General features: G+C 47.6%; 1 protein-coding gene and 2 pseudogenes across 1 annotated transcript; 1 reads left to right on the top strand and 2 right to left on the bottom strand.

Annotated features, from left to right (window-relative positions):
* The first annotated feature begins 13,636 nt into the window (after positions 1 to 13,636).
* LOC100725464 (serpin B9-like) lies at positions 13,637 to 23,925 on the top strand. Its single transcript, XM_023564698.2, has 6 exons — positions 13,637 to 13,810; positions 17,026 to 17,163; positions 17,529 to 17,646; positions 18,442 to 18,584; positions 21,001 to 21,156; positions 22,524 to 23,925. The coding sequence occupies exons 1-6, from the start codon at positions 13,643 to 13,645 to the stop codon at positions 22,926 to 22,928; spliced, it is 1,128 nt and encodes a 375-aa protein (XP_023420466.2). The 5' UTR covers positions 13,637 to 13,642; the 3' UTR covers positions 22,929 to 23,925.
* LOC134478581 (HIG1 domain family member 1A, mitochondrial-like) lies at positions 20,340 to 20,838 on the bottom strand (annotated as a pseudogene).
* Positions 23,926 to 38,072: 14,147 nt separating the features above from the next.
* Positions 38,073 to 66,643, bottom strand: LOC100714388 (serpin B9-like; annotated as a pseudogene).
* Positions 66,644 to 71,261: the final 4,618 nt, after the last annotated feature.

The following is a 71,261-nucleotide window of genomic DNA, read 5'->3' as shown; positions in this document are numbered from 1 at the left end:
CTGGACCCCAAGGAAACCTGAAGAAGCTCGGGTCAGACTGTATGTTCTTCCTCCTGCAGCTGGGCCCTCACAGAAGTACATATCTTTGCCCACCCAGTCCTCCCCTCTCCGCCTCCTCTGGGTAGCCTCCCCACCCACTGGGACTCGGGGAGTGAAACCAGGCAGGCCCTGAGGTTCATTTTTGTTCAGCAGTTTAAATCTTACAAAGCTTGTCCTCCAACGGGGAAGTTCTTCAGACTCCTACTTGGGGTCCAGCCTTCCTAAACCATTTTATGAGAAAGCTGATTTGGCTGTTGTTTTCCCCTTTTGGAGACAGAGTCTCACTATGTAGTTCAGGCGGGTCCTGAACTCACTATTGTAGCCCAGGCTGGCCTCAAACTTGAAACAAACCTCCTAAGTGATGGAATTATAGGCGTGTACCACCATGCCTAGTGCCTGTTACATGTAAATAAAGAATTAGTAACATTCTTTTGATTGGTTGTGACCGCATGGAAATGAGGCATCCAGCAGAAGTATTCAAATGAAGGATTGAAATGGCATCTTCTGATTGGTCCAGAATAGCACTTTTCTGATTGGTTCTTTAAACAGTGATGTTCACTTTAAACAGTGATGTTCACTTCATGAATCTTCATGATTCCACTGTGTTGTGAATGTCTCTCTCCTTGAAAATGCTCCTGTCCCTGCTTTCCTGTCTCTAAGGACCCATCTTTGACTTTTAGGGCTCCCATACTTCACACTCAACAAACAACTGGCCATTATACAGCTGTGGCCACTCCATAGTCTACTGGCCCTTCCTACCTGGAGATCTACAGTAAGCTTTGCTGGCCTTGAGAAGCCATGGGGTGGGTTTGCAGACATTTGTGTCTGGTAAGTAATCCCAGGAGACACCCTGCACTGTGCCATCTCCCTCAGGCACAGGTCCCAGGGTCCCATCTCCTCCTAGTAATGCTGCAGCTGGAACACAGTCACCTTTGGGGGCCATCTAACCTAAACTGTAGCATCAGCCTCCCTCATACCCACTGGAGGTCTGGTCGGGGAGCACAGAACCCTGAACACATCCTGTGCTTGATAAAAATCCTGCTGGTAAAGACCAGGCTCAGGAGGTTTCTGCTGGAAAGGATTGCATTGGCTGCTGGACTCTAGCTGATGTGTGTTATGGCTTGGCAAAAGTTTGTCTGCATTTTTCTTGTGTCCAGAGACTTTGTCTGAGACTGAGATTAATGGTGGTAGACTAATTGAGTGGAAAACCTGGATGGGACCGTGAAAACACAGATGCCACAGATCCGACCCAGAAAGGACCCTGAGCTCCAATGCTGTCTTCATCACAGTTTATTTCCATAAGAACATTTCTGCCTGGATTGGAACACAGAGACCGCAGTATTGCAACGTAGCTTACCTCTCTGTCTCCTTCCTGGAGTTGCCTATGGGCCTCCCAGGTTTCTTCCTTTCCTGTAATAAACCTTCAATGAAACTTTTAGTCTGGAAATTTGTGCTGCTGTCTGTGTTTTCATTTCCAAAGTCACTGACACAAGGACCCATGCTGGATGATGACAGTGACAAATCTTACCATGGCACCAAACACTGTGTAAATGTTCAGTTATTTTTTATCAACTGAATAAATGAATCCTAGCACGCTGCATGACCTGTATCTAGTCATCTATAGGAAATACATATTAGGAGGAGGAGCACATTGTCCGAGATGTGGAATCCTTTGGAGAAACTGACCAAATTCAATAGTTTTCTCTTTGAAGTCATTTAAGGAATCTTGTTAGGCAGAGCTCGGCAAGCTGTCATTTGCCAAAGATACAGAACAATCCAGAAGCACACATGGCAATGTCACAGGAAAGAGAGTCAGCGATATCAGGAACAGATTTGTGCGGCTGCATTTGCCCTCCAGGACTGTGGAGCTGTGGTGACTGTTCCTGGATGCCTGTGAGGAGTTTTCAAAAGCTGTCAAGGCAGTGACACAGCTCCGTTATTGCTCTTGACCTTTTGGCCTGATGGAATAATCTTTGAAAAGTGGTTTGGACTAGTGTTAGCATCTCATTCCTCTTAGCAATGCTGAGAAATCCCCCCAAAATGTGTCCTCTCTGAGGACTTGCTTATATCTCATCTGGGAGTTCCTCGAAATCAACCCACAGGGAAGCATTTTTATATACACTGTGATTTCTTAAAAATAGAGGGGTAGGGAAGATTTCTGAATGGGAATGATAATTTACTTCAAAATCTCTGAATTCTCTGGTTCTGTTTGGATTTATGCCTCTTACATATCTTTATTAGGGGAAAGGGGATTTTTTTATAACTACAGTTTTTGTTTTCATTTAATTTGTCTTTAAACAAATCTGTCTCAGTTACTGGTCATATTATTTGGATTAAAGGGAAGTTGCTGCTAGAACTTGGAGCACCGACACCCGCAATATTATTATAATTTTTTGAGTGAGAGTCTCATGATTTTTCCAGGCTGGTCTTCAGCCTGTGAGCTCAAGCCGTCCTCCTGTGTCAGACTTCCTAGGAGCTGGACCTCCCGCACTTTCGTGGCCTGATGCACTCTGTGCCATCTTGTCCTGCATTAGTGTGGACACCAGAGCAGTGCAGTGAGACACTCACCTAAATAAATATACACACAGCGCCTGAAGGGAGCCTTACCAGGGGCTGTCCTGTGCACCATGCCTCATTCTCTTCTGCAAGAGCAGCAAAGCCTGAGACCAGTTATCTAAGAGGACTCATCGCCTTCGGAATATAATTTCTAATCGAAGCTGTAGTTCTAAGAATATCACTTCATGTTCCTTTTAACTTGGGGAAAGAATTTAAGCTCTAGCTGGGTGAGGTGGTACAGGCCTGTAATAATGCAAGCACTTGGGAGGATGAGGCAGGAGGTTCAGCACAAATTCCTTGCCAATCTGGGCTTGTTTTCATGGACAGCCTGAACTACATAGTTTCTGTCTCTCTCTCTCTCTCTCTCTCTCTCTCTCTCTCTCTCTCTCTCTCTCTCTCTCTCTTTCTCTCTCTCTCTCTCTCTCTCTCCCCCTCTCTCTCTCCCTCTCTCCCTCTCTCCCTCTCTCCCTCTCTCCTTCTCTCTCTCTCTCTCTCTCTCTCTCTCTCTCTCTCTCTCTCTCTCTCTCTCTGTCTGTAAAAGATAAAGCAACAGAAAACCAAAAGCTGAGCTCCATGGGTGTGCTTCTCTATAAAATTTCTTAAGACAGGGAGAAACAAAATCCCAAAACACTACTCCTGGCCAACCTGCTCTCTGGGTGAAGCCAGATGGACCCTGATGAGGGTTATCACGGGGTATGGGCTTCCAGCACGGTGACTCAGCTCCTGAGATTTCGAATGTCATACTGGCTGCTGGCAGGTCCAGCTCTGCACACCTCCCTGTACAGCCAGGTGATAGATCTACCCTGGCTACTTAAAAGGATGGGCAGAGGCCAGCGACACAGGTAACCCGGAGCTGCAGTGTAGCGCCCACGTGTGAGAGCCTCCGTGGTTAGAGAAGGGGAAGATGGGACGCTGTGGTCCCTCCTTCCCTTCCTCCTTGTGACTAATATCAATACGTGATGGCTCGCAGAGGACTGGGAACTGGCCCCAGGGCAGCCCAGGAGCCTGATGGATGAGGACAGACAGGGGTGCTAAAGCCAGGAGCCCTCTGAATGCCCCATTTGGCTTGCTCCTTCCTCGAAGAAACACACTGCCTTCCATGAGGGGACTGCTGTCTCCTCTCCTCTGCAGGCAGAATGCTGGGCCCTGGCTTTGCCTGTCTTTTGCCAAACTTCTCTCTGGCTCACAGCAATGTGCATCACGCAAATCCTGATATAAACAACTGGTTACGAAAATTCCTGCAATCAAATCTGAAATCAGCCTGGGACAGGGTCTTAAAACCTCTTGTTTGTATCAGTTTCCCAGCTGTTTCACTTGGTGCCCACAAGACAGAAAGGGGCAGGTAGAACTTGGGGATAGCTCCAAGTAGCCTTAGATGGCAGTGGGCCTGGCTGTGTGGTGGCCTGGGAGCCTGGTGGGAGGAGGGGCCTGTGCGGAGAAGTGGGGTGGAATTGGCTTCTGCATTTTTAGATGTGACTCTCTTTTCCAGGCAGGAAAAATACATACCTGTGAGAAGTTTTCAGCCTGGAGAATTTCAGCGAGTTTGACTAAGTGCGCTTGGGTTTTTCCTTGCTGGGCTAAGGCAAGAGGAGCTCTTTCTTTGCCTTGAAGAAGGCTGGGAGCTTTGGGGGCTGCTTGCTCTGGAATCTGGCTAGGAATGGCCATTTCTAAGGTCACACACAAGTGCTTTGCAGAGGCAGTGGGGAGGCCGTTGTCCAGTCTGGCAGGGACCCACATGCGGAGGGCGGGGACTGCGGGACAGGACAAGATCTGGTGTGGCCCAGCCCTGGATGCTTCACTGAGTGCCACCAGATGAGCAGGCCAGCAGCACCTCATCTTGGATGGGCTGCTTGCTTGTAAGAGGCATGGCCGGCCGCCCTTCATGACCCCTGTCCCTCTGACTACATCGCCTTCCTTTAGAGTTTGTAGGGTCAGCTGGCTTGGCGGTGCAGACCTATAAACCCAGCTCTCTGGAGGGTGAGGAAGGAGAAGGTTGAGCTTGAAGCCAGCGTCAGCTATATAGCAAGACTATGGCTCAAAATACAGACAGAAAGCTAGGATGCAACTGATGCAGGAGTTTGGGGGAATGAAGTGTCAGCTCTAGGGAGCTCTGCAGCCCCAGGGAGCACCTAAGCTCCATCAGCCATGCTGCAGTCTGGAAGGCTGCTCTGTCCTGGCCAGCACGCCCTGTGACAGCCTCCACAGCCCCCCAGGCTGGGCCACACTTGCGGATGTGTTCAGGAGCTTTTCGGTGAGTCCTGGACAGCACACCTTATGCATCCTGTGTCCTGGAGATGTCTCCAGGCTGCGGCCCTTTGCCATCAGGCTCACCAAGAGAGATGCCAGCCCAGCCTTGGTGAGCCAGAGAGTCTGCAAGGCTCACCCACAGCCACCCAGGCCTCGTGACAGGTCACACAACCCTGCACATCCCACATGACACAGGGTCTCTCATGGAAACAGGTTGGCCATCGCCTTCTTCCATCAGCCCCAGCTCCAGGGTGGGCCTGTGGCCCTGAGCTTCCAGAGGGGCAGGGGTGCCTCTCTAAATCTGATGCTAAACAGACACCTTGTGATGCACATACAGATTGCAAAAGGGACCACTCAACCCCTCCCGGGGACCAGGCCCTCTATGGAGATCAGAGACACTGAGAGATGGCTGAAGCTCAGCCTTTGCTTAAGGAAGGTCCTCCTTATGCCACATTTTTTATTGGAAGAGAATATGTGTTATGGCAGAAATTTATAGACTGTAGATAAGTGTACTTGCAGGCTTCTTACAAATCGCTCTCTAAGGTGTTGGGCTGAGGGTCGTTAACTTACACCACCATTTCTGCCCCGCTTGGTATTTTAGACTTGGGCTGAACAGTTCTGCTCCTGGTTCTTCTCTTGGGTCCCCATGCCTCGGCTGGTTACAAGAGTCCTTTGTCACAGCACAGCTTTGGCTTAAAAATTACCAAGGAAAACTGTATTCTCTTTTAGACCACATTCATTTTAAGGAATCCATTTTGCAAAGTGGGATTTGTTTTAAAGACAAAAAAGAAAGAAAAAAAAAATGAATCCACAGAGCTGCAAAGCCAGTATCATTTACTCCTGTATTTTTAAAATGTATTTTCACAGTTTCATGACAGTGTCCTTGAGCCTGTGAGCTTCACTGTGTAAGCACTAATGGTGTTCAACACTTAGTCTGCTTGTCTGTAAACTGCTACACTGGTGAACTGTCTTTTAAATATCTCAACTTTGTTGGGGATTTAGCTGAGCAACATAAATGCCTGTCTGGCAAGCACAAGGTCACGAGTTAAACCCGAGGTACCAAGAAACAACAACAACAAATAATAATAATAAATATAAATATATATATCAACATTTATTTTATTTTACTTCATTTTACTTTTTAATACTGCTTGCTTAGTTCCAATAAGGGTGTGTGTGCAAATATATATATATTTGTTCTGTTTTTTATGGTATCAGAGCTTAAACTCACGACCTCTGCTTGCCAATAGCACACTCTTGACTACTGTCACTTAAGCACAAGTTGTAAGACAACATAACTCCTATTCTTATTTTCCAATGCTTTTAGCAAGCTTTGGATCTTTATATTTCCCGTGAATTTAGATTATAAATATAATTGATTTGTGTTTTAGCCTTGTGAATTCATTAAATTTACTCATTAGTAGCCTTTTTAATAGACTACCTTGTCTCCAGTGAATTATCGTATTTCCAGTTAATAAAGATGATTGTGTCTTCATTTCTATTTAGATACCTTTCTTCTGTTTCTGGCTTTCTTGCAGTCCATAGAATCTACACCTTTGCAAGTAGCTTTTCCTTAGCACGTATGGTTTTGCTGTAGGTTTTTTATAGATGGTCTTTATCAGGTTGAAGGACTTCATGTCCAATTGTAGTCTGCTAAGATTTGAAGCAGGAACAGATACACAGCTTTGTTCTATGCTGTTTCCCCATCTCTGAGATAACCATGTTTTCTCTCAGATTATTCATGTAATGTATTCTATCACTCAATTGTCTGATGTTAAGCCAGCCTTTCATTACTAGGATAAACCCATTCCTTCATGCCATTTTCTGTGGTATTGGATTCAATGTATGATTCAGAATCTTCATCTATGTTCATGAAGGGTACTGATTTTAGTTTTCCTTGGGTGTCATCTCTTTGCCTTGTTTAGATATCATGGTAATTCTAGCCTCGTAGAATGAATTAAGTAGAAATTTTAGAGAATTTTCATTCTTTCACACATTACTATTTTATGAGCTTCACCAGTGAAGTCACGGAAACCAGCGTGTTCTTGTGGGATTTGAACTTCAAATCCAGTGTTTTAATAAACTCAGGACTCTTTATCATATCTATTCTTGAGTGAGGTTTGGCAACCTTTGGTTTTTAAATATGTGCTCATTCTATCTAATTTGTTAAACAGATTGGCATAAAGTTGTACATACTATTCCTTTATCATCCTTTTAATATCTATAAATTCTGGTGTGACACAATCACTTTTATTCCTAATGCTGGTAATTCCTCCCCCTCATGCAGTCATGGGGCGGGCCTCTAGAGTTTCCATTGACTCAGGTCCAGTGCTGAGCTCACAGGCCCTCGGTGACCACCTGCATGTGACACAAGGGACAGAAAGAGGCTTCTCCCCGCGCTCCTCCCTCTTTGCTCTTGTTCCTTTGCTGTCTTCTGTCTCCATGAACTGCTGTCCGCTGCCATGATAGCCTGCCTCAGAGCCAGCAAGAAACTGGCTGAAACCTCCACAAACTGTGAGCTAAACAAACCTCTCCTTCCTTCATTTTGGGTGTTGGGTATTTTGTCTCAGCAAAGAGAGAAAAATAACCAAGACGGCTATGAATTTAATTTTTCTCAAGGAAGCACTTTCAAGTTTCCAGTTTCATCATTTTATTGGTATTCAAATCATTGATTTCTGCTCTGATCATTATTACTTCTTTTTCCCTGCTTATTTTGGGTTTAATATTTCAATTATGATATCAAGTGGTGTCATTTCAGTGAACTAAGGGCATCCTTGCAATTGTAGTTTGGGGCTATACACAGAGAACAATTAGGTTTAGGTCATGGAGTTTATAATATTTTTATAATGGTCACGGAAGTTAACACAGGAAAATGCAGGAAATGTATCCACAACACCAAATACATAGATTATTTAGTCAAGAGCTAAAACCCAAAGCAATGTCCCGCATGAGTCCAGATAAAAATCCAGAGCTCAGGACAATGCCTCCCATGAGTCCAAGTGGAGGCCCAGAATCCACAAGAAGGACTCACGCCAGTCTCTTTTATGGATCTCAGCTGGAAGTCCCAAGGGTCAGCCGTGGAAGCCAGAAAGTCCGTGCCAGCAGAATGAAGGAGCTGTGCTAGTGGGATGAGGGTTCTACGCTGGAGCCGAGAAGTCACACTCACAGCAAAGAGCAGGGCTATCCTGAAAGGCACCACAGCCATCCTCAGTGACACGGAGGCCCCGAGCTCCTCGGAAGACAAGCACAGCCGGGTACATGCCAGGAAGCCAGCGTGACGAGCTCATCCTGGAGACCAAGCAGCATATGTCTTTCCCTCTGGAGCCAGGAAGCAATGCTCGATGTGAGGACCAAGGCTTCTCCAGGAGAACCCACAATGCCTCCTTAACACCTCAACCCTCAAGCCTTCTTCTCCTCCACCTATTTATCCTGGCAACTTTCCTCAAGTGGAGCATCTTTGCTCCATGCTATGCTGATGTAATCTAGATGGCATTAAGTTGACCTCCAGTTCTTAATCCATAACACTTGCTAATTAACTGCCTCAAGAGGGCTTTAAGTGTCAAAACCTCCATGAGGAGATGAGGGAAACAAGTGCTGAGTCACTTAAGGACAAACAACCTCTCATTCTCTGCTCTCATCTGTTAGAGAAACTTAGAACTTTCCCAGTGGTATGGTACCCTTTCGCCCTCTGAAATTCATATGGAAATGTAACTCCCATGGCAAGATACTAAAAACGAGGAAGACTGGGCCCTTCGGAGGTTATTAGTGGTCTGCTCTTAGGAACTGAGCACTAAACCCGAGGTCATCCTGGGTTAACTGAGCTTTGCCAGTGGACCTGGCATAAAATGGATCCTGCCGGGCCTCTGCAGAGTTCCCTGTCTGTTGTCAGGAGCTGCTTTGCACCACACAGGGCTCTCTCTGTCTACAGTAGAGTACTTCTAGATGTGGCCCCTGCACCTCTGCCAGAGGAGTGAGCCCAGGGAATGCTCTTCCTTTATACTCACCAGCCTGTGGTGCTGGGTCACTAGCAAGAGAGGAGGAAGAGGCGGAGTACGGGGGTCACCAGGGCAGAGGCCACTGAGCTGTTCCAACATCAGATCAGCACTGGCCCACAGCCCAGGTTGGAATGTGCAAATCTCTGGGTCAGAAGGAAGTTCAGCCCCACGCAGCCTGAGAGATGGTCTGCAGTCCACCATCAGGTCTGGACTCAGGGGATCGAGAGCAGAGACACCAAAAAGCAGCAGAAGGAAAATCCCCTTACTATGTGAATATGGCGGGGTTTGGGGCACCACTTGGTCTGAGGTGAGGTGACCCAACGGCCTGTCTGCAGGGAGATGCGTATGTCTGATCCAGGGGAACAAAATTCTCCACCTACTTTATGTCCAGAAAGAGATCGTGCTCTCTAAAATCGAAGAATGAATTTTAGAAACAGTGGAGGTTCACAGCAGAAATATTTATTGAGAGAAAGAAAGCTTCTGTCTGAGAGAGAGACAGCAGGGGTCCCAAGTTGGTTACAAAATATAGTGTATTTTCTCAGGATTTCATAAGTAAAAACATGAGGTGAGGCGGGTCTCAAGTTGGGGAAAACTGGGAACTCTTGAGATAGATGGCAAGAGGTGGGACAGAGCTATGGTCAACCAGTAAGTTTAATTGCTCAGGTAAAATTGACCAAATCAGTAAGCCAGTATTCTTTAGGGATCAGTGACTGTTCCAATAGGGGTTGGGTGGTGACTCCTGGCTTCTCAAGGTGATCCATACCTAATCCCTAAGGGTTATACTTAGGCTGTGGTTGCATTTGTTTTGTCTTCTACCTTGGGGTCTGGCCCACAGCAAGAGGTGTGTGTCTCCTCCAAGCTCACAACACATCTGGTCCTCTGGGCCAGCCTAGCCCTGTCTGACTGCCTGTAGTATTTCTAACTAGCTCAGCTGCCTGTAACATGTCCACCTACCTGTTCTCACAGTGCTGACAGTCTGCTAGCATGTTACATAACCCGGAACTTCAATGTTGGGAGGATCCTGAGCTCATCAAAGAGATTAAAAAGCAAATTGTGACCCCCACATTTAAAAGTCTCATGCAAAGCTCAGCAGTAAATAAACCAGTTACACAACTGTAAAGCAAGGGAAGGTATTTACATAGGCCTTTCTCAGGGAAAGACCTTCAGAATGTCAGCAAGCACAGGAAACGTGCTGGGTGTCAGCTCACCAGAGATGAGCAGCTCAAAACCACGTGGAGACCACACATGACAGCCAGCAGAGGGACTGGAAAAGAAAGGCGGCAGAGAGGGGGTGAAACAGACGGTCACCTTTAAATTTACAAGAAAACTGACTATGGTAAAAGACACAATGCCAAGAATGGTGACACCACGTGCTCTCTGAGGGGGGAAGTGTTTTGCACATTTTGAAGGGGATCAAAAGCAATGTATCTTTCACTGTAATACATGTTTAATTTAAAGATTTGTCACAGTTTGTCATCTGCCCACTACATTCTGGGTAGGAACCTAATGTTACACAGTATTGTGCAGTTGCCAAATATTCAGATACATCTTCAAAAAGTTAAATATGTAGTTAATATGTAGCCCAGAAATTCCATTTGAAAGTTTACACCCAAGATAAGTGGAAGGAAGCAAGTTGACCTACAGAATTGTACACGGATAACTCACAGCAGCGTTAGTCACAAAGGACCAAAGATGGAAACCCTCCAAATGTGGGCCATCCATAAAGAAACAAATCGTTGGTGGTAGTTTCTTGAAACAAAGTCTTCCCATGTGTTCTAGGCTGGCTTTGAACTCATCATGGAGCAGAGCCTGCCCTAGACCCGTGGTGATGCTCCTGCCTCAGCCTCCAGAGTGCTCACAAGTCCACTGCACCCAGCTTGTAAAATGTGCTCTGAATCTAAGGAATTTCTGAATGAAAATCAGGAGAGGAAAAGCCATAAATGACTTATACTGACCCACACTGGTCAGAGGTGAGGGCAAGGGCAAGGGACACCAGTCCAGTCCTGGGTGGTCCACATGGGAGTTTGTTGATTGGTTTCACCATCTGCAAGGAGATGCAGCCCCATGGTCACCCTCCTTAGTGAGGGAAGGAGCAGGAAAGGTTTTTCTGTCCAGTGTCCCCCACCCCCATCCGCCATCCCCCGCTCCCCGCCTTTGTTGGTGTAGCTTGAAGCTGTTAGTTAATAGAAACTCTGTCTTTTCCTTTTCCTCTTCCTGCCAGTAACCTAACTCTGGAATTTCAGGATTCTTCTCTTGTCAGTATTATGCTGGGTATGTTCTGTTTTAAGAAGGGTGTTTGTGAGGTCCAGGGATTTAGCTGTGCCTATCTGTCAAACACTAGGTCTTAAGTTCTATCCTTGGTACCAAAAAGAAAGATGTGTTTTGTTTTGTTGCTAAGTGAGGAAAAAGTTAAGGATCTCTGGATGAGGGAGGGGATGTCATCCCAAAACAGGGCCTGCACCCAAAGGGTTCTGTTAGAAGACCCCAGCTGATCTCACCTAAAGTGAGGCCTCAGAGGATCCCAGGACTGACCAGATGTGGGTTCCTGGGCAAACCCTGGGAATTCATCCCCAGGGTGCCCTGGTGTGAAGCTGGGGGAGAGGGCGGTGTGAGCTTCCCAGGCTCCTTTGCCTCCTAGAATTTGGAAAGCCTGGCTTCCTGGGTGCCTTTCCTCCTCTGGTTCCTGTTCCTTCTTAGGTGTTTGGTAGGGGCTGCAGTGGGGGTGGAACCTAGGACCTGTAAACATCCCCAGCCCACCCCATATATATATATATATATATATATATATATATATATATATATATTTAAAGGTATTCTCCCTAAGTGGCTCCTGCTGGGCTGCCTGGCCTCCTCCAGGCTGGGACCCAAGGCTCCAGGTCCAAGTTCTAGTCCAACTGAGTCCCTGGCATCAGCTTTCACTTTCTCTTTCATGGAGGCTGCATTCCTTCCAGAGCTGAGCAGTTGCAGCACGTATGCCCGCACCACCCCTGCACTGCTGTGGTATCTGTAGCTCAAGGTGACCACAGGCAGGCACAGGAGGTCAGGACAAGTTGAGACAGTCCCCGCCCCTACGACCGGAAAACTCCCTCATCTCCAGGGCCATAAAGCCCCTGAGTCCTCCTCCACCAGGCAGAGCTGCCAGCGCTCCTGCAATCCTCAGGTGAGGTCTCAGCTCCAGGGGAACAAAGCCAGGTGGGAAGGCGAGGCCGGGCTGGGCAGAGCTGGGGACAGACCTAGCTCAGACCCTGGGGACTGAGCAGAGACCCGGGCAGCCAGGCCCGCTGGTTCTGCAGACACAGCTCCTGGACTGGAGGGGACAGACAGGGATCCTGGCTTGGAACCATCCCGGCCCCGCCCGTGCCTACCTGGTGCAGTGTCCCCTGCATCAGCCCCGCCCAGGTCCTCTTCCTTCTTGTGCAATCCTGGCCCCTGGGCACATGCAGTGCCCCCGAGTATCTTGGAATCCCTGACACTCACCCCAGGAGACGAAAGCCTTCTCTGTCCTGACCCCGCGGCCTCTGAGGGACCCGGTCCTTGCCCCCCACAGCATCCAGGTTGGCCCCAGGTCACTGACTTGGGCTGCATCACATCAGTGAGGGTGGCTGTGGCTGGGAGGTAGGAGGGGAAGCCATCTCAGCTGCCCTGAGATGCTGGGGGAGACCAGGGCGCAGGGACCTTCTTAGTGGAAAGAGTGTCCATGGGGCCCATAGCCCACTGTGAAGGGGACATTGATGGGCACAGGTGGCTGCAGAGCAGGGAAGGAGCACAGGTCAGCACCAATTAAAAGTGGGGTGTGGGGAGCTGTGTTTGATTTGCATGGTGGTGAGGACAGGCAGGTGACAGAAGGGACCATGGTAGAGGGACAGCAGGGACTCTGTAGAGAAGCCAGTGTGGAGTAGAGCAGTCGCGGTCTCCAGTGGGTGGTGGCAGGAGCTGGACGGTCCTGGGCAGAAGAGGGGTCTCCGGAAAGGCGGGGAGGGCAGATGAGAGGGGTCAGGGAGGTCCAGCATGTGAGCTGGGACCAGGGAGGAGAGGACCCTACAGGTCCTTAGGGAAAGTGCGGTTGATTGGGACAGAGAAAGCAAGCAGGAGAACTGGGTGCAGGGTCCTCTCCCAGTCCAGGGTTTCGGCCACGTGACTTCCTGAGCAGGGCAGGATGGAGGTGGAACTCTGAACAGGATGCAGGCTGAGCAGAGAGGTCAGCCAGGCTGGCAGCCCACCCTAGGCTCCTCAGGCTGCAGGGCAGGAGACACAGCAGCCTGGCGCCCTCTGCTGGCCCTGGTCCCTGATCCCTCCCTGTAGAGAAGGCTCTGGCCTCACAGCAGCTGACACAGCTGCCTCTGGCAGCAGCTCCTGTGTATTCCCAGCCTGGTGTCCATCAGAAAATCACCCAGTGACTCTCAGACACAGACCTGAGAATAAGTGAGGCATGCGCTGGGGTCAGGAATAAGTTTGGTTGTCCAGGTAAAATTGACCGACTCAGGGCCAATGGGGGAGCAGGCAGGCAGCAAGCGATGGTTCTTCACACAGCAGTGACCCTTCCTATAGGGCGGGGTCGGTGCCTCCTGGCTGCTCAAGGTGATCCATACTTAGTCCCGAAGGATTATTTTTAAACTGTGGTTGCATTTGTTTTGGCCTCTATTTTGAGATCTGGCCCACAGCAAGAGATGTGTGTTTCCTCCAAGGTCCCCAGACATCTGGTCCTCTGTGCTGGATTCTTCCAGGGCCCAGCCCTGTGTGACTGCCTGTAATATTTGTAACTTAGCTGCCTGTAACACGTTTGTCCCTCCCTCCAGACCTGCAGCATGGATGCGCTGTCTAAAGCCAACGGTGCCTTTGCAATCCAACTCCTAAAGCTCCTGGGCCAGGACAACCCTGAGCATAATGTGTTCTGCTCTCCTGTGAGCATCTCTTCGGCCCTGGCCATGGTCCTGCTGGGAGCCAAGGGCAGCACAGCGGCCCAGATGGTCCAGGTAGGCTGGCATCTCCCACTCTCTTTCCAGAATGGGGCTCCTTTTATTTTTTTTTTTTGTCTCTGTGGTCTTTTGTGGTGGTGGCAGGACAGAGACTGTTTCACTAAGTACCACCTCAAGGAAGACTCAAGATTTTGCCTGGCACTGAGTTTAGAAAATAAGTGGAGGCCAGGGTGGCTGTGTGTAACGGCTTGCCTGGGGTTTGATCCCCAGCTCCACAGAGGGGTAAAGGAGGGCCTGCTGGAGTGATCTGAATCAGAAGGCGCGGATATCTGTCTCTCCTGTGCAGCACCAGCCTTTAGAGCTGTGATCGATCACTCATCGGCGCCTTGCGGTTGCAGTGACAAACAGAACATGACAAGGCCAGGCCAGACAGAAGGCCTCGATCCAGGCAGGGACCCTGGAAGCTCTAGTGAGGCATGCTCAGGTCCCCTCTGAAATGGCACAGAACCCGTTCCTGTTACGAGGAGTTCACAGGGTGGGCAGTGGCCAAGCGCTTGAGGGGAAACCCCTAAGGCCAGGCATTGGCATTCTGTGCCCATGCACAGGCCATGCAGTGTGATGTCGCTGGTCTCTGTGACCAGCTTTACCTTGAGTTCCGTGGACTGCAGCCTCCATAGGAGTGGACTGCAGCAAAGCCTTAAATCAAAGAGACAAGTTGTATGATTTTAGGGCTCCAGGAGGGTCAAAGCCCTTTGGCAGAGTTCACGTTTCAGGGGCTGCAACAGAGAACTCTGAGCATCCATATTTAGTTGGTTTTCAAACAAAGGAAGGGTTTAGAATTAAAAGTTTTGGAAACCGAGCAGGACCTGGGGATTCAGCTCAAGGGCTACTCCAAGTAATGAGTTATGCCAATTTGGGAGAACTATCTTATGTGAATTTGGGAGCCCTTGACCACTGGAGTGAGAGGGAGTGGAGTTTCCAGTTAGTTGCGGCGGGAGCCAGGCGTGCTCAGCTGTGGCCTTAGAGGTCATTTACTATGGATCTGCTGCCACCTCCAGATAAGGGGCATAGGCCTGGGACAGACTCACAGGGAAACACAGAGAGCCAATCAGTTCATTTAGAAGCTACTCTGGCCTCTACCTAGTGGTCTCCAACACTTGAGGACCCTTTCAGTGGTGACAGCTCTTGGTCCCCTGTCCCTGACTCACTATGGGAGCCTGAGGCCCAGAGGGGAAGTCCCTTCTGTGGATCTCCTGGTCCTGCAGGCTCTGAGCTCCCTGAGGACCCTGTTGGGGCCTCTGCCTGTTGCCTAGCTGCTGTGTGAGCCAGGTGGGCTCCCTCCGCCCAGCTCAGTGCACCTAGGCACTGAGTAGCTGAGCACAGCCTGGGGATTATTTGTATGGCTGTGTAGTCAAAGGCTTGCATGATGCCAGCAGAGGAAGCCAAATTTCCTATGGGTACGTTCTGCCTTGACAAACCTCTGAGGACTGAAAGAATTTTCCTGCAGTCCTGCGAACTTGATTTGGTTTGAGATTTGCTGCTTTGATTGTGAGCTGTGACCTTACTTCTGCAAATGTTCTCCAATTCTTGTCAGCATCTGGCAGAACCATTCCCACAACGCAAGTGCTGGTCAGGAGCGAGCTGCTCACAGTTACAGACAGGTCTGATCCTAAGTGAAATCCTTCTAAGTTTCCTTTTATTCAATTTTTGACATTTTCTTTTCCGTAATCTGTGTTATAAAATGAATTTTTCTAGCTGTTATCTTTTCCTGTATAGACCAGTGTCATGAGGAATAAAATTATTGACTACTAGGAAAGTTTCTTTTAAAGATCACCTAATTCTTTCCAGAAATAGTTCTCTGTAAGTTTTCTTGTTCATTGTGATGGGTAAAGTCACAACCTCTTTTTCCAAGGTTTAAAAATTTTTTTAAATACATTTTACCTAATACGTAAAATTGTAAGAACTGCATGTGTTTGTGGAATAATATTTTTATGCCTGTTTACTGTGTAATGTTGGAATTAGGGTAAGTATACTTGTGCACTTAGAAGCGTTACTTTTATAGAATATAGCAGCACTGTGATCTGCACACTGCAGGTATTTACTTAGAAAAGAGGGTTTTTCTATAACTTCTATAAAATGAATATAAGGCCTTCACAATGAGCCAGCCCCATTAAAAAAATTGTTTATTCCAGCCCTTTAACAGTTGTTTGAGAGTCTTCCTAAGTTACCTGTGGCCAGGCTGGACTTGGACTTTAGATCATCCTGCCTCACCTTTCAGAGTGCTGAGAACAGAGGTGCCCGCCACCCTTCCAGGCATAAAAAGTGTGTTTTCAGTAGTTACACGGAGTGACGTTTCCATGTCATTGGTATTTCATTTGTAGTTTTAATAGAATACGTGAATGTAAGAGCCTCATTTCTGTATAATTTCTTTTTCTTATACTCCGGGTAGAACCCAAAGTCTTCACCCTGAGTAACATTCTCAGCCCTTTTTATTTTGGGTCTTGCCCAGTCCCTGAGTTTCCCACACTGAGTTTGAACTTGCATTCCTCCTGCCTCAGCCTCCCAGATTGCTGGGATGATACACGTGCACTACACCATGCTGAACTGTATTCTCTGTGTTTGTATTTTGGAATCATTTGAGAATTTTCTTATCACCTACTACATATTTTTAAAATATTGAAGCGATCCTTAAAATATATGTAATAAAATCTCTCTAGCATACAGTTTTAAGAACTCTGTTTTAGTCCTGTTAATCACATGGCTTCTTTTATACACTTGTTTCCTTTTAAGACCCCTTTGGGGCTCTATTCCTGCACATTTTCCTTACCTGTTTAGTGTTTTAACCAAATCTCTTTTTATTGACACAAATTTTGCAGGTAGGTTTTTTTCTGTTTCTGGTGTATTCCTGGCCAGCAGGGAATGCAGGGCTTTACATCAGCTGAGCCTCTCTGGCCCTTCCATCCTCCCGTGGAATCCAGAGGGGGCAGAAGAGCCCCACATTTGACTGCCCTGTGTCCTGTCCCTCTCTGATCTCTGCTCCAGGCCCCCAGCAGTAGCTCTGTCGGGTGCACTAATCTCAAAATATACCCAGCACTCCGGAGGCTGAGGCACCAGGACCCTCCTGGATTTGAGTCAATATCAAGATTGTGACTCCAAAAGATAGAAAGAAAGTACATTCTTTCGAAGGCTCATTTTATGGGACAGCATTTTTTTGGTAACTTCTTTGTGAGACCAGAAGACCAGTCTGACAGTGCCCATCACTTCCTTCCCAGGCGCTGGGGCTGAGCTCAGTGAAGGACCCTCACGAAGGCTTCCAGTCGCTTCTCGCCCAGGTGCACAAGCCTGGCGCTCCGTACTCCCTCAGCATCGCCAACAGGCTCTTTGGAGAAGAGAGCTGCCAATTCCTGCCCGTGAGTTGAGTCTAACAACAGAAAGAGTTGCTATAAAATACCTGGTGGCCCCGAACCCAGCAGAAGGACCCTAGAGAGCTTGGGGACCAGACAGGCAACCTCCTGTCTTGAGATGACGATGCCTCCTGAAGGGTTCCCTTCGAGAAGCCCCAGTGGACTGGACCAAGAGCTCCTCATTCACATCTGCTTTTCCCAGACTCAGAACACCCCCACATAGAAACTGGTATCCCACATCCTAGAGCCTCCCAGTGACCTCTCATCAGCCCTTCTCAGGGTTTCAGAGAACCAGGGAGCGCTCAGCAGGCTTGGCAGCTCCCAGCCTTTCCTGCAGCTCCCTGGCTCACCTGCCCTGTCTCTGTCCCCAGTCCTTTCAGGAGTCCTGTCTGCGCTTCTACAAGGCCAAGCTGGAGCCGCTGTCCTTCGCCAAAGCCCCAGAGAGGTCCAGAAACCACATCAACACCTGGGTGTCCAAGAAGACTGAAGGTCAGCAGGCAGGGTCCCTTCTGCAGCTCCCTCTCCCCGCCTCTCCTCCCGCCAAATCCTCCCTGTTTTGGGCTGAACCATCTGCACCTGCTCGTAGCCTTCCTATTTCTGCTCACAAAGGAGACAGCAGCAAAGCCAGGCCATTTTCCCTTAAGGCTCAGCACTTATTCCCCCATGTCCTCCTGGAATCTTTCCCACTCTTGCCCTCTGGAAGCAATGATAAGCAAGGATGCTGTCAGCTCAGGAGAAGGCAGCCCTGGAGGTCCAGAGGCAGAGGAGCTAGTCTGCTTGCTCACATTGCGTTCCTGGGGATGCCTGCTGCTAGGTCTCCAGGCTCCCCCTCCCCTGGCTCCCAGGAGCCCCTCCCATGGGCATCAGCCACCTGCCTCTGTCAGCCTCTGGCTGCCTCTGTCAGCCTCATCACTGCCCAAGGTGAGCTCTGGGTGTCAGCATGGAGCCTTTGGCCACATGTCCCTGGGACACCTAAGGGGACCTCAGTGCCCGCCCTATGCATCTCTCATGTCCTGCCTGGCCTGGTCTCCAGCCTGTCCCTTCTCATCTGGGCTCTCCTCGGGTGACTCAGCAGCCCCTCACTTTCCTATTCAGGTGGATGCTCCCCAAGTGTCCCCATGCATGAACGCCACGTCTAGGGGCTGCTTCCCACTTTTCCATCTGTAAGGACACTTACTCGCAAATTGGAAAACGTGGTGTTTAATGTGCTGGATGTTGTCCTACAGTTTGTTCATGTCATGTTTAAACGGAGCCACTGAGTGTAGGCTTTGCTTTTCTCCAAAGGCAAAATTCCAGAGCTGTTGGCAAAGAACTCCATTGATGCTGGGGACAAGCTGGTTCTCATTAACGCTGTGTACTTTAAAGGAAAATGGGATAAGCTTTTTCGGGAGTCGAACACAAAGGAAATGCCTTTCAAAATCAACCAGGTACGCAGAAGCTTTAAACAAAGTCATTAATAAAGAAACACTTTGGAAAAGTTTAACTCTGTAAGGGCATTAGTCGTTAAAAAGTCTTCAAAACAAAATATTTCAGAATTAATTTTTAACTAGGGAGAAAAAATGATTGGAGTAAAGAATATTTGCTGCTGATAATTTTTTGCACAAGCCACTGTCCTCCTGTCTGATAATTTCTTCTGCATCCATGACTACAACCTCAGTGGGAAGATTTTCCTCTAAGTTCAAGTTGCCTAAGTAGAAGCAATAAAATAAGTGTGATAAGAGATATTTACATATGTATGGGTCACTAGGCGGGGCCAAGTAATTTTAAAATTAAAATGAGTATTCATTTGCATCGTTGTTAGTGAATTTAAAAGTTACTAATTCATATTTGTAAATTCCTAATATTAAAACCAAATGGTAAAGACTATGGTCCAGACATTTTTTAATTTCTTTTTTTAAACTTTTTTATTTTACTTTTTGTCTTTTTGAGACAGTGTCTCTCTATATAGTTCAGGATGGCCTTTGAGGCCCAGGCTGATCTCAACCTCACAATGATCCTCCTGCCTCAGCCTCCTGAGTGCTAGGATTATGGGAGTGCACAGCCAGTTTGACATTTTTCACTTCACTTGAGCTTAGCCAAAAGGCAGAGAAGTGATTGACATTTTTAACTTTCAGTAGAGTTAAGATAATTTGTCAAGTCGTATAATCCCTTAAAAAACAGGAAATGAATTATAAATAAATAAAACATTTAAAATGATTATACGTGTTCAATACAGTCCATTTTACTTTTTAATTGTTTTTTTTCACATTTAAAAAGTAGTCCCAGGCCTGGCAATTTAGCTCAGAACAACAGCCTTCCTGGGAAGTGCAACGTTGTGAGTTCAGTCCTTGGTACCAAAGAGAGAGAGTGAGAGAGAGAGAGAGAGAGAGAGAGAGACATACAGAGACAGAGAGAGAGAGAGAGAGAGAGAGAGACATACAGAGACAGCGAGAGAGAGAGAGAGAGAGAGAGAGAGAATAAAAAGTGGTTATCTATGCTCTCATTCTTAAAAACAAGATGGAAATTAAAAATTTTCCTCTTGCAACAGCCGCAAATATATACTTCTATAATTATACAAGGTCTAAACTGAAGACCATAGTAAAGACACCCTTGTGTTTGCAAGTGTGATTCTGAGATAAATACTACTTCTCTGCAGCTCTGATGTGAGTTTTGTAGGTTGGAAAACATACCCCCCACACACACACACACACATCATTTGTGGGAGAGTTTATAGGTTGTGTCTCATGCCTGTTTTGAAAGCATTCTTAAGAGCCAGCCAATCCTAAAACCTGAGCCAGCCAATCCTAAAAACTGAAGTCTTCACAACAGTCTGCAAGGCAGACAAATAAACCGGAAATAACCGAGAGCCAGCAAGATGCCTACACAAATTCGAGGCAGCAGACAGGAGCACCTCAGGGGCAGCCTGCCTTAGAACTGATCTTGTCCTGAGGATTAGGGAGAGCAGACTTTTAAACTTTCAAGTGCACACAGGTGACCGGGTGTTGTCTCCCCGAACCATGCAGTTATGCAGTCATCACTGATAATTTTGGTGCTCAATTAGGTGAGGAAGGAAATATTATTCAAAACATTGCAATACGGTCTCAACCAACTTACACGATTTATTTTTGACACAAATACGTAACCTCAATGTGAGATGTCTAACTGAAGCGAGAGCCTTCAAAAAGCCCAACACAGTATCTCTTCTAAGGTTTAGGCTGCACCCAGAGCTCCCCATGTGGGCAATAGCCTGCCCCAAGGGTCACTGTGCCCTCCACAGAGCCTCGGGCTGCTGCACGCCTGTGGATCAGGTGCATGGACATTTTAGATTTTCCCCTGCTCTTTTTTTTGTGTAATCCACACGGGACAGTTGCTGCAAAGCCTGCCATTCCAATAAGGACAAATGGCACCTCCTTAGTTTTTAGGATAAGTTTCGATCCCTAATCTTCATCCTGGGACGAAAAAGAAACATCAGTGTTGCTTGACACAGGGACTGAAGAGTCTTTCTTTACCTCTCTAGAACCTAGCCTTGCCCCATCGTCTATTTTAAATTATCAGGCACTTCATAGAATGGTTCATTTTTTTTTCCGAAGGATCCAGGGGCATCTCAGAGCCAGGAAATATCATGTGGAAAATTTATAGCAGCCCATTCTGTTTTGCTGGGTGGAACACTCCCCAGGCTGCTCCTGCCTCTGCATACTCCATGGCTTTCCACGCCATGAGAGGTGCTCGGTGAGGCTTCGATGGGTGACCCAGGCACAGACACATTCCCAAGGTTGGCATGGGCTGCTCACACAGATGATTCAGGCAGGTGTCCTGCTACTACTGGAGGAACCACTGACCACACTCCTCTCTGCTGGTCACCAGAAGGAACAGCGGCCGGTACAGATGATGTGCAAGACAGGCAAGTTTCCCCGGGCCAAAGTGAGCGAGGTGCGGGCCCAGGTGCTGGAGCTGCCCTATGTGGGCCAGGAGCTCAGCATGGTCCTCGTGCTGCCCGATGAAGGTGTGGACCTCAGCACGGTGAGATGGGGGTCTAGGCCTGTGTGTCTGCTGTCCTGCCAAACCCTCTGGTGACATCCCTGTGTCCTTTCCACCAGGGCACGTGGGCACACAGTCCTGCCCTGGCCATCCCTCTGTCCTCTCCCCGCCTAGGATGCATTTCTCCCAAAGTCACTCAGAGTCCTGCCCTGTTTGTCCAGTGCTAAGCACCCTGAGATGAGCAGCAGCCTGGAATGCTAAGCTCAGCACCACTGATGAGCTGGGGACAGAGCTCGGGACAGGAGGACACCTCATTTGTCAGGTGGAAATGGCTGAAGATAGAGAGCTGCCCCAGACAGGGCAGGGGCCTGCAGAGCTTCATGCCCATGGGCCTTTCTCCCTGGCTCCCTTTATAGTGTTTTGGGACCCTCAACCGCTGGACCTTGTCATAATTTGCTTGGCCCTGTGGAGTGTCCTGGGATTAGGTGGGCACCACTGCGTATGTGGACATTCCTCTTCCTGGGCTTCCTGTGACTTCTTTCTGCCCTCTGTCCCTGCAGGGTCTTGTCTCTGGGAGCAACTTGTATTTGTTTGGGAGGGGCGTTCTACAAGTCAGTTTAGTGTTAGGTGGCCTTGTGTGGGTCAGCAGTGGTATCACAGTGACTCTGCAGGGAAGAAAACAGCTGAGCACGTGCACAACTGTGGGTGCTACCGTGATCCCTGGGGGGAGCTGTCCCTGCAGTGCTCCCGGCCACTCCTGCAACCTGTGTGGTGGCAGGGACACCATCCCGGCTCAGTGTGCCCGGTCTCTGGGCTCCGCCATCTGCCTTCCCTCTGGCGTAAGCCCCCCTGCCTCTCATGCTCTCCTTGTCTTTCTCTGTCCATTTCCCTTTGTCTCATTCCCTGTCCTTGTGTTTCTTTCCCGGGACTCCTTCCTGCAGGCCCCTGAACCTGTCCAGCCAGGCTTAGCTAGAATCCTCATGAGGCCCCCACTCTGTGCTTTCCCTGCAGACAGACCCAGCCCCCTGCAGCCTCAGGCCCCTGCCCGGGGTGGCTCAGGGCCACAGCCCTGTGTCCTTGCTTACCAGCAGTACTTTGTCCCCTTCAAACTAAGCCTTGTGCACAAAACCAAAGACTCAGAGAGCCCTAATCCCCTCCCAACACCTGAGGCACATCCTCTTGCACAGATGTGGTTTGGGGTGGTGGGGATGGGGCACCTCCCTCACCTTAGGAAGTTGGACCTGGTGGCATCTGAGCAGCCGGTGCAGGACAAACCCGAGACCCCATAAGCTTCCAGGTCCCTGCAGGGCTCAGTCTATGGTAGTCAGTACTACGTGCCCACCAGAGGAGGTCAGGTGCCTGTGGAGGGACAGCTGTGGGTGACACTAAAGTCTAATTCTGTGTTGTAGGTGGAAAAGAGCCTCACTTTTGAGAAACTGCAAACCTGGACCAGTCCAGAGCAGATGGAGAGGACCAAACTGGAAGTTTTCCTGCCAAGGTTTAAGCTGCATGAGGACTATGACATGGGTACCGTGCTGCAGGCCCTGGGCATGGAGGACGCCTTTCAGGAGGGCAAGGCCAACCTGTCCGGGATGGTGGTGGACAGTGAGCTGTGTCTGTCCAAGGTCGTGCACAGCAGTGTGGTGGAGGTCAACGAGGAGGGCACAGAGGCTGCGGCAGCCACAGCTATCAAGTGTGTATTTTTTTGTGCAGTGGAATTGCCCAAGTTCTGTGCTGACCACCCCTTCCTGTTCTTCATCAGACACAACGCGACCCACAGCCTGCTGTTCTGTGGCAGGTTTGTGTCTCCATGAGGGGTGCACCCCTGTGCCTCAAATCCCATCCCCAACTCCTAGAAGCTGGCTCATTGGAAAATGCAAGTGGGGCTGACTGGCTCCCGTCTGAAGCGTGGGTCAGCACTGTCACACAGTGCACCGCTCAGCTGTCCCTGCCCTGACCACTCGTGCCTCTTCACCAAGATCTTGGGACAGCAGAGCTTGGTGCAGAACCCAGGGTGCAGAGCAGACCCCATAGCCAGCCTGCAGGTTTCCTAGACAGTGGCAGCGTCTCTGGCACTTGTCACATGTGCTGCTTAGTGCAGTCACGGGTGCTTCCTCGTGCCTCCAGTCCTGTCCCATACTTGCCTTAAGCTGACTTTCTAAGTGGCTATCCATGCTGTAGATGGTAGGGTTCCTGTGACAGTTGTCCTGGTGCTTGGGCTATAATTACAGAAGTGCACATTTTAATTTTATTTTATTTGACATCTACCATTCATCAGGCTGTGCGCAAAACCAAAACCACTCTGCATTGGGCCCAGGCACACAGCCTGGTTTCCTCAGCAGCTGCCCTTTATCTCTGTGCCCAACTGATGTCGCTTTTGTGGCACTCAGGTGGCAGTATTTGAGATCTCAGTCCTGTAGGGATGGCACCTTTATTCATGGGATTTTATTTCTCCATCTTCAACACTAACAGTTAAATTCCAGGCAGCACATAAAATTCATTTCAGACGTCATCTTCTTCAAGGAAGTTTCCCTTTTCCCCAGAACCTGGTGGACGTCTTTGAACTCACAGTGCAGCTCTTTGAGGCACTCGCTTTGTTTATTAACCCTCTGTACTCTGAGGTCGTCCTCACCCAGACTTGCAGTTCCAGGGTCTGAGTTTCCATCTCTCCTATCTCTGTGTCACTGAGACTAAAATAATAAGTCGTGGTGATATACAAGCTCTAACTTTTTAATGGTCAGATATCACCAACTTTTTAGGGTTTCATTGTTTGTGACAGTTACATAATAAAGTTAACCATCTTAAACAGTGTGTTCAGCGTGTTGTGTGACCACCACCTTTTCCACTTCCAAGAAGCTTTCATTGCCCCAAAAGAAAATCGTCTCCACTAAGCCATGCTTTCTCATCTGTTCCTCCCCGAAGCCCTAGAGATCACCAATCTGCTTTCTGTCTCTGAAATTACGTACTCTGAACATGTCATAATAAATGGAAGCATATACATGGCTTCTGTGTGTGATGTCTTCTTTTACTGTAGTATTTTCTAGACATCAGTGTAGCATGTATCTGTTCTTTGTCCCTTTATGGCAGTATAATCGTCCATTGCAGAAATGTACTACAATGTTTTGACTCATCCATCTGATTTTTTCGCTTGCTCAGTGACATGTAAACACTGGTGCTGTTTATCTGCATGTCCACGTGTTTGTTTGGGTGCCTGTTCTTCATTCTTTCGCATCGGTGCTCAAGTACAAAGGAAAGGAATTACTGGGTCCTTTGGTAATTAACATAGCCTTGCAGGGAAATGCCAAACTGTTTCCCACAGTGGCTGACCATGTACCATTCCCACCAGGAAGGTATGAGACTCCGACTTCCTGTGTGCTCCTTTTTTGGGGGTGGAGGCGGTGATAGCCCGTGGTGGTCTTGATTTAGTGATCTGCAGTGACTGCTGGTACCAAGCATCTTTTCGTATGCTCGTTCGCCTTTGCAGTCTTTGTTTGAAAAAATTGTGTGTGCAAGCCCTTTGCCCATTTTTAATTGATTCTTTTTGTTTTTGTTGTTAATAAAAAGTTCATTCCTTATTCTGATAATAGACCCCCATCAGATACCTGAATTGCAAATATTTTCTCTCATCTTTAATGTTAATAGTGTTCTTTGATGCCTTTTCAGTCTCAAAGAGTCCATGATATCTAACTCTGCTACAGTTGCTCATGCTATTGGAGTCACATTTAATAATCTGGTTGCCAAATTCAGGAGCATGAAGACCTACCCCTACGTTTTGTTCTAAGACTTCTAGGCTTCGCTTTTCTATCTAGCTGTTGATCCATTTTGAATTATTTTCTGTGCACCAGGTAGGGATCCGATTCACTTTTTTTAGATATGACTAGCCTCTTGTTCCAGTACCTGCAACTGCTTTTGTTTATTTATTTATTTATTTATTTTGTACCTTGAACGGAACTCAAGACCTCGTACTTGTCAGGCAGGTACTAGGTCTTGAGTTCTGATATTGAGCTGTATGCCTGGGCCTTGTGTAACTTTATTAATTGAAAAAAAATGCTTAAGTAAGTATTATAAAGTACTCTAAAGTATAAAGTAGAAAAATACTCAATTTGAGTATATCAGATCCATTATTCCAAGAGCATTACAAGCAGACAAAGAAAAAATTATCAAAAGTCACAAGAAAGTAACACTAAGATATACAAAGAACTCTGTAGCTCAGGCAGAAGAGTCTGTAAATGAATAGTCAGATATACAAAGTTCCAAGAGACAGTGTTGTTTACTTAGATTGGCATCAGATAGCGAGTTGGATGCTACCCAGCCACCAGGAAGCAGGGCAAGAGGACCCTTCTGAGACCAGGAACAGGATCAGGACATCCTCAGGCAGTGTCCCCGTGTCTGTGTCCTGGGCTCAGCAGGCTCTCTCCTAGGGTCTGCGGGTCCATGAAAGTGTGGGGACTCAGGTGCTCACTGCAAGATCATTTGTGATGGCAAAGAAATGGACCTGCTCGTCCATGTCAAATGCACTGGGTAAGGAGGAAGCACCTGCAGTTAGGGACAGTCTCCTATTTTCCTGCTTCCCTTGCACTAGGCTGCCCTGCAAATGTTCCATCCCTTTTGAAAGTCAGTACGCTGATGTCCAATCTTCCCAATCAGAAACTTTGAGGGATGCATTCGAACCACAGTGCAAACCTTTTCTGTACATACAGACATTCCTGACATAGTGCACTGTGCAGCGGCACTGACCTGCTTCAGTTCTTTATTATCAGTGTGAACTTTCTCCTGTATTTTATGGCTCTTGATTTTCCTCTCCCGTGAGTCATCTGTTCACACATCCAATGTTCCATTTGGGGTGCTAGTTTAATTAAATTTTCAATATTTCTTTGCCTTTCAAAGATAAAATCTCTGTTGCATAATTTTTTCCCTAACTGTATGACTTCCTTTCAAGTTTTGGTATGATGTCTTCCATACAGGCAGGTGTTGTTAATAACCAGATGCCCTCCCAAAGGCTCAGGAGCTCATAGGTGGGGCTTTCCAGAAGCAACCGGATTGTGGGGACACAATAGTCTCGGTGGATTCCTCCACTCACAGCGAAGCAGGGTTGGAGGAGGGGGTCACGGGGCAGGGCCTCGGGGGTCTATCTCCTTCCTCCTCTGCCCTGCCATGAGCAACCCCCTCTGCCATGCCACCCTGCCTTGGAGCCAGCCAGCTATGGAGCGATGGACCGAGACTTCTACAAACCGTGGGCCCAAAGTCACCCTCTTTGCCTTTCAATTGTGGTTGCCCAGTATTTGCATCCCAGAGATGTAAAAGCAACTAGCACAAAAGAATTTTTTATTTTTCGTTTTTCTCTGTAGCCAGTGTTTTCTACCTGTGACTTCTAACAACGCTTTCATTTTCAGAACTATTTTCCAAAGGAGAAAGCAGTCAAATAGTTTTCTGCTTTTCTTCCAAATTTTTAGAAAATCATTTTGGTTATACAATATGTTTGGAATTTGTTTCTGTCTTATTTGTGACTTATTCACAAGGAACCAACTTCTTAATATTATTCATAAAAGAATCTTCAGTGCTCATATCTGTTTTTATTTTTTTCCAGTGAATTTTTCCATAACTTTTCAGTACTCAAAATAATATTTTTAGCCTTGAATTTTTTTGAAGGAAAGGATGAGAGTAACATTAAACATATAAATTATTGAGTAAACCTGTCTAACCTGCAACCTTAGTCTGGTTATGTGGGAAATGGGAAGAGGCCCCTTGTATTCCAGCCTTTGAAGCAGTTTTTTATTAAAATCCTTTAACATTTTTATACATGTCTCACACAGGTTTTGTTTTTATTGTTCTGTTATTTATGGAGTTTTTTTTTGTCATTATCTCAATTTTAAACATGTTCACTTCCCCCAACTGCTTAAGTATGGCGTGTAAGTACACAAATGAAATTTATGTGTGTTTATGTTCACGGGAACAATTTGCTATAGTCTTTTACTCATTACCGGGATTTTAACAAAGTTTCTTGGGGTTTTACTAAGTGCTCCCAGCTAATGAAGCCCCTAGCAAAATGTCTAGTCTCCTGCACAGAGATCTGGTGCACAGCTGAAAAGGAAACCAAGAGAGAAGCCAGTAGGAAAAGGCCCCAGAAGGCCAGTTGCTGGGAGGAACAAAGTGCCTTTATCCACAGCAGCTCTCTGCTGGCTCTTACCGAATGCACAAGGAGCAGAGGCAGGAGTGCAGTGTGGACAGGGGGTCGGGGTCGGAGGTGCAGGAACCCTCACTTCGGCAGACCAGCTTGCAAGACAGAAATAAGGCATTCGTGGGTCAGGAATAAAACCATCCGTTTTTCCATATCTGCTTAATGGGTACTTTAGTATCCTTACAGGCAGCTGAGTTAGAAATATTACAGGCAGTCAGACAGGAGCCAGTGCAGGAGACTTGGTATCCTGCAATCCTGGAGAACACAGACACCTCTGCTGAGGCCTGACCTCAAGGCAAACACAAAACAAATGTGCAACCATGCCCTAACCCTGAACATTAGGGGTTGATATTCCAAATAGGTGTGGAAGTCACCATCCCAACCCTCTACTGTAGGAGTCCCTGCTCTTTAAGCATGGCTGCTTGATACATGACTCGGTTCCTCATTTGTCCCAGATTTGCTCAATTTTACTTGAACAATTAAAGACTCATTAATTGACCATAGTTCTGTCCCACGTGTTGCCCGGCATGCGAGTTCTCATGTTGCCCCCACTTTAGACCTGCCTCACTGTGCTTTTGCGCTATGAATGTCCCTAGAAAAGACAGAGTCTTTAGCAATCCATTGAGGAGCTTTTTGGTCTCTCCCAGACAGAAGCTTTCTCTCAACAAATATATTCCACTCTTAATGTCCACTGTTCCTAAAATTCCTTCTTAGATTTTAGAGAGCTCAGCTAACATCCAGTAATTTGGGAGTCTTATGCCCCCGTATCAATATCTTGCTGAGAGAAACTCTTTCCTGCTGAGAAAAACACTTTGCCCTGAGTCTTAATGCTTCCTATTAACAAGGTCCCTGGCTCAGTCATGTCCCTTCATTAGCTGCTTAGCTGAGCTCAGGGGCAGCCCTTAGAAGGGATGAGGGTGTCGCTGACACACCAGCTCTTTAGCTGGACTCCAGTTGCATTCCCTAGGCCAATGAAAAATCAATGTGTCTCTGTGCGGGTAGCACTGTGTGCACTTCTGTAGTGATTATGCCAGGGTTTAGTGAGCAAAAGGAAAGTGCTGCAGCAGGGGATGCAGTCGGGGGTCCTCAGTGCCGAGGCTCCCACAGGATCCTACTGTGTCACTGTACAGCAGGCGAGTGTAAGGCTGTGTGTACGAATCAGAGGCACACGTTCTGCTGCTGTTTCCGTCAGTCTTGCTGGATTTGCTGTGCACTTATTCCTTTCTGTTTTGTCTCACCCTTTTTGCATCACCCAGACACTCTGAGGCAGGGTGCAGTGGGAATCCTCGCAACGCTGTTTGTGTTAAGGTAGATGCTGATACTGTCCAGTATTAGTGACCGTGTGAGGAAATGGGGGCCTTACTCACTTTCCGCAGGAGGACAGCCTGGAAGGAATCAAACAGTTTTAAGCCAACCTTCTCCTTCAACATGCATTTCTATTCCTGGTGTCTGGTCTACAGAAGTCTTTGCCTGCATACTTAGAATGTTCCAGGGTTTTCTTTGCAGCATGTAAAAATGCAGGCCCTGGCACAGGCCCAGGCCGTGGAAGGAATTCATGCTGGTCTCACAGAGCGAGTTGCTTCTCGCCAGGGTAATCAGGAAAGGGCAAGGCTGGCTCTGCTTTGGTCTCCTGACTTCGTGTTTTGCCGTGTGACCTTTCTCAGACATCCCCCTGAGTAGGCCACACACTGTGCTGTGCATAGCTGGAAGACCTCAGGAGCGCTGGCAGATGCCAGTGCCGTGCTCGTGGACTTCAGAAAATGCAAAAGAAATAAATCTCCTTTCTTTGTATACTGCCCTGCCTCTGTGTATTTTGTAATCTCGTCAGAAAACAAAAATACACACAATCCATCCAACATAAACTTCATAGTTTGTGCTCCTTTATCACCAGCTGGGGCACCAGCTTCACTGTGGCAGGGTCCAGTTTATGTCATCAACTCTGCATTCTGCAGCCCACCCAGAGCCTGGTCCTCCTGACAGATGACCAATGAGGGTAAACCCAAAGACAGACAATCACGTCATGTCCCCTGTCACTCCACCATTAAGTGCACGCTGTGCATTTGATGTGGGCTGTATTTTACCATCATCACGCATTCAGTTCCTGTGAAAGCACCCAGCCTATCTTTTGTCTTTGGTTCACCACCTCCACAATACTGTCCATCCTACATGTGATCTGGACAGAGCCCCTTCCTCAGTTCTAACACTGAACAATCCAAAGTCACCCAGTACCCTCTCATCCACCTCATCCAGCCTCTGACAGGAAGAGCAGGGATCTCAGCCCCGAGGGACCCCAGGGGTCTTGCTCCTGTCCCCAGACGACTGGAAATCCCAGGTAACCCAATTCGGGGTCGCCATGGCCTGCAGTCTGGAGTGAAGGAATTGGGAAATCTCAGGCAAATACTGCCCAGGAGTTGAGAGGACACAGGTCAGGAAGAAACTTCCCTGAGCAACCGAAGCCAGGCTGCTCTGAGCCTCTGCCTGTCCTGAGCCTCAGCCTGACCAGTGAATCTGTGCTCTCTCACACAGTGTCATCCCAGCCCCTCAATTCCACTCTAAAAGACCAGAGTACTGATGTGGTGTCCAGAGCAGCAGGCTGTGTCCCCAGGACAACTGCAATCCAACTTCAAACGACCACTTGGGAAGACCGAAGGCTTCCAGGCAAACTCACAGTTGGTTCCAGCCCACACTGCTCACATGGCCCTCATCTCTCTTCTGTAGAACCTTTTCTACAACAAACTTACCTGGGGAATCGTCCATGTGACCCTTGACATATGTAAAGTATGCAGTGCTTATTGCCTTGGGATGTTGTTCTAAAGCACTGAAAAGTCCTTCCTTTGGAAGGGGATCATCAGGAATGAGGAGGCCTCTGTGTCCCAGTCTCTGGAGGAATGGACACCTAAGAGGGCTGCTCACACACCTAGGTGTCCCTGAGTCCGAGCTCCCCCTGGTCTCTTTCTTTTTCCCTAGTTCTATCATTAAAACGCCCAGTCTTTCCTGTAGAGTGCGATTCCTGCTGCTCACCCCTCACTCCTGCAGTGCTGTATCCTTGATTAAAGCCTCTCTTTACCTCCTGAACCAGCCTCGGTTTCTCTTTGACAAAGATCAGCCCAAGAGCCAGTTGATGATGAGGTAAAGCCAAAACTGAGTGAGGCCCTAGAGTGAATCAGATAACTGTGGTCCCATGGGGAATGACAGCTCCATGCTTGTCCTCCCTTGATCGAAATCTGCCTTCTGACCCTGGACCCTGACCGCAGCCTTCTGAGACACACCCATTACAATGTACACAGGAGCCAACCCTTCAATTCAGGTACCTCACAGTCCTTATACCCCAACAGACAAGACACTGTCTGAGATGACACATTTTGTGATGACCTAACTGTGTCATTTTACCCAGATATTTGGGAAACCAGCAGTCTATATACCAAAAGAACAGTGTTATTACTCACGATGAGAATTTACAAGACCTGATTATATTCTACAAATGGGGTGATCTATATCCAGGGAGCTGAAGGTCTTAGGAGGTTCACATTTTGGTGGGAAATCATATATATAATGGATTATGACTCCACCACAAAGGGAATGAGCCCTTCAGCCAGGAAAAGACCTCAAGGAGAATTCCAGAGACATTGGAAGTGCCATGGTTTCAGGAGTGCGGTGGGGAATAGTCCAGAGATTTCTGGACAGTGACACTGTTCTGAAAGACACCATGGTGATGGGCACATGCCATTGCACCACTGCCCGAATCCACAGGAGCCACCGCCTCAGGAACAAGAGGCTGGCTACCAAGACTGGCCAGCAGGAAGCTGGCACACAGAAGGGGCTACTGCATTGCTGTGGCCGTTGTGGGTGAGTTGGGTGGAACCAGTCTGCAGGCACAGCATGTCAAGCACACAGTCACCTAAGGCTGTGGCCATTGTGACTGCAGCAGTGCACAGTGCCTGGGACACCCTGAGCACAAGGTTGGAGATGGTCCCCTGGGGAACCTGGAAGGGAAGGGCCATCTCCTCGCAGTGTCTCGCAGCGCCCTCTATGGACCACGCCCTACATTGTACTTGCTGGTAAAGTGGCATTGAGCTCCAGCTCCAGGCTTCCAGGCAGGACCACAGAAGGTGGGTTCAGACCTGGGAGACAAGAAACTGGTAACTGACACAACCGTGCGGATTCCTAGTTTCAAGCTGTGCCTTAAAATGAAAGGCAACTCGTGATTCTTCCCCCGTCTGCAGCATCCAGTGGCCTCCTGCTTGTAGGACAGCACAGAAGTAATTATGTGTGCTTGGCCCCAAGTGGGTGGACACAGAGATGTCCTCTGGTCTCCGTTCTTGAGAGGGGAATTACCTGACCCGCACTAGGTGGAGATATGGCTTTTGGTGTGTACTGTAAAGGAGAAGCCAACGTGTGCAGGGTTGATGGAAACACAGAAAACTGTAGGCTGAGATGGGCATAAACGGTGCCCAGGGGAATAGGGGCTGAGCAGCTCTGTAGGACAAGACTGAGTCTTTCTTTTCCAGGGGCTGAGTCATCATATGGTGAGACCTGTGGTGTTTTATTGTTGGGTTAGACTTTTTAAAATATTTCAATTCGTGCTTCTAGCAACCAATGATAACAAAAATTTATGTACTGTTTTATGTCTCAAAAATAGGATATTTAGCAGGTAAAAAAATGACGCAGTTTATCACCTAACATTGAGACCGTCGTGTTAACCCCTGATTATGTAAAACCACAAGATACTGAGTATAAAAAACCAACATCTCCTTCAAACTTGTGTACTGTTTGTTTTGTTGAAGTTGGGCTTTGGTCCTGGGACTGAAGTTAGGACCTGGTACATATTAAGCTCATTCTGTACACCTGAGCTACACATCCAGCTCTGAAGCAGTATTTTAAGGCAATTCTGTTTTAAAAATGTCAGTCTAGGAACTACAGCTACAGAGACTACATTTCTATATGAATTTGAGAGCTAGGGGTGTAGCTCAGTTGTAGAGCACTTTCCTAGCATGTGAGAGGCTGTGGATTTGAACCCCAGACCCACATAAACACACAAAAAGTATATGTAACACATATTATAATATTTATTTATAAGCCAGATTTTTGACCTGATTCAATGTAATTGTAAATATTTTATTTTGCTTTCAAAAAGAAAAGCCCTTCAAGCAGAAGGGCTGCCTGAAGGAGAAGCAGGAGAAAACTTTACATTTTGTTCACATTGCCTCCATCAGATGCTTCAAACTACAAAGCAGCTTAAGCTGTTCGTCTAATTCACAGGTGTAATCAAGGCCAGCTTCCAGCAGATCCCTCTCCCACAGATGCATCTTAGCACATGCTGGAGATGGGCGTTGTTACAAGTGTAGCCTCAGTGGACCCGGGCAGATCACTGCAGTGACAGCTCAGCCCCTGATGGGAAGTGACCTTGGCCTTTTCTGTGACATGCACGCAGTTTGGGTCCGGCTTACGAAGCTGCACCACCCTTCCAAGCAAAATAGCATCTGGAGCTGTCAAATCATACAAACATTCTATAGATTATCGCTGCTACAAAATATTTGATGAAGTTGATGATGAGCAAAAGAGAGAGAAAGGCCGGCAGGGGTGCTCTTCCTTCCTGGTGCCATCCTCATCGGGATGAGCCATGTTAGATCAGCTGCCTCTCCCACAGTGACGCTAACCCTTTTAAATGAATTATCTAAACTTTGGGTGCATATTGTGCAAAATCAGCTGGAAATACTTCACCAAAAGATTCACAGGAAAGCACTTAACATTTCAGTATGGAAGATTTTAGTTGTGTAAAATCATCAAAAACAAAGTTTGCAAACTGGAAGACAGACAAAGTTCCCCATAAAACAAAGCAAACAAAATATGGTGAGCTTCATGACGGACAGGATTTAATTCTGCGGCTGTTTTTCTTCCTTCTGTTCTTTTCTTGTTCCTATTCCCTCCCCCTCCCTTCAGCCTCCAACTTCCGTTTTTCTCCTTTCCACTTGAACTATTTTATGTAACTTCTCTATATCTATCACTCATTTTATTGCTTATTTTTCTTTGGTTTTCTACATAAGAGAAACAATGCAATATTTAAACCTGACTGTCATATTTATTTCACTTAAAAATGTGGTCTCCAGTTATGTCTATTTGCCTAAAACTGTCTGAAATTTGTCCTCCTTGCGGGCAAAGCAGCACTGTACTATATGTAAAAACCACATTTACCTTCCCATATGGGTTCGCCCATTGATGGGGGTCTGGGCTGTTTTGAAGATTTAACTACTGCAAACTGTGTGGCTATAAAGGTGTGTGTGGGTCTGTGGCCTGATGCTTTTAACTCTCCTGAGAAGCTACCTACAAGGGAAACAGCTGGCTCAGGTGGAACCTCTAGCTTTAGGTTCTGCTGAAACCCATATTGATTTCCATATTCGTTGTATCAATTTGCAATCCTGCAAACACTGAGAAGGGCTCCTTTTTCTCAGCAACCTGCCAGCTTCTGTTTCTGGTCGGTTTCTTAATGGCAGTCACTTTTTCTGCAGGGAGAGGGAATCTCACAGTAGTTTTCCTTTGCATGTCTCTCAGGACCGGGGATGGTGAACGTTTTTTTCGTATATTTACTTGCTGTTTGTGCTTCTCCATCTGAGCAGTGTCTATTCGTTTCAGATGCCCAGTTTTGGGTGTGTTTAAAGTTGAGAGTCTGAGTTTTTCAGGTTTTTACATATTCTAGAGGGTCCTTTCTCTGAGGAACAGCTAGCAAGCCTTTTTTCTCATTCTGTGGGTTCTCTCCTCACTCTCTTGGTGGTTTTTTGCTGAGCAGAAGCTTTTTAACATGATGTCACCCTGCTGGTCGATTTTCTGTGAAATTCCCTGTGTGCTGGGGCTTTGTTCATAAAGTCTTTTCCTGCTTCTATGTTTTCAAGAGATTTACCTATTCTGTCCTCCAGCAGATTGTGTTTCCCTTTGACATTTATATCATTGACCTGCTTCAGTTTTGGTTTAGTGCATGGTGGGTGACATGGGTCTAGTTTTAGTCTTTGGCAAGTGGAAAGCCAGTTTTCCCAGCACTATGTACTAAGAGACTGTCTTTCCTCCAGTTAAGATATTTGGCCACTTTGTCAAAGATAAGGATGTTGAGTGTGCTTGGAGTAATTTCTGTTCAATTGATCCTCATGTGTGTTTTTCCCAGTAACTTGATGTTTTTATCATGGTAGCATCATAGTATAATCTCTAATCAGAGATTGGGATGTCCTCTTCTGTTCAGAACTGCTTTTACTATTTGAGGTTTCTAGTTCTAAATGAATTTTAGGATTCTTTTGTCTAGTTGTGTGAGATATGCTAATTATATTTGGATTGGGATTGCATTAAATCTGGATAACAGTTTACGAAATATACCTATTCTCACTATATTGATTCTGCTTATGCAAGAATAAGGAATATCTTTCCATTTTCTGATATCTATTTCAATTGCTTTTTCAGTCTGTCATAGTTTTCAATATAAAGCTCTTTTACTTTCTTCATTAGGCTGCTTCCTAAGTGTTTCATTTCTTGACACTGCTGTGAAATTTGTGGTTTCCTTAATTTCTCTCTCAGTGAGTTTGGTGTTTGTGTACATGAATGCTATTGATTTTTGAATGTTGACTTTCTATCCTGATGCACTACAGAATTTGGATATTAATACTATGAGTCTTTTGGTGGAGTGTTGGGGTCTTCCATGTAGAGTCTCATGCCATCTGGGAATAGTACTAATTTAACTTCTTCCTTTCCTACCCTTAATCCTTTGATTTCTCTCTCTGGTCTATTTGCTCTGCTAATGTTTCCAGAACTGTGTTAAATAGGAATGTTGATAGTTGGCATGCTTGTCTTGCTTCTGATTTTAGAGTAAAAGCTTTCAGTTTTGACCATATAATATTGTGGCTGTTGGTTTCTCATAGATACCTTTTATCAGATTGGGATAAAGACCTTGCATTACGATTTTCTGAAACATTTTTAAATCATGAATGGATATTGAATTTTGTGAAATGTTTTTCTGAATCTATTGAGATTGTCTTGTGTTTTTTGTTCTTCATTCTGTTAATGCAGTGTATTACATTTATTGATTTGTGTATGTTGAACCATCCTTGCATTCCTGGCATGAATCCCTATTTGTCTCATTATTAATCTTGACGATTTCCTGTATTCTCTTAGCTAGTATCTTGCTGAGGATTTTGCATCTATGTTCATTAAGGAGATTGTTCCGTTGCTCTCTTTTTTGTTTGCATTATTCTCTTTGGAACCTGGATAATGTTTGCTTCCGGGAATGCATTTGCGAATACAGTATATAACAGTATTAATAAAAACACAACTTTGTATATAGTATAGAACTTCAAAAACTGGCAGTTATCAAACCAGAATGTATATCTTAGGGTCTTGTCTTCTTCAGTGTAGTTGCCTATAATCCCAAACTTGATTCTATCAATCATATTAGTTTTTTTTTATTTTATAGAATCTGAAAATGATTTTATAAGTTCATGTAAATTGCACAGAATAGTGGATTACATTTTGGTGTACTGCAACTTACATATAATTTACATGGATTTTTTTTTTTCGGAGGTATTAGCTTGGCTTCCCAGAGTCTTAAGTTCCAACATGGCGTGGATCTCAGGAGACACTGCTAGTTCTCCCCCTGGAGGGGCTGCAGTCTGCCACCCTGCCTCCCCTTACAGGGAGGGAAGATGCTGGCTTGGCTTCCAGGAGTCCTAAGTTCCAACATGGCCTGGATCTCAGGAGACACTGCTAGTTCTCCCCCGGAAGGGCTGCAGGCTGCCACCCTGCCTCTGCTTACAGGGAGGGGAGATGCTGGCTTGGCTTCCAGGAATCCTAAGTTCCAGCATGGCATGGATCTCAGGAGACACTGCTAGTTATCCCCCTGGAAGGGCTGCAGTGGGCCACACTACCACTGCTTACCAGGGAGGGGAGATGCTGGCTTGGCTTCCAGGAATCCTAAGTTCCAGCATGGCATGGATCTCAGGAGACACTGCTAGTTCTCCCTCTGGAAGGGCTGCAGTGGGCTAAACTACCGCCGCTTACCAGGGAGGGGAAATGCTGGCTTGGCTTCCCAGAGTTGACCTGTGCTTTTCTTTGCTGGCAGCTTTTGAAAATTACATCTTCAATTTCATTAACTAATATTGAGTTATTTAGAAGTTTTATATCTTCTTTAACCAGCTTTGCTAATTATTCATATATAGGAATCTGTACATTTCTGCTGGATTTTGCATCCTACTGGAGCACAGATTCTCAAATCAGTATTGATGATCTGGAGTTCTGCAGGGCCCACTGTGATTTCACTGTTTTCATTCTTTGTTTGTTTTTACCGAGGGTCAAACTCACGACTTAATGCCTGCCAGTCTGGCGCTCACACTGCTGAGCTATCTCCAGCATCTTTTTCATTCTTAATTGCATGAATTTGAGTCCTTTCTTGCCTTTTATTTTTATCAGTTTGGCCTGGCATTTATCTATTTTACTTAACCTTTCAAAGGACAACTCTGATTCACTGCTTCTCTGCATGGTTTTGTTAGTCTCAGATAGATGAATTTCTGCTGTGATCTTTATCATTTTCTTGCCTTCTTTTACCTATTCTGTCCTCCAGCTCACTGTGCTTCTCTTTGACAGTGTATCTCTGACCTGTTCCAGTTTCCGTTTAGTGCACGGTGGGAGACATGGGTCTCGGGTTAATCTTGCTCTTCATCTAACTTGCTCTACTTTTGGTAGAAGCTTGAGGTTCAATATTAGACTACTTATTTGAACTTGATCTGTTTTTCTAATGTGCAAGTTCACTGCTATGGGTTACATAATTCAGTTATAGCAAATAATTAGCTTGCTAAATTTTTAATACTTAAAGGATCATCACTGTTTTTTGCATAGACACAATTCATTTAATCTTTTGTAGAAAAATATATTTTTCAACAATATTTTGAGAAGGGTTCTTTTTAAGCCTGCTTTAGTTACAGGCTTTAGGAGTACACCAGATGGAAGACACAGTTCCAGTGGAACTTTAGAAGGCATGGGATCATTATACTAGTGGGATGAAGGGAATCTCAGTTTCAGATCATCAGCCCCGAGTCAGATCTGGGTTATGTTTATATAGGTTTGTGAGCAGGAAGTACCCAATCTGACAGCGAGTTAGTTTATAATTGGTTACCTAGATGGGTTCCTACATTGTCAGGCAGATTTGTTCTGAGTAGGCTAATGGGGTACCGCTGTGTAAGAAGTGGGGAGGTCAGGATTGCATCTAGAGGAAGAATCAGTGATCCTCTCTACTAAGTGAGCCAGTGTGTCCTGGAGATCTTGAAAGCAAGCTGCATAATAAAAGCATGGCCAGAGTTATATTCATCTTACAAATTGCAGCTGGTGGGGGATGTCCAGGCCTAGCTGAATTTTCTAGGTTTTTAATTATGTGAACAGATTGCCCTTCCCAGTCCTCTCCTTGAATAGTACAAGAAATAAATGTTTTAAAATTTCCTTCACATTCAAATTGCCTTTACACTTGAATTAACAGCAAACTGGCAGCTCATCACCAGGATTCCCCTCTAACTCCTGTTTTCATGGACAAGTCCAGATTGTGGTATTTGTTGCGACTCAGTTGAGCTGTGATACAACTTCACATGGGGAATGGCTAGCTCAAGCCCAGAAACATGCACACCAGCCCGAATAGCTCCTCTATCTGCTGACAGCAGGTAAAGGCGACTCTCTTAGCTGTTTTCAGGGGCACAACATGGTGTTGTGAGCTGTTTGTGCAACAAATAAATTTCACAGTGAAGCAGTATTTTCAGTTGTCATTGTGTTCTTTATTTCCAGCTGTCCTAGTTGGGATGTGCTATATATTCAGCGTGGTGTGAGTTTGTGTGTGACCGTGTTTGTGTTCAGTGAACATAGACCTTTTGGCTGTGTTTTCAGAACAATGTGCAGTGTGCTCATTCTGTGTGTGCTCTGTGCTGCTCAGGCTCCACTGCCAGCCAGGGAAGGTCAGGGTGGCCCCTCCAGGCTGAGTCACTTGACCCAGGGTCTCCATGCCAAGCTCAAGTCCATCAGCCTGCACTTCCCTCTGCATCTAAATGGGCTGAGGTCTGCAGCCCACATTCCCAGCCTAGGGGCTCAGGAACACTGAGCAGAGGCTGTGTGTGTATGGAAGAGTTCAGCGTACCCCTCAGACAGCCAGAGGTGCAAATCCCAGGCCACCTGGTCCAGCCAGACTGTGGATCCTAAGGGCTGAATCAAGAGGCTAGGAGAGTCAGAAGCCCTGACCTCGCCCTTTCCCTGAGAGAAGAGAGGCATGCTGCCTGCTGGCCTCAGCTCCTTGCATCCTGTGTCCTTGGTCTCCTTTGCCCCACTGCCCTCCCCGCAGAGGGGACACTTTGCCTGGGTGAGCACCCTGGCTCTCTCCAGTGGCTCTTCTGCAGGCCTTGGCGCCCTGTCCTGCTCCTGCCTATGGACCTGCTGCTGTGGCCTGCGGAGGGGGAGGGGGACAGCTGAGGTCAGGAAGGGAGGGAGCCTGGTCTTGTTGAAATCCTCAGCCTCCAGCAACCCCAGTTTGCTGCTGTGAAGCAGCAGGGCTTCCTGGAGACGCACTGGGTCACCCTGCCACTTCCCCTGATGTGCCACAGCCGGCCCCCAAAACAGGGTGAGATGCCCCGACTCCCACAGAGATGCCAGCCCCACAGCTGTGACCTCCCATCACACCTTCACTCCCAACAATAGCATGCTTAAATTTGAATTCATCAGCCTTCTGCACCTGAGCCTGTCACAGAGATAACCCAGGGCTCCGCTCTGGGGTGCTCTGCAGCCCACCTTCAGCACCAAGGTCTGCAGTCCCAAGATCTTGGTGGAGTGGCACAAGTGAGTGGTCAGTGCTGGAGGAGCCCAGCTTGTGTGCTGTGTGACAGTGCTGACCCATGCTTCAGACAGGTGCCATTTGGCCCCCAGACCACACTTAGATTTTACTGCTTTGAGGAGTTTGGGCTGAGATTTGGGGACCCAGAAGGAACTGCTTGCATGCACATGGGTGCACCCCTTATGGAGATGTGAACCTGCCACAGAACAGCAGGCTGTGGGTCGCATTGTGTCTGATGAAGAACAGGAAGGGGTGGTCAGCACAGAACACAGGCAGAGATTTCAGACAGCACCCAGGAATCCCCCATTACTGCTGTCGCTGCGGGCGGCCTCCATGCCCTCCACGTTGACCTCCACCACACTCCTGGGCAGGAACTTGGACAGACACAGCTCACTGTCCACCACTGTCCCGGACAGGTCGGCCTTCCCCGGGTGAAAGGCATCCACTACTCTCAGGGCCTGCAGCACGGCACCCATGTCATATTCCTCCTGCAGCTTGAACCTCCTCAGGAAAACTTCCACTTTGGTCCTCTCCATCTGCTCTGGACTGGTCCAGGTTTGCAGTTTCTCAGAAGTGAGGCTCTTTTCCACCTGCAACACAGGATTACACTTTAGCATTGAGACCTCAGTGGCACCCACAGCTGTTCCTCCATGGGCACCTGACCTCCTCTTGCAGGTGGGTAGTACTGACTACCATGGACTGAGCCTTGCAGCCTCCAACAATGTTGTTGTGTTCTCGGGCTTGTCTTGCATGGGTTTGCTTTTGAGATACCTCCAGGTCTAGCTTCCCGAAGTGAAAGAGGCATACGATCCCCAGCACCCCAAACCACATCTGTGCCACGGGTTGAAGCTCAGGTGTCAGAGGGGGATTAGGGCTTTATGAGTCTTTGGTTTTGTGCCCAAGGCTTAGTTTGAAGGGGACAAACCGGTCATAGTATACAAGGGACAGAGGGCTGTGGCCCTGACCCACCCAGGGCAGGGGCCTGGGGCCACAGGGGACTGGGTCTGCCTGTAGTCAAAGTGCAGAGTGGGGGCCTCATGAGGCTTCTAGCTAAGCCTGGCTGGACAGGTTCAGGTGCCTGCAGGAAGGAGTCCCTGGAAAGAACCACCAGGACAGGGAATGAGAGAAAAAGAGAAACTGGACGGAGAAAGACACTGAGAGCATGAGCGGCAGGGGGACTTAAATCAGAGGGAAGGCAGATGGCAGAGCCCAGAGACCAGGCACACTGAGCTGGGATGGTGTCCCTGCCACCATGCAGGGTGCAGGAGTGGAGGGGACCAGTGCAGGGACAGCTCCCCCAGGGCTCACATTGGCACCCACACCTGTGCAGGTGCTCATAAGTTTTCCTCACTGCAGGGTCGCTGTGGTACCACTGCTGACCCACACAAGGCCCACCGACACTGAACTGACTTGTGGAAAGCCCCTCCCAACCAATCACCTGCTGCTCCCCAAGACAAGGCCCTGGAAGGACAAAGGGCAGAAAAAAGTCACAGGAAGCCCATGAAGAGGAATGTCCACATAGGCAGTGGTGCCCATCTAATCCCAGGACAGCCCAGGCAGCCAAGCAAATTGTCCCCAAAACAGCGACGGGAGACAGGGAGAAAGGCCCATGGGCATCAAACTCTCCAGGCCCCTGGCCCTGCCTGGGGCAGCTCTCTAGCGTCTGTCATTTCCTCCTGACAAATGAGGTGTCCTCCTGTCCTGAGCTGTGTCCCCAGCTCATCAGTGGTGCTGAGCTTATCATCCCAGGCTGCTGCTCTTCCCAGGGGTGCTCAGCGCTGGACACACATGGCAGGACTCTGAGTGACTTTGGGTGAAAAGCATCCCAGGCGGGGAGAGGACAGAGGGATGGCCAGGGCAGGACTGTGGGCCTGTGTAGCTCTGGTGGAAAGGACACAGGGATGTCACCAGAGGCTTTGGGCAGGACAGCAGACATACATGCCCTGACCCTTGTCTCACCATGCTGAGGTCCATGCCTTCATCCGGGAGCATGAGCATGGTGAGCTCCTGGCCCTCTTAGGGCAGCTCTAGCACCTGGGCCGCACCTCACTCACGTGGGCCCAGGGAAACTTGCCTTCCTGGAACATCATCTGCACTGGCCGCTGCTCCTTCTGAGAAGGAGTAGAGGGGCTCATGGTCAGCGGCTCCTCCAGGAACATGACACCTGTCCAAAGCAGCTGCCCCTGTGGCCCAGGCCCACAGTGGGAATGGTGTCTGTGACCGGGTCACCCCTGGGAAACCTCATTGGACGCCTCCCACAGAGTGTAAAGAGATGGACTGTGCACAGAGGCAGGAGGGCCTTGGGAGGTGTTCTGGCCAGCAAAATAGAATGGGCTGCTGTGAGTTTTCCACATGCTACTGCTCGGCTGTGAGATGCCCCCAAATTTCTCACAAAAAATAAATGAATCTTTCCATAAATTGCATGTTTATTTAAAATGGAGTGGTACCTTAGCATGTATAAACTTCCTAATTTTGCCTTTGCTACTTGGCTCTTTGTGATTCTTTCTGTTTTTTTAAGGAATGAAAGTACTTGGTAAACTATGTTAACTTCTGCTTTAGGCGAAGTTAAAAGTGTCAAGAACAGGGTCCTTGCCACTTGGTTTTCATTTTAGAAAATGGCAAGGAGCAGATTAACAATTGTTAAGTTAAAGATCAGTGATTCATATGACTACTTAATTTCCACATTAGTTCATAAAAGCAAATGTTTTCATGAGTTTTTTCCTTGTACCCTACCCAGCATCCTAAACATATGTCACAATACCTTACCACCTGGTTTGAATTGCTTCTACCTATGCAACCCGGACTTACAGGAAACTCTTTAGTTCCCACAGAGCTTCCAGCAGTAGATGTAAGAGAAATCACCAAGACAGAAAGAACAGTAATAGGATGAAAAAAAATCACCGCCATAAAATATTCCTACTCCTATATTTTTATTACGGGATTCAAAATCCAACCATAAATATACTGCTACAAAGGACTACTTATTCCTTTGCAAATTTAAATTTTTCTATTTAGTATTTTTATTTTTTGTACCAGGGATCAAACTCATGACCTCAAGCTTGCCAGGCAGGCGTTTATGGCTGTTGAGCTAAATCCCTGGCACCTATTCAGTTTCTTTATCAAATGATGCTGCTTAAAGCTCCGTACCTGGTTTACCTTAAAAGGCATTTTCCGCGTGCAGGACTTGTCAACCTGCTTGCCCCCCTTTCCTTTAAAGTACACAGCGTTAATGAGAACCAGCCTGCTCTCCTCATCAGTGGAGTTCTTTGCCAACAGCTCTGAAATTTTGCCTTTGGAGAAGAGCAGAGAAACATTGAGTGGTTCCTTTAACACATGAGATGAACCAACACTAGGACAACATCCAGCAGATTTAAACAGGTTGTTTTCAGATTCGTCAAATTAGGGTCCTTACAGATTGAAAAGGGGATAACAGTGCCTAGATGTGGCGTTCATGCATGGGGACACTTGGGGAGCATCCTTCCAATGGAGGAAAGTGTGGGGCTGCTGAGTCACCCGAAGAGAGAAGAGATGAGAAGGGACAGGCTGGAGACCAGGCCAGGCAGGACATGAGAGTTGCTCTGGGTGGGCACTGCAGTCCCTTCGGGGTCCCATGGAGCATGTGGCCTAAGCCTCTGGGCTGACACTCAGAGATCACCTTGGGCAGTGATGAGGCAGGGTGACACAGGTAGCCAGAGAAGACTGCAAAGCAGGCAGGTGGCTGATGGCCATGGGAGGGGTTCCCAGGAGCTGGGGGAGGGAGAGAGATTATTGTTGGAGTCTGGAGACCTAGCAGCAAGGGTCCCTGGTGAAGACAGTGTGGGCTAGTAGATTCCCTCCTCTGCTCCTGGACACCCAGGGCTGCCTTTTCATGAACTAAGAGCATCATTGTTTTTTTTTTTTTTTTTTTTTGTCTTTTTCATTTTTATCAGTACCAGGGATTGAACTCATGACTGCCTGCTTGCAAGGCAGGCGCTTATGCTGTTGAGCTAAACCCCCAGCCCCGAAGAGCATCACTGTTTATCATTGCTTCCAGTGTGCACAAGTGATAAACACTGGATAGGAGGATCTGAGGCAAATAAGTGCTGAGCCTTAAAGGGAAAACTGCCTGGCTTTGCTGCTGTCTCCTTTGGTAGCAGAAATAGCAAGGCTCTAGCAGGTGCGGATGTACAGATGGTTCACTCTGCAACAGGGAGGAGTGGGCAGGAGGAAAGGCGGGAGAGGGAGCTGCAGAAGGGACCCCCCAGCTGACCTTCAGTCTTCCTGGACACCCAGGCGTTGATGTGGTTCCTGGACCTCTCTGGGGCTTTGGCGAAGGACAGCGGCTCCAGCTCGGCCTGGTAGAAGAGCAGACAGGACTCCTGAAAGGACTGGGGACAGAGACAGGGCGGGTGAGCCAGGGAGCTGCAGGAAAGGTTGGGGGCTGCCAAGCCTGCTAAGTGTTCCCTGGTTCTCTCAAACCTGACAAGGGCTGAGGAGAGGTCACTGGGAGGCTCTAGGATGTGGGATACCAGTTTCTAGATGGGGTGTGCTGAGTCTGGGGTAAGCAGACGTGAATAGAGGAGTTCCTGGTCCACTCAAACAGGGACATCGCAAAGGGAACCCTTCAGGAGGCATCGTCATCTGAAGACAGGAGGTTGCCTGTCTGGTCCCCAAGCTCTCTAGGGTCTTTGTATTGGGCTTTGGGCCACCGGGTATTTTACCTCAACTTTTCCTGTTGGGAGACTCAACTCACGGGCAGGAATTCGCAGCTCTCTTCTGAAAAGAGCCTGTAGACGATGCTGAGGGAGTACGGAGCACCAGGCCTGTGCACCTGGGGGAGAAGCGACTGGAAGCCTCCATGAGGGTCCTCCACTGAGCTCAGCCCCAGCGCCTGCAAAGGAAGTGATGGGCACTGTCAGACTGGTCTTCTGGTCTCACATAGAGGTTACTAAACATATGCTTTTTCTTTCAAGTATCCTTGGAATGATCCTTGGAAAGGTACTAGTTGTTCTTGCTATTGTTGTACATTTGTTTTGGGTTTTGTTTTTGCAAGCAAGGATCTGACTAAGTAGCCAGGCTGGACTCCAACTCTTGTCCCAACTCCTGAGTGCTGGGATTGCAGGCAAGCACCACCTCACTGGCCAGGAAGCTTTACTTTAACTGAGTACTGAACCCTACAGAAGTGTTGCTGGTGAGGAGGGGTGCAGAGATCAGAGAGGGACAGGAAACAGGGCAGCCAAACGTGTGGCTCTTCTGCCTGCTCTTGACTTCAGGGGAAAAATGCAAATTGAAAAGGGCCAGAGAGGCTCAGAATGCAGCTGATATAAAGCCCTGCATCTCCTGCTCGCCAGCAATACACCAGAAACAGAATTTTCTTTTAAAAGGAAAAGTGTAATGATTGATACACTGTGTCAAGTTGAGAAATCTAGAAGTAAATGACTCAGCAGGGGACCAGAGCCTCACGTTATAAACATTCTCATCCTGCACCAAGAAGAGATGATGCCAGAGGCACACCCACCCGTGGGAGCTGTAGACTGCTTACATGATAAGAGAGTGAAAGAGGCTTGCTCTCCCCCACCGCTTTGCTTTTGCTGCTTGAACTGTCTTCTGCTGCCTGAAGTGTTCCCCTCTGTGCCATCCCATCCTGCTTTGCAGTCAGCTGATTACACACTTAAACCTCCACAAACTGTGAGCTAAATAACCCTTTCCTTCCTTTATTTTGAGTGTCAGATATTTTGCTCAGCAACAAGAGAAAATTAACAGTTAAAACCACTAAAAATATAAGAAAAATGTGCACAAATGTAACCACAGTGGCAATCTTAAAATGAAATAAGGGTATAAAAGGTGCAACATGATTAACAGAATGAAAACAAGAGTTCTTAAAACTGTATTCTACAGAGTCCATATATATATACTAAGTGTTACACTAATATTTCAAAAATGTATATATGAGGCTATATAAACACTCTCAATTGACTGAAAGACAGAAATTACAGACAGGCACTTTAGTACAGATCTGTACTTGTCACTCTGATAGGCAGAGGCAGGAAGATCTCAAGCAGTTGGTCAGACTGGTCTATTTGGGGACTCAGTAGGACCTTATGTTAAATTAAAGAAAGCCTGAATATAGAGCTAGGTATGAAAATTTTGCATGACATCCTAGTGCAGAAAAAACACCCTACAGATTTTAGTCTCTGACATCAGTGTATTAAACCAGACACTAATAACAAGATGAATAAAGTTTGGGAACCGTGGAAATGATGGTGCTGAGTCATTACTGCCACCCTTTCCCAAGCCAGGCGTGGTGATGATCCCAAGGCCTGCTGTCCACCACAAAGCCAGTGGGGCTTGGATCATTTTCTAAACTCAGTGCCAGGGAAAATCTTGAATCTTCCTTGAGCTGTTACTTAGGGAAACTCTCCCTGTCCTGCAACCACCGCAAAAGACCACAAAGACAAACAAGAAAGGAGCCTCATCCCAGAAGGAGACAGGAGAGGCCAGCCTACCTGGACCATCTGGGCTACTGTGCTGCCCTTGGCTCCCAGCAGGACCATGGCCAAGGCCGAGGAGGTGCTCACAGGAGAGCAGAAGACATTGTGCTCAGGACAGTCCTGACCCAGGAGCTTTCTGAGGTGAATGGCAAAGGCGCCACTGGCTCCCACAGCGCGCTCATGCTGCAGCTCTGGAGGGAGAGATCAGAGGCAAACATCTCACCCAGGGGTCCTGGACTGCTGGCCCCCAGAAATTTTGCTTCTTATCACAGAGGCCCAGAGCTGCTCTACTTCAGTAGGGACCTCCTTCCTCTTCCCTCTGCCCATCAGGGTCCCCTAAGCAGTGGTTTCTGAGCCCTGAGGGCGCTCTGTCCACTAAGAAGGTCCCTACCTCCTGGCCTCCCTCAGCATTCCGGGCTGCCCAGGTTGCCTCCCCTCCCAAGTCCTGGCACAGCCACCCTAACTGCGGTGTGGCAGCCCCTCTCAGTGACCTGGGCGCATCCTGGAGACTGTGGGGGATAAGGACCCTGTCCCTCAGGGGCCACGTGCTCAGGTGAGAGAAGGCTTCAGTCTCCCGGGGTGAGTGGCAGGGATTCTGGGATACTCAGGGATGCTGCCTGTGCAAGGGAGCTCTGGTAGCTGAGGACAGAATAGGACCTGGGCGGCGCTGCTAGTGGCCTGGACGGTTCCCTGTGAGGCCACCTGCCTGTTTCCTCCAATCTAAGAGCAGTGGCTGTGGAACCAATGGGCCGGCTGCCTGGGTCTCAGCTCCTTCCCCAGGGGGGCTGAGCCAGGTCTCCCCCTGCCTCACCTAGCCCAGCCTGGCCTGCCAACCTGGCTTTGTCCTGCGGGAGCCTGGACCCCACCCAATGATGGCAGGAGCTATGTCAGCTGTGCTTGTTGGGCTGAGACACTGGGGCTTCTTGGCTCCCCCAGCTCACCAGTTTCCTGAAGCAGAGCCGGGGTTGTCCCAGCCTACAGGGACTGCCTGGGGGCAGAGGAGATGGGCAAGTCCTTATCACAGCAACAGAGCTCCAAGCCGCACTCAGGAATTCAGAATTCGGATTCGAAAGTGAAAGCAGATTTGGAGGACCCTGAGGATCTGAAGAAACAAGAGTGGGGTGGCCTGATTGTTACCCCAGCACTGGGGGAGGCCGAGGCAGGAGGAAGGTGACTTGTAGCCCAGTCTGGAAAACTTAAGAATTCATCTCAAAATTTTAAAAAAGGGGCACAGGGAATGTGGCTGTACACAGGTTCTGGGTTCCACTCCACTACAGCCTCCTCCAAAAGACAAAGAATGAACAAAAGCCAGAGGAGTGAAGGCACCTAGCAAGCCTGGCTTTCCTAATTCCAGGAGGCAAAGGAGCCTGGGAAGCCCAGACCTCCCTGGGGAGGGGTCAGCTCCACACAAAGGCACCCTGGGATGAATTCCCAGTGTTTGCCCAGCAGCCCCAGCAGCCCCAGCAGCCCCAGAGCCCAGGCTCCAGCTCCCAGAAGCCCAGCCCTCCTCTAAGCCAGGCCTCCTGTGTATGCTGTCCTGCTCCTGCAGCCCAGGGGCTGACACTGAGTGGAACCACTCAGGATGCTGACTTTGTCCTCTGTCCGAGGGCACAGGGGCAGGGACCCCAACCAGGGCCAGTTTCCTGAGCCTTCGGAGACGTGTACTGTGTCCACCCACGCAGTCCAATGGTGGGAAGCCATGGGAAACGACCCTGAGCATGTTCAGAAGTGCACAGGGCTTGGGAAGTTTATCTAAATGCCTGTGGTCCTCTGAGGGCTGACCTGGGGTGAGGTCAACTGGGGTCTTCTAACAGAACCCCCAGGGTGCCTGCCCTGTCCTGGGATGAGGCCCCCTCACACCTCTAAGAGGCAGGGATCACTTAACACACACACACACACACACACAACCCCTTTCTTGAAACAATGTATGCTTGTAATGCTGCTAAGAAAAGAATGCTGAAATTCCAGAGTTAGGCTCCTGGCAGGAGGAGGGGAAGGAAACCTAGGAGTTCACATGACTGACAGCTTCAAGCTAGACCAGCAAGGGAAACATAAGCTTTTCCCCACCTTGCAGCACATATGGGAAATTAACCTCTGGGGCCCTTGGGCAGTGCCAGTCTGCTCTTGGAACCCCTCAGTGGCCTCTGCGCTGTGACCCCAGTACCCTGCCTTGTTCACTTTGCTTGCTAGTGGCACAGCACCACAGCCTGATGAGTATAAAGGAAAAGGGTTCCCTGGGCTCACTCCTCCGTCAGAGGTGCAGGGGCTGCATCTGGACACACTCTCCTGCAGACAGAGCCCTGCATCTTGTAAATCAGCTCCTGCATGATACAGGGAACTCCACAGCAACCCATCAGGATCGGATTTGATAGCAGAGCCACTTGCAAAGCTCAGTTAACCCAGGGTGACCTCGGGTTTAGTGGCTCAGTTCCTGAGAGCAGAGCACTAAGGATCTCACACAGGCCCCCTCCTGCCTTGTTTCTTAGTATCTTGCCATGGGAATTACATTTCCACCTGAGTTTCAGAGGACAAAAGTGTAAGGTACCACTGGCAAAGTTCTAAGTTTGGCTAACAGATGAGCGCAGTGAATGAGAGGTTGTTTGTCCTTAAGTGATTCAGCAATTGTTTCCCGCTCTTCTTCCTGGAATTTTTAATGCAGAACCCAGAGGAGAAGCCTGGGAAGCCAACAGCCCTGATGCTAGCGCCCTGTGTGGAGGTGTGCAGGGCTGGACCTGCCAGTGGCCACTGGGGCTGCTTGCCCTCTCAGGAGCTGGGTCACCTTGCTGGAAGCCCTGACCCCATGGGAACCCTCAGCAGGGTCCATCCAGCTTTACTCAGAGAGGAGTCCTGTTGTGTTTTGGGATTTCGTTTCTCCCTGTCCTGAGAAGCCTCATAGAGAAGCACACCCATGGATCTCAGCTTTTGGTTTGCTCATTGGGTGCTGTTTGTTTCATATGTTTTGAGCACGGTTCTGTGGGTGTAGCTCAGGCTGGGCATTGGGAAGTCGGTATGTGGCCCAGGTAGGCCGCTGCCTTGTGAGGAAGCTCAGGCCTCAGCCTTGAGGGTCCTGGGGATATTACTGACCTATTTTGTCTCACCCAGCTAGAGCTTATGATTTAGAATTCCTTTCGCGAGTTAAAAGGAGCATGAAATGATATTGTCAAAGCTAAAGCCGCGATTAGAAATTATACTGGAAGGCGATGAGCCCGTTTAAATAACTGGTCTCATGCTTTGTTGCTCTTGCAGAGGAGAATGAGGCGCGGTGTGTGGGACAGCCCCTGGTAAGGCTTGCTCAGATGCAGTCTGTGTATTGATTTAGATCTCACTGTGCTGCCCTGGTGTCCACGCTAAGGCAGGACAAGTGGTACAGAGTGCCACCGGTCACGAGAGTGCTGGAGGTCCAGCTCCTGGGATGTCTGAGTCAGGAGGACGGCTTGAGCTCACAAGCCGAAGACCACCCTGGGAATATCATGAGACTCCCTCAAAAAATAATATGCTGGCTGTGTATGTTCTCCAACTTGTAGCAGCAACTTCCCTTGAATCCAAATAATATGATCAGTGTTCAAGATACATTTAGTCAGGGGTGAATACGATAAATAAAGGTGAGTATTTAAAAGAACTCTTCTTTCCCACGGAAAGACATTTGAGGGGCATGAGTTCATTTAGCACAAGGTTAATGATTCAGGATTTTGAATCCCCATTGAAACTGTATTTGTCACTCAAAACTCACGTACCTACTTTATTATTTTTAGGAAGTCAATTGTCCTTCTTATCTACTTGATGAAATGAGATCTTACATAGGAAACATTTTTCTGGGATTTCTCAGCACTGATGAGGGAAAAGGAGTCTGAATCCTAACAATAGGTGAAAGGTTTTTTCCCAAATTGAGAACATCAGGGTAGAAAAGTCCGTGAAAACTAACAGAGCTGTGACACTGGCCTAACAAGTGTTCAAAACTCCTAGCTGGCATGCAGGCAGGAAGTCACAGTAATGACATGTTAAGGTCACAGCCCAGCCACTCTTTCCTGAGTGACTCCAGTGTAACTGAGACCAGCAGCTGTCTATGGCTGCACTGCCCTAACACGCCTGATCTTGCCTGAAATCTCCATAGTCTGTCCCGTGATCTTCCATGTATCTATCTTGATGCTTTTGTGCCTTTGGCATAGTGCAGCATGCAAGGGCTGCGAGACAGGTTTCCTTTCATGCCTTCAAAGGGCAGAATATTTAGGTTGGCCACATTCTGTAACAATTTCCGTGACTTTGAAAATCTCTTGCTCTTGATGGTTGTCAAAAGAAGGCTTGTACACATACCATGCTGGATATTAAGGTTCACTTATTCAGTGGACAAGAAAATAACTGACTGTAGCTTGGAACTCTGCTAGGGACCTGTCACTGTCCCCGGCTAGCATGGATCCTTGTGTCAGTGATGATGGAAAAGAAAACTGGGCAGCAGCACAGTTGCATAGAGAAAACCCTTCAATGGAAGGAGCAAAGTTCCATAGGCTGCCCCGGAGGAGACAGAGAGGTGGGCTGCACTGTATTTTATGGGGTTGCAAAGGAATGTCATTAATCGTTCATGTTTTCTCCAAAGGGACAGGGATCCCTGGGTGAGATGCGATTTAGTTAGTGTGAAGGCAAGAGTTTGTACATGGCCCATATGTGGCTCCTAAAGGTGCTGCCCTCCAGCCTACGGGGAAATTTTATTGTGAAATAAGACATAGCTCAGGGGTGCAGTGGCTGCCTAAAGTGCAAGGTCCTGAGTTCAATTCCCAGTACCCACAAAAACAGTTACAGTGAGGATATCATGAAGCTTAGGGTCCTTTCTGGGTGTGATCTGTGGCATCTGTGTTTGCAGCTTCTCATCCAGTTTTCCATGCAGTGCACCTCTTCCCTCAAGGACCTCAGCGCTTGCTGGCTTCATTAATAGACTGCTACCCTTTCCCTCTAGTCACCTAAAGCCATAGCTGCTGCCTGTCCTCTCTCAGGCTAGGACTGCCAGTGCTGCCCTGACCCCCTGCCTGGTGCCCCAGGCTCAGCATCCAGTTGATGCCCCAGAACACACCAAGGTGGCCACAGGCTGAGGCCCAGCTTGGGTGGGAGGAGTCCCAATGAGCTGAGCTCCCCTCCTGCAGGCTGGGGACAGAGGGAGAGCAGGGGCAGGAGTGCAGGAAGAGGACACACTGGAGTTGGCCCAGGACTGGGGGATTCAGCGGGATGGATGAAAAGAGAGAAAGACACAATTCAGAAGCACCCGTGGATCAGAAATTGCACCTACAGAAGTGTAGAGTATGTATATTCTAACCCAAAAAACTACACTCAACTCTTCTACAGATTTTCCTTTTCACCAGTGTGCAAACCCTTTTTACGAAAGGAGGCTCCCGACTTCTAAGTCTGCCTATCGTTCTGAGGAACTGCTTCAGGGCCCATGTGCGGATTTCAGAGGAAGTTGTAGGGACTTCCATAGGTTGGTACATGTCTCCGTGCTGCTCACACACACCTGGGAGCAGAAAACCAATGCCATTACCCTCTGGGTTCCTGCAAAGACTGATCTCCACACAGAGCTCTGTGCCTTGACCTCCACAGGGTACGTGGGAAAGTACGTGGGGTTGGAGGTGCAGCTCGGGATGAGGAGCTTCCTTAGCAAGCGCCAGGCCTTCCCTTCATCACCCAGCACCATGAGCAGCACCAGCGGCAGAGTTCATGGCATTGTCCAGCCCGGGGCTTCTCAGCTGCATCCTCCCTGATGCAAGAAGCTGGTCCCAGAGCAGTGTCTGCCTGTGCTTGTCTTGGGCACAGAGGCCTGCTGAGCAGCAGCCCTGGGTATACACGGAGACTCCAGCAGCAAGCCGAGCAATGACCCTGGACATTAGGAAATGTCCTGGGAAGGGGCAGAGTCACACCCAGGTGAGAATGCTAGACTAGCAGATTTATTCTAACACACAGGCGTGGTGACCAGAGCAAGGCAGACCAGAAAAGTTCAGTGTCACAGGGCCCCAGGGGACACATAAAGAGCACACAAAAATTCAAAACATCACAGAAGACTTCACAGAAGTTCCCAGACTGCACCATGACTTAATTGTCATGGCAGAGAAGTTCCTGTCCAAAGCCCACACTCTTCCTCCTAAAAGGAGGAACAGATTTTCACTGGGTTCCCAGGAGGACCCAGGAGACTGTCCATACATCCCAGGTATTCTGTACAGAATGTGACCTGCATGCTCAGGTTATCTAGAACACTTCTACCAGTGCATTGAAGAAGCCCAGACCCTTGAAAAGTTAAAAGACACTTTTCCTAAGGCCTAACCGGCTACATCATTTGTGTTTGATTTCACATGTAACCCATTTTGGAGAAATCAAATACTTTGTTTCCTCTAAAAGCCCCGGAAGACAGAAGTTCCCCTTATGTTTATTCCTCTTTCACTTGCACACTGTCATAGGCTACAGAAAACCCAGTTTACAGAGAGCATATGTACACAATACATTTCCATTTTAAATCTCATTTAACAAAAACTCAAAATATGAAGTCCTCTGCCCGTGTGTGGAACACGCTTGGAGTCTGACCTTATTCATCCAGGTGTGCTTTTCTGACTAGCGCAGCCCCCCAATGAGACAGAAGAAGCTCTTGTGGGTAACAGGAACTGCCGCTTTATTTACACGGGCTCTGGTTTATATATTCAGCTGTGACCAATCACAGGCCGCCACGAGGAAGCAGGGCGGGAATGGGACGCAGGCTCTGGCTACTATACCCAGCTGTGGCCAATCAGGGGTTGCCACAGAGTCAGCACGGGGCGAATACGGAGTGAGCACGAGGTGCGCACGGGGTGGCTAGTTTAGAGAGGGACATAACGCATTGCGGAAGCTGATGTGGTCTTATCGTCCCGGGTGGGGTGTGTTGAGCACCTGGGCCCAACACTTTTCCACCAGGTATTAATGCTTTAGTCCAAGGAGACCTCTGGATGGTCATGAGACTGATGGAATTCCAGGAGGTCTCTTTCCACCTGGTAACTTTCAAGCATCGCTAGAGCACTGGATAAATCATGGTGAAGAGGTCCTGAAACAGCTTTGAGACCACAGCTGTGGGCACATTGTTCTGTTCACAACACAGCAGAAACAGACACCAGAGATCTGTGAGAGCTGCACTAGGGAGAAACCCTCAGGGAAGGGAGAGACTGGCAAATTCTTTTCCATCCTTACTGATGGTGCAGGGGACATCGCAGGGGGAGCACTTGCCTGTCTTTGTGACTTTGCCAAGGAATCTGGTAACCTGAGAGAAGAGTTTGTGGGCTTCCTACCTCATGAAGCTGATGCAGAAATTTTGACTGTGAAATTTCACACAAACATCCCCAAGCTGTCTACACACCCTGCGCTTCCTGAGCCCGGGGTGTGCTCCCCAAAGCCCGTGCCTGAGGGCGGGAATCAGCTGCCTTAGGAACAACCCAGAAAGTTTGCTCTTTTTTCCATGAGTCTCAACTACTTTTAGAACTTGATGGTGCCATTTCTGTTCTTTTTAAGACAGTGAAGAACAGGTAAGGAACTGAAGGAACTACGCCATGCTCGGTGGACAGGCAGACACGATGCATTGGAACTTGGAGTGGACCTCCTGCAAGCACTGGTGTTAATGTGTAGATTGTGTAAATAGTGACATAATTATTAGATGGAATAACCATAAAGCTGGCCGAGGACTTGTACTCTGTAGAGCAGTGGCAGATTTTGATTATTTTGTTACTTTTCTTGTTCTTAGAATGTCTGATCCTTTACACAGACCTCTGGGAAAAACTCTCCAGGGACAAATTTCTGATGTCAGCTTTGCCACTGCTGTACTGCTCTCACTCAGGGAAGGGTGGCAACCAACTGGATGAGCCAACTGGGATGAAACTCGCTGGGAAGTTTCTTAGGGCGCAACCAGATGACGCAGAATCTCAGGTAACCTCCGAGAGTCACCATAAAGAAACCCTGAGTGTCCAACAGTGGAGCACATTGTTCCAGACCAGCATCTCAAAGCTCTTAAGCGCTTATCTCTGGTACCCTAAGTCATGGGACAGCTGGCATTCAACACATCAGAGCAGCAGCATGCTGACAGCTACAGAAAGAAGGGACTTCCCGGTCCTGCACTCTCCGCTGAGATGCTGGTTGCAGAATCAAATAGAGGCCTAGAGGAAGACACAGAACCTCCACCTCCCATTCACGAAGCTCTCCCTTTGCCTGATGTGGTTTTCTCCTGATGTGTACGCCTTGTTGAATGTCCTGAGCCTTCATTCCGTGCTGAAAGCTGAGAGCCTCAGAGCAGCCGGGGCAACACTTTGACAGACAAAGATCAAGTAGGGTGGCTTTGCTTAACATAATTTTGATATAAAACATGCTCCAGATTTAATGGTGAGCCCATCAAATCCAACTATACACAAGTAAATCAGAGCTTCCTAAGGAGAATTCAGAGACTGCTGAAAATACCCAAGAAATGTTTAAAACAGCCTTTCTCTCATATTTGCTATTTGTAAGGAAAACCATCAGGGGTGTGTAGGCCAGCTGGTCACTGAGTAGGTGAGCCTCTAGGCCTGGGGCTGACTGTGTCAGCCACTGACAATCTCTGCATTCCAATGGCCCCTCTGAACTCTGCTGAGAGCCCTGGCAGTGCCCACTTTACTTCAGGGTGCCCTCTGCTGGTGGCACTGTGGAACTGTGTTAGTTAAGACATTTTACACAACACTGTATTAGAGTTGTCAATTTTTGAAGAAATGAATTTTGAGGTGATGTGGGAGAAAGGAATGCATTTTATGACATGGTACGGTGAAGCCCATCACCGGCCTGTGACGAGAAAGGGTTTTCAGTGTGTTATGAACAATCCATAGTGGACGGCGAAGGGCATCCCTAGAGAGGAGTTTATGAGCTCGCCAGCTCTCAGGGCAGATTTTGTCTTTACGAAGTGAAGCTGAACGGAAAAGCCACCATATTCTGCATCTGGCTGCTGAGGTGCACTCCTCCGCTGCACCCACATCTTCTAAACTGCTCCCCAGGGAAATGCTGACCTCCCGGTACAGATGGAGCCTGAAGCTGTCACCCGGGTAAGGGACTTGTTCATTTTCTTCTGTTTTTTTCCGTGACCCTCCTGCCTTGCCTTGATTTAGAAGCAAAACCCGGAAAACCTACAAAGTGAGTGTGTTGTGGTCTATCTAGAAATATACAGAAAATAGTGCTGTTATTTTTGGTGAAGGAAATTTTGCATAGTTTATTTCAATCTAAATGAAATGTGAATTTTTTTAAAAGGAACCTCTGGCTGTGTTGGAAAAGCTGCTTTTCCCGGGGCTCTGAAGTCCACACCACAACGAAGGCAGCCGAGGACACGGGGTGCTGACCCCGCTGCTCCAGAGCAACGGAGCTGCCAGCCCTGCAGGTCAGACAGTCCTGTTAACCGGCAAAATTATGGCCTTGGTTTGGACTTCCCAGCTTTTCAACTCCAGTGTGCCCACCTCTTCCTGCTCCCCACAAATCTGTAAAACCCCCATAAATGCGGTTATCTGGAAGTCTTCTTATCCTACTCCCACAGAGTCTTTGCTCCTGAGAGAGTTTTGTCCTGCCTGGACTCCCCAGGAGCTGAATTTTTTGTCTCGTTAAGAATCTACTGCACACTCATGTTAGGATGCTCCCGGGGACTGATCAGTTGACAGCTTTTCAGTGATGCCTTCTTACCCACAAGAGCAAGCGCCCTCTCCCTCTCTGTGAGCCTTTCCCTGGCCGCTCTTACTCCATAGACTGCACCACTTTCCTGTCTTCCCGAGATGCACATTTGCTGCCTTCTCTGTGCGGCTTTTCCAGTTCATTGGTGGACACCAGCAGCCTGGAAAGAAGCCGCTGGGCCTCCCCGCCTGGGAACACGCACGTTGGTCCCTGCTGGCCTCTCCCAGGGGAAGAGTGCCCTCCTCTGAGAGGAGGAGTGGGCATCTCAGCCTGGATGGAGCCTAAGTGTCTCTGATTTTGGTTTCAGCGTAATACTTTCTTGCAGGAAGGATTTTGAAAGTATTGCTTCCCTTCATTTTATCAAAGAGTTTCAGCATGAGTGGCATTAGTTCTGCTCCAAGTTTTTTGTAGAATTCAACAGGGCTTTTCTTTGTTGGTAAGTTTTTAATAATGTTTTCAGTTTCATTGACTGATGTCAGGTTATTTAGCATTTTTATATCCTCGATTACGTTTTGGCAATCCTTCTGCGTCTAGGAATCGGTTCATTTCTTCTGTTTTTTCCATCTTATTTGCATCCAGGTTCTCCTAGTAGGGACTGATCTTCCTCCGTGTCCAGCGCCAGTGGCTGGGAAGGAAGTCAAGGTGCCTGTCCCTGTTGTCTTCTGGTCTCACAATTTGCAAAAAACGTTTTTTTCTCAAATACTTCCTAAAATAATCCTTTGCAAGGAACTTGCTGTAGTTGTGGGTTTGTTTGGGGTTTTTAGTTTTCTGAGCAAGGATCTGGCTAAGTAGCCAGGCTGGACTCAAACTCCTGTTGATGCTCCTGCCCGACATCCTGAGTTTTGGGGTTACAAGCATGCACCTCCATACTCAGCTTTAATTGAGTAGTGCATCCAGTGGAGGTGCCACTGGTGTGTGCGTGCAGAGATCAGAGAAGGACAGGAAATGGGACAGCCAAAGGTGGGGGCCCTGCTGCCCACTTAAGATTGCAGGGGAGTGATGGGAAGGGCCAGAGAGGTTCAGCATGCTGCTGATGTAAAGCCCTGCATCTCCTGTGGGAAGGAATCCACCAGAAACTGAAGAAAACCCACTGCAAAATTTACTTCAAAAAGCAGAGATTTGGAGCTGGGGATTTAGCTCAGTGGCATAAGCAGCTGCCTGGCAAGCATGAGGTCGTGAGTTTGATCCCTGGTACAAAAAGAAAGAGAGGGAGGGAGAGAGAGAGAGAGAGAGAGAGAGAGAGAGAGAGAGAGAGAGAGAGAGAGAGAGAGCGCTTTGGCTAAAGCACTAAAAAGTAAATAAGGCTGTGAAAGCAGCAACGGTAATGCCCGCTCCATCTCCTGTGTAATCAGGACCAGTGCCAAAGGCAGATGCCTGTTAGTACCCGCATCAGTCAACAGTTTGTTAGGTTTCAATCATACACCTGCTGTGGATGCTTCCTGTGCTGCGCACAAGCTTCCTTTCACTCAATAAATATAAAATATTTTCTAATGCTGCACAAGAAATTTCGAGATTCTACAGTAAGCGGTTTTTTTTTCTTTAAAATTCACAAAATACTTATTCAATCACGTAGCTGTCAGCCGCTCCGCCCTTTAGACCGTACACATTCCGTTACAATGAGTTTTGCAGTTTTGCACGTTTTTACAATGTTATTAACTGTTGAGGAATTTTATTTGAATACTGAACCCATATATGTATGTTAAAAGTTTGTTAAAAAGGAAGTTAGAATCCCCGGGAATTCTCAAGACTGTACAAATAAGGCATTTAATTTTTCAGTAGCAATTTCCAGTAGCAGACTGTGTGCTTTATCAATTTGTTGTTGAAAGAATAGATTTTTTAAATGTGCAATGTTGGTTCATGCCTTCATAGTGCTAGAGTTGAGAACTGAGGCTTCAATGCATGTCTTAAATATTATCATATATGTGATATGCCCAGACGGCATATGACTTTAAGCAGAGTACAGCTACTGTTGTAAAGCTAGAAGAAGAAGAAGGAGGAGAAGAAGAAGAAGAGGAAGAGGAAGAAGATGAAGAGAGGAGGAGGCGGGAGGGGAAGAGGAAGAAATGTGATTAACAAGTGTTCTTAAAATTGTGTCAAAGGGAGATCATATTCAGAAGGATTATTCCCCTGGAAATTCTGTCTTTAAAGTTATGCCTTGACTTGACATTTGAATACCAGCCACTACATTCCTGAATGGTGTAAAATTCCCTCTTCAATAATTTATTGGTGTTGATATCGTTCACTAGTTGTGGTCTGAGCTATTAATTCACTCAGATCGCACAGGACTTATTCAACCAGCATGTATTGAGCTGCTGGTAAGTGGATTAGGCAGAACACTGTCTAAAATAGTCTTAGTATATCATATTGACAGCTTTCCATACCTCATCAGTTTCATCCAAAGAATAAAGTGTTTAACAAGGCTGTCAAGATTTACACATTTGTATTTAAACATTGGTAATATACAATATTCACCAACTGCTCATTAGGTTAATTCAGTGAAACTATTCCACAGTCTCCCACTAAAATTAATATGCCATTCTGTCTCTCATAAAAACTGACAATTGACTAGAATGAAAATCAGCTATGTTTTAAAGATGGTTATTAATTTTCCTTGTTACAGTTCTGGGCGCAGCATATAAATATATAACTTGCATTATTTCAATATGTAACACAAAGGGCCAGGTTATAATTATATTATAATGAGCTTTTGCTCTGTTGTTACTTTTCCTTTGAAATATGAACATCTGAATGAGGGTTTGGATTTTGAATGCTTCAGCGTTTTTGAGAAGCTTTGCTTATATTTTATGGTATAGTCATGGAACAATGGCATATATTATATGTGTGTGTGTGTGTGTGTGTGTGTGTGTGTGTGTATTACATAGTCTCCTTTATTTCATTTACCAGGATATGACAAGAATTGTTATGACTGTAAAGTTTTCAAATTCTAATTAAAACTTCATTTACGACAGTGTTCATAATTAGCCTGACTGCATTCTGCAGTCATTTTCTGGAATTTTTTTTAGACTTTTTGTGTGTATAGTAGCCTATATATCTGAAGTTACTTGAAGGTACCACTTTTTTTTATTTAAAGGGAACAAAAAACCAAACAAGGGTACAAGTATTACAGAATTACAAAAAAAAATGGTAAGAAATCACTAGTTAATTGATTACATATTGTCATCTTAGAAATAGTTGTTCAAGTTACAGGATTAAAGCATGCAACGTGGACATTCAAACAGTGAGACAGCATACAGTTATGTTCAATGATCCAACAACAACTCAGTAATATGGTCATCTATCTTAACACACCTAAACATAATTGCAGTTATATCCTTTAGAGTATTTTTTCCCTCTTTTTTACAACAAAATTTACACTTTTTGGGTTTTATTACTCCCTTAGTTTTTATTACTTTTTTTTGGAAGAGAATAAAACCAAATATGACAAACCAAAGCAGTCAGTCAAAACAAAGGATAGGCATAACACTTGATGTAAAAACAGAATACAAAGTTATCAACTGTGGTTACCATAATGCCTCTTGCTTCCTTAAAATGATTTGCCTATATCATTAGGTATAATAAAATTGAACAAAACAGTACAGAACAAGACCAATAAAACCTAAACATTGGAAACATTAAAAGACTTCAAAAGAAGATAATAGTCAAACCAGAATGGGCATCCTAGTGAATCTGAAGGCACCACTTTTAAGAGAGCTTACGACTGGGCCATATTCCACCCCCATTCTCTGTAACTCCTCTTGGGTATTTTTGCCATAATTATGAAAAGGGTAGTGAAGAAATAGCATCAGCCTTTAAAAAGAGAGGGAGAAAAAGAAGAGACATGATTAACAGCAGTTCTTATAATTGTCTAAGAGAGATCACAGGTATTTTAAGTTTCACTTTAATATTCAACATGTAGGCACAGAGATTTAGCTCAGGAGCTCAAGCACTTGTCTGGTAAGTGCAAAGTCATGAATTTAATCCCTGGTACCAACATACATACATATATATATATATATATATTAGCTTATAAGAAGAGTCTTTATTGATTGTGAAATACAGAAATTACAGAATTTATAGCCAGGCATGGTAACAAACACCTACAATCCCCACATTCTATGAGGCTCATGCAGGAGGATCCAAAACTCAAACCAGTCTTTACAATTGAGGGACTGACAAGACCCAGTCTCAAAACAAAAATGACTGAGAATGTATCTCGGTGTGAGGGTTTTGGGTTCCTTCTCTACTACTGGATAAGAAATGATGCCAGCTTTAGTATCTGAAATCAGTGTGTTAAACTTTAGATCGACACAGCTACAAGGAAAATACAAATAACGAGGAAACGATGCTATCAGCCATTACTGAAAACACTTTTCTAAGCCAGGCTTGGTAGCGGATTTCTATGATGCCAGCAGGCGGCAAGGCTGAGGCAGGTGGATCCAAAGTTCAAGCCCAACCTGGTAATTTAGGGAGAACTCTGCCAAAATAAACAATTTTTACAAGGTTTGGAAATGAAAGAATCTTGCCCTAGGCCAGACACTGTAGCTGGGAGGAGGCTTGGAGGGGGAACCAGGAGGCTCTCTCTTCCCTGCCCCTAGGAATTTACCTGTGGCACGAAATGAATACCAATGGGCTACCTGCACATCCCTAATGCCCCTCAGGCACCACCCCAAACCTAAGCTATGGCCCTACACCAGGAGTCTGGCAGAGACAATGCCAGACCCCGGAGGGTCAGGGTGTCTCTTCCAGCATCCTGAAAATAAAGGTCATTTATATTCCATGCTTCTTTCCAATTCTATCAGGAAATGCAGCTCCGTGTGAAGGTGCTGCTCAGTCTCCACCAGAGAAGAACATTCGTGATCCCGTTAAGTCATTCCTGTGAGTGCGATCACAGTGTGACCCTCTTGGGCACTGCTTCTGAGTAGACACTTGTACTTCCCGCATTCCAACATCACACAATTGATTGTGTGGGCATCAGCCGTCAGGTGTCCCACAGCCTCAGGTCCAGCCCCGGATGGATTAGTGAAAATGTATTCAGCACTGACCTTCTGCACGCTCCTGAGCTCCCACCATTCTACCTGGCACTGAGTCATAAACCACCCAGACTCCGGCCAAACCTGAATCCTTCGCTAGCCTGCCTGTCACAGCACTCACCCATTAAATACGTGTCTCTGCCTTTTATTCCATCCTCTCACCCCTAACACAGACAATTCCAGGAAGCAAAAGCAGAATGACAAGCTCAGACTTCACAGCAGCCCTGTGAACCACGCACATGTGGCTCAGTGCATGCACAGAGCCTGCTGTCTTGGCATTTGGAGCCAGGTTCCTGTGGCATCGCCCAGCCACGGGGTGCACAGAGGAGCTGGGGGGCCCTGCATGCCATGGGGAGGGAGCCGTAACACCCCAGTGGCAGTTTGGCTGAGGCTTTGCATGGCTGGCCAGCGCACTGACACAGAGGTAGATATATAGAGAGACAGACAGACAGACAGACAGACAGACAGGTAGACAGATAGTAGATAGATAATAGATTTGTTTAGTCTGGCTGTGAGCTTTAATACATTCATTTGTACACAAGATTTTAGCTTTGAGTTTTCTTATGAAAAACAAACTGAATTTAATATCTGAGATTAAAATTGAATTTAATATCTAACATTCAGCAACGAGATATTCTCAGAAGAGACTGGGACTTTTTAGTGCTGTGCTCTCCCCTGGACATACTTGCATCTGCAGTGTCGGATTTAGATGTTTGTGAAGAATCATGAAAACACAAGCCAGGAGATGCATACACGTATACACACATACATGAATACACACACACACACAGGCATGCACACACACATACTCACAAACATCCACACACGCATACATGCATACTCACATGCATACACACATACACACAGGCATACACACATACACACAGACACACACACATATATGCATACACACATATGTACATAAAACACATACACATACATGCATATAGAGGTATACAGGCATACAGGCATATGCACATATATACAAGCATAAACACATGCATACATGCATACACACATACAGGCACACACATGCACATACACAAATGCACACGTACACATGCACACACATGAAAATACACACAGTCATACACAAACACATACACGCACACACACATGCATGCACATGCACATACACACATAAAGATGTACACATAAATGCATATATGCACACATACCCGCATACGCATGCACACACATGCACACATACATACATATGCGCATACACCTGTGCATACACAGGCATACACACATACACACGCATACATGCATACATGCACACACACATAGATACAAGCATATGCATGCACATACATGCAAACATGCACACACATACGCACATGCACACATGTATACATGCATACTCATACATACATACATGCATACATTTTGTTTTGTTGTCTGTTTCTGCTTGGACCTCCTGTGATTTCAGCAGAAGCCCACACAAGATGGACATTGCACTCAGAGGCCAAAAGCTGGTGGTCAGTGAAGCTTTGTTCTAGTAAACTGATGCTCAGCAAGCTCCCCACGCGCCCAACTAAGGGCCACTACAGTAAAATGTTGATTGAGGGATTATGTAATACTTGGTGCAGTTATTTTTGGTACAGGGGTAAGTTTGCATTGGGTGCTTCATTTAAAATGGATTTTTTTAAGGCGTCAAGTCTTGGACAGAAAAAAAAAGCCACACACAGAAAGCAAAACTGAAAACAGACAGTGGGAGATTCTTCGAAGATGCCTGCCAGAGTCATCTAGAGTGACTGGGCCCCACAGGAAAGCCTTACATATTCTGTGTAGTGAGTGGTGTGTGTCACATGTCACTGCCAGTCTGCGCTGTGTCACCAGCCACAGAAGTGTCACTCAACTTGGTTAAACTGAAAGCAAAGTTTCTTGAAGAGAAATCAAAGAAACTTTCCCAGAGTGTTAATTTTTGCAACTATCTTTCTAAAACAAATCAGTCGCATGCTGCCAGCTTTCAAATTCCACTGCGCATAGCAAAACAGGGCAAGCCCCTGTCGAGATGATGGGGATTTTATCAAAATGGCCCTGCTGTCTAGGAGTAATTCCCTTTTTCATGATTTCCCAAATAAGGATAAAACTACACAGCACCTCGCTGAGAACGCACTTCGCAGCAATACTGTTAAAGATCGAGTCCTGCTCATGGCACTGATGACAGCAGCTCCGCACCGCCCTGCAGGAGGAGGCCTGTTACTCCATGTGACTAGGTGAGAGCACAGATCTAAGTACTCATGTAAGCCTGGCAGAGATTCCGCGTTTCACTGATCATGACATCATGAGAGAAGAGCTGACAAAACTGGCGTCACTGTCTGGAAGAACACAAGGGACAGACATATGCAGTGCTGTGACGGAGGACTTTTTGTCACAAAACAGAAGACCGGAAAAATTGGCCTCAATGACTGGTTCTTTGTTAAAGAAGCAAAACCTCCAGTCAGCCTGTTTCACTGTCTTATACCCCAAGAGGCACCAAAGAGCAGCAAAACACTAGACGGCATCCTCAGAGAGTCACAAAACTGGGGAATCATACTATGGCTCCTGCTCTTAATTTTTGACAGTTTTAAGCACTTTTTGCTGAGGTTTGGCCCAGTGCTGTGCCTAAGTACATAATATCTGGTGGCTGAGCAGAGGGTGAGACCTGGAGAGAGATGCAGCCTGTCTGAATAAAATTAGACTGTTGGTAAGTTGCAAGGAGCAGGAACCCCACCTCTCACTGACGCAGCTTGGCAGCATGTCTTTTACGAATTTCCCACTATACATCAGTGTGCCGAACTAGAACTACAAGGGGTGGGGGAAACAGCAGTTTTCAAAGTGGGCAGCTGAAGTATTTTTCCAATCTAAAAATGCATTTAGAAAATTCTACAACATTCACAGGCAATCCCATAGGTCATAAAGAAATCTATGTGTCATTAAGCATCGCAGCAGCTGCAAATGAGAATTTCAGTAACTGATTTTCAACAGTTCCATCATGGAGACCACCCTGGGTTTTATCTCTAGATAAAACCAGATTTGGAGGAGAAGTTGATCTTTCCTGCCTACACTGGTTAGATTTTGAAAATCTGGAAATGCAGCCATGGGAATCTCAAGAAAGCCGTATCTGGAAAAATAAATTCTATGAGCTGTGTGAGAAGACAGAGTATGAACGGGCGACAGAGGACAGCACAGCTGGTAGCTTCCAAAATGAAATCTGTGAAGTGTGGAATCCTCTGCCAGACGATGTGAAGCCAATGAAAGCCTTTGGGCTTCTCCCACTTGGTTTGGATCATCTTATCTGTGCGAACCGCTGTTTTATGCTTCAAATGATACCAAATCTGATGTAAGAAATAGACTAACAGATGACCTCCAGCTAATGAAAGATGGGCAGAGTTTGACCAGTTATCAGCATGCAAAGGACAGCAAAGGTCACGTGAATGGTGCCAAAGCACGCCAAATGTGAACTTCTGCTTTTTAGTAAAAAGCAGTTTGGTTTACTGAAGGCTGTTGCTTTTCTTTTAAGAAAAAAGACGTTAATGTGTACGTGGTTTTTACTGAAACAAACTCACTTTAGGTTTAACTGCAATGTTGGTACTTTACAATAAATAAGTGGGTTTTGGGTTAGTTTGAACACTTGTCTCTAAGAGGTTCACCATGGCTGATCTGATGAATGGTTGGTCAGTGAGGAGATGGGGCAAAGGGCTTCTGGCCTGAGTGGAGTCTAACCACAAAGCTTCAGCTTTCTCACCAATCTCTCCTGCAGTCAGCCCTGAAAGAGAAGCCCAGCATCTCTGTTTCAGGCCTGCAACAGGTAGAGCTCAGAAGAGCTCAGTGAGCAGCATATCCCCTGCTGCGGCCCGTCAGGCTGTTCAGTTCAGTTCTGTTCCACTCACTTACACTTAGCTGCCTGCTGAGTCCCGTGCAAGGCTTCCCTCAGCATCCAACTTCAAGAAAAGACAAGCGACCCGAATAATGTTTCCCCATCTTGTATAAAAAGTCCCTTTTTCTTTGTAGTACCAGTGGTTGAACCCAGAGCCTTTGCACTGAGTGGCGGCCGAGCTCTTGTATTTATTTATTATTATTTAACTTTGAGACAAGTTCTCCCTAAGTCGCAAAGTTGCACAGGCTGGGCTCCACATTGTGAGCCTCCTGTCTCAGCCTCCCAGTGTTTTGGATTGAAGGCCTATAGCACCAAGCCCTGCTAATAGTTTTCTTTAAAAAAAAAATCAAAAACCATTCTACCATGAATTCTTGAATAAAGTATTAATTAAAAGCTGTACAGGAAAATGAGGCTTTTTGACAGAACTAGGCATCATGGAATTATAAGAGGGGTAAGATTAAGTAGTCTGTTCTTTCTCTAAATCATTAAATTTGAGCCAGACTGGGTGTGGTAGTGGACACCTGTGATTGTAGCAGTTTAGGAGGTCGAAACAGGAGGATCATATATGTGAGTCTCACCAGGGCAACTTCATGAGATCTTACCTCAACACAAAAAAGGAGAAGGGTAGACGCATAACTCAGTGGGGAACACATTTTATAGCCAAAAATTGAAGCCACAGGCTCAAGCTCAAGGACTTAACTGCTCTTGCCATGGGCCTCACTATGCAGAAGAGGCTGGGTTGACAGAAATGTGGATTGATCCTTTGGGAAACAGCTACTTGGCAATGGCTTATGGGGCTGGGGTAAGGCTCTCTAAGAGGCTGTATGTGCTTTGAATCAGCCTCCATTCTATGGCACTGAGTCTCCTGTAGCCAGGATTCACGGGTCCAGGAGTCGAGGGGTGGAAGCAAGAATGGTGCTGCTCATTGTAACGTGCAGTGACCCAGGAGCAAAATGGTGGCTTCCTGTTGCTGAGACCTGAGGCTCTGCTGGTTCAGAAGTCTCACTTCCAGAGTGGGGAAGGCTACACCAGGAAGCACTGCAAAGATACCATTCCACTGGAGGCTAAGACTCCCACCGCCCAGTCATTCTGGTCTCTTCGTGCCTCTGAGGAGTATCTCAGCTAGGAGTCCATCCTCCCAGAGAGTGGACACAGAGGCCTGTCCTGCCTGAGGACCCCATTCCAGAGGAATCACTTTCCAATCCTGGAAAACACACTCCCAGGCTCTCAGAGACCCACACTTTACATAGCTCCAGGTACAGAAGGAGGATTTGCCACGGTAAGTTCATGCTAGAAAACATCTGCAAGGGGACGATCCGGGTGGTACGAGCACTGTAGCCTGGAACCAACAGTAAATTCTCCCGGACGCCTTGGGATTTCTCAGGCAGTGACTTCAAGTGACATCCTAGAAGCACAGCCTGCAGCTCTGGACACCACGTTAGCACTCCAGTCTTTCGGTGTGGAATGAGGGGCTGGGGGGGCCCTGTGTGAGAGAGCGCACATTCACAGGCCAGGCTGAGGCCCAGGGCAGGCAGAGGCTCAGAGGAGCCCGGCTGCGGAGGCTCCAGAGAGTGTCTCCCTGACCTGTGGCCTCTCAACTCCCAGTCAGTCCTTGCCTGAGATTTCCCAATTCCTTCACTCCAGACTGCAGGCCATGGGGACCCCGAGGCTGGGTTACCTGGGATTTCCGTCATCTGGGGAGAGGAGAGGACACTTGGGGTCCCTCTGGGCTGTGATGCCCGCTCCTTTTGTCAGAGGAGGGCACGCTGCTCCTGGGAGAGGCCAGCTAGGACTGACCAGCGTGTTCCCAGGTGGGGAGGCCCAGGGGATTCTTTCCCGGCTGCTGGTGTCCACAGCAATGAACTGGATAAACAGCACAGAGAAGGCAACAAAGGTGCCTCTGCAGAAGACAGAAAAGGGGTGCGGTCTGAGGGGTGAGAGGTGCCTGGGAAGAGGCTCAGGGAAAGGGAGAGGGGGCTTGCTCTTGTGTGTAAAGAAGGCATTGGAAAAAGCTATCAGACTCTCTCTTGGGGTCATGCCTTTTACACCCTTCCGTCAGGAAGCTCAGGTGTCTTCTGTGACATGCAAGTGAAGCATACACAGCAGCATTCTGATTGGTTGTGTCCACGTGAAAATGAAGGCTTGAAATGGCATCTTCAGATTGGTCCAGAGAGCACGATTTTGATTGGCTCTGTGATAGGTGATGCTGAGGACTGCACTGTGTTGTGAGTGTCTCTCCCCTAAAAAATGTCCCTCTCCCTGCTCCCCTGTCTCATAAGGATCCGTCCTTGACCTTCAGTGGGCATCCGTACTTTACAGTCAACAACCAACTGGCCATTAGACAACCATGGCCACTTCATAAGCTCCTGGCCCCTCCTTCCTGGAGAGTTTCAGCAAGCTTTGCTGGCCCTGAGAAGCAATGGGGTGGGGGACACACATTTGTGTCTGGTGAGTCATCCCAGGAGACACCCCATACTGCACCATCTCCCTCCGGCGCTGAACTCACCCCCAGGGTCCCATCAACTCCCAGCTGAAGCTGGAACACAGTCACCTTTGGCGGACAGCTCTGACCCAAACTGAAGCATCAGCCTTCCTCACAGCCACGAAAGCCTCTTGGGGAAGGACAGAGCCCTGCGCTTGTTGAGCTGGCTCTGTCCACTGCTCGGGGGTGGGAGGCACAGGTAGGGACCACACTCTCCATCTTGGTGTCACTGCCAAGCAGAAGTTGGTGACCCTGGGGGAGGACACACTGAGGTCTCTCGCAGGTGAGCCAACAAGCCTGGGCACAGAGATTCTCAGCCCACTGCAGGGCAGCTTTCCAAAATTCAGAGAAAGAAGGTGGATCCCACAGCAGGCCTGTGGAGGTAAGGAATGTTGGCCATAGCTGACTGAAGAGCAGCCCCAGTTGGGATCAATCCTAAGGCTGGACACCTGCAAAGATCCCGACCTCATGGAGTCTGGGGCCTGACTGATCAGGCTCAGCATCCTTTTGGAAAAGAAAAGATCCACACCCTACGTGGAGAGGCTCAGGAGAGCTTCTCGAAGGAAGCATTGTCTGAGCTGAGGTTCACAGAGTAGCCAGGGTGCCAGGTGCCTGTGGGGCAGGTGGGGAGGGCTACACACAGCTTCTGGGCTCTAAAGGAAAAAAGACACAGACAGCATATTGCAAGGCTCGCCCCTCCTGGAGAGTTCAGGCTGGTGTGATGCAAGGATGCAGTGCAGGCCACAGGGAAGCTAGGTGGGCAAGTGAGGTGGGGAGCGATGACGCAGGCTTCACAGTGGCAAGCAGGCTGGCAGGGGTGGAGGGGAGCAAGGACGAGATGATTACACAGCATCGGGTGGGCAGGATGAGGTGGGCAGGATGAGGTGGGCATGTGGGCACTGGGTGGCTAAAGTAACAGGATTCTGGAGCAGCCATCCAAAGCAGTGACAATGACACTGGACTTCAAAAGGAGACAACAGGGAATCAACAAAGGCCACAGCCTCAGAAGGAGATCCCTCTAGAGGCTACCCTGGGTATTGTTATCCTCTGAACAGATAAGCAGACAGTGGGCTTTAGACCTGCAGAGGCCCTAAACACTAGGAGCCTTAAGCTGTGTTTTAGCTCATCAGCCGTCATCACAGCCTGTGTGTCTCTGGCTCAGCTGGTCACTTGTATGGGTGGGGAGCTGGCTCTTTCTGTCTCCTGCCTGCATGACAGAAGGGGCTGGCTCTGGTTCTTCCCCCAGCAGCCCACCATGGTGCAGACTCACAGGAGGTCTTAGCTTCTTGGTGACTTCTTGCTCTCCTCCCCCACAGCCCACAAAGGGCACAGACTCCCAGGAGAGGGCTGGTATATGACTCTGTCCTTGTCAGCCTGGACACAATGCCCTGGTGTCATACTTTAAATATTAGTTACCTGGTATTTAACATGGAAATGTAATTGTATACAAACACTCTCTGTAAACTGGGTTTTCTATAAACATAAGGGGAATTTCTGTCTTCTGGGGCTGTTAGAAGAAACAAAGTATCTGATCTCTCCAACCTGGGTTACATGTGAAATCACACACAAATGTGTTAGGCCTTAGGGAAAGGGCCTTTAACTTTTCAAGGGTCTGGGCTTCTTCAATGCCCTTGGGGAAAGGTTCTAGAGAACCTGAGCACGCAGATCACATTCTGCACAGAATATCTGGGGTGTGTGGATAATCATTCTGGGAACCCAGGTGGAGGGTTGTTCTTCCTTGGAGGAGAAAGGCTGTGGGTTTGCACCGGGTTGGAGTCATCTTCTCATATCAGCCAGGCTGCAGCTGAGAAACCCCGGGCTGGACAATCCTATGAACTTTGTCGCTGGTGCTGCTCGAGGTGCTGGGTGATGAAGGGAAGGCCTGGCTCGAGCTGCACCTCCAGCCCCACGTCCTTTCCCACCGGGACCCCGCTGAGGTCTCAGCACAGAGGTCCGTGTGGAGGTCGGTTTTTCGGGAACCCAGAGGGTAATGGCGTTGGGTTTCTGCTCCCAGGTGTGTGGGAGCAGCACAGAGACATGCACCTCCCTACCGAGGTGCCCACAGCTTCCTCTGAAGTCAGCACATGGGCCCTGCAGAGCTTCCTCAGAAGCATATTCGGGCTTAGGAGGAGTGAGCCTCCTTTGGTAAAGAGGGTTTGCACACTGGTGAAAAGGAAAATCATCTGCAGAAGAGTAAGTAGACTGTGAGTTTTTGCATTAGAATGTACCCACTCTACACTTCTGTAAGTGCAATTTCTGATCCATGGTTGCTTCTGAATTGTGTCTTCCTCTCTTTTCATCCATCCCGCTGAATCCCCCAGTGTTGTAGTCAGGGGTTGTACACAGAGAACCATTCAGGTCAGGCCATGGAGTTTATAATATTTTTATAATGGTCACGGAAGTTAACACAGGAGAATGCAGGAAATCTATCTGCAACACCAAAGATATAGATTATTTAGTCAAGAGTCTAAACCCCATGGCAATGTCCCACATGAGTCCAGATAAAAACCCAGAGCTCAGGACAACGCCTCCACGAGTCCAACTGGAGGTCCAGAGCCCACAAGAAGGACTCATGCCAGTCTCTTTTATGGATTCGTGCCGGGAAGACCCAAGGGTCAGCGGTGGAAGCCAGAAAGTCCATTCCAGCAGGATGAAGGAGCTGTGCTAGTGGGATGAGGGTTCTACACTGGAGCTGAGAAGTCACACTCACAACAAAGAGTGGGGCTGTCCTGAAAGGAACCACAGCTGTCCTCGGCAACAAGGAGGCCCCGAGCTCCTCCGACGACAAGTACAGTCGGGTACATGCCAGGAAGCAGCGGGAAGAGTTCAACCTGGAGACCAGGCAGCACATGTCTTCCCCTCCGGAGCCAGGAAGCAATGATAGATGTGAAGACCAAAGCTTCTCCAGGAGAACCAACAGCTCAGACAGCAACTTGCAGGAGAACTAACAATGCCTCCTTAACGCCTCAATCCCTCTCCACACCTCTCCTCTTCTCCACCTATTTATCCTGGCAACCCTTCTCAGGTGGAGCATTTTCTCTCAATGCATGCTGATGTAATCCAGCTGGCGTTAAGTTGACCACTAGTTATCAAACCATAACACCCAGTCCTGGGCCAACTCCAGTGTGTCCTCCTCCTGCAACTGTGCCCACGGCTCTCCCTCTGTCCCAGCCTGCAGGAGGGGAGCTCAGCTCATTGGGACTCCTCCTACCCCAGCTGGGCCTCAGCCTGTGGCCACCTTGGTGTGCCCTGGGGCATCAACTGGATACTGAGCCTGGGGCAGCAGTCAGAGAGGTGGGCAGCACTGAAAGAGGACAGGCAGGCAGTGGCTTTCAGTGACCAGAAGGGGAAACCGTAGCAGTCTATGAATGAAGCCAGAAAGCTCTGCGGTCCTTGAAGGAAGAGGGGCAGTGCATGGAAAACCTGGATGGGACCCTGAAAACACAGATGCCACAGATCTGACCCAGAAAGGACCCTGAGCTCCATGCTGTCTTCATCACAGTTTATTTCCATAAGAACATTTCTGCCTGGATTGGAACACAGAGCCCGCAGTAGTGCAACGTAGCTGACCTCTCTGTCTCGCTCCCGGAGCTGCCTATGGGCCTCCCAGCTTTCTCCCTTTCCTGTAATAAACTTTCAATGAAACTTTTAGTCTGGAAATTTGTGCTGCTGTCTGTGTTTTCATTTCCAAAGTCACTGACACAAGGACCCATGCTGGATGATGACAGTGACAAATCTTACCATGGCACCAAGCACTGTGTAAATGTTCAGTTTTTTTTTTTATCAACTGAATAAATGAATCCTAGCACGCTGCATGACCTGTATCTAGTCATTTATAGGAAATACATATTAGGAGGAGGAGCACATTGTCAGAGATGTGGAATCCTTTGGAGAAAGTGACCAAATTCAATAGTTTTCTCTTTGAAGTCATTTAAGGAATCTTGTCAGGCAGAGCTCGGGAAGCTGTCTTTTGCCAAAGATACAGAACAGTCCAGAAGCATACATGGCAATATCACAGGAAAGAGAGTCAGCGATATCTGGAACAGACTTGCGCGGCTGCATTTGCCCTCCAGGACTGTGGAGCTGTGGTGACTGTTCCTGGATGCCTGTGAGGAGTTTTCAAAAGCTGTCAAGGCAGTGACACAGCTCCGTTATTGCTCTTGACCTTTTGGCCTGATGGAAAATCTTTGAAAAGTGGTTTGGACTAGTGTTAGCATCTCATTTCTCTTAGCAATGCTGAGAAATCCCCCCAAAATGTGTCCTCTCTGAGGACTTGCTTATATTCCATCTGGGAGTTCCTTGAAATCAACCCACAGGGAAGCATTTTTATATACACTGTGACTTCTTAAAAATAGAGAGGTAGGGAAGATTTCTGAATGGGAATGATAATTTTCTTCAAAATCTCTGAATTCTCTGTTTCTGTTTGGATTTATGCCTCTTACATATCTTTATTGGGGGAAAGGGGACTTTTTTATAACTACAGTTTTTATTTTCATTTAATCTATCTTTAAACAAATCTGTCTCAGTTACTGGTCATATTATTTGGATTAAAGGGAAGTTGCTGCTAGAACTTGGAGCACCGACACCCGCAATATTATTATAATTTTTTGAGTGAGAGTC

The sequence above is a fragment of the Cavia porcellus genome, unplaced genomic scaffold, assembly GCF_034190915.1.
Source record: "Cavia porcellus strain 051 isolate PalLab524CR breed Dunkin Hartley unplaced genomic scaffold, mCavPor4.1 scaffold_13, whole genome shotgun sequence".
NCBI lineage: Eukaryota > Metazoa > Chordata > Mammalia > Rodentia > Caviidae > Cavia > Cavia porcellus.
This window is presented reverse-complemented; position numbering and strand designations above follow the sequence as displayed.

Bases quoted from the DNA above. Each gene is read 5' to 3' on its own strand.
- LOC100725464 (XM_023564698.2), top strand. From the start codon at position 13,643: ATGGATGCGCTGTCTAAAGCCAACGGTGCCTTTGCAATCCAACTCCTA. The intron at 17,164-17,528 runs GTGAGTTGAGTC...CTCTGTCCCCAG, and splicing joins AGAGCTGCCAATTCCTGCCC to TCCTTTCAGGAGTCCTGTCT. The intron at 21,157-22,523 runs GTGAGATGGGGG...TCTGTGTTGTAG, and splicing joins AAGGTGTGGACCTCAGCACG to GTGGAAAAGAGCCTCACTTT.